The sequence below is a fragment of the Vidua chalybeata genome, chromosome 2 (genome assembly GCF_026979565.1).
Source record: "Vidua chalybeata isolate OUT-0048 chromosome 2, bVidCha1 merged haplotype, whole genome shotgun sequence".
Lineage (NCBI taxonomy): Eukaryota > Metazoa > Chordata > Aves > Passeriformes > Viduidae > Vidua > Vidua chalybeata.
In genome coordinates this window covers 12,968,946-13,040,291 of record NC_071531.1, presented here as the reverse complement: position 1 = coordinate 13,040,291, position 71,346 = coordinate 12,968,946, and the positions used below count along the sequence as shown (strand labels likewise).

Below are 71,346 nucleotides of genomic sequence, written 5' to 3'. Positions count from 1 at the left end.
TAATGCAAGAAGCTGTTGTGTATTAAATGAGCCATATGGAATTTATTATGCTTTATCAGCGCCCGATTTTAACTGTAAAGTGATTTGCTCAGCTTCAAACCCAGAGACATCTGTTTTCTGTTGGCAATCAGGGCATCCCAATGTTTATCGTCTCTTTGGTTATGAGACCCGGGTTGGGAAATGCACTCTGGTATGGGGCGGCAAACACCTTTAATAGCATTGCACTCACTCACTATTAGATCAATGCAGGCTTATTGCTATCAAAAATGGGAAATCAAATAGCATTAGCCAGCTCCTTGTGCAGGCGGAGAGGAAATCAAACAACATTTCGCCTTCAAATGGCCCTGTTTGTTCTAGCACTAAGTGGGCTTTTATGAAGCCAGATTGGAGATTTGATGGCAGCCAAATACCCGACTTGCGGCCGAGCGGGTTTCTAACAACCGAAACGGGAGCCCTGAGTTTTAATCACGCAGGGATTCGCCAGCCGATGCCTCGGCCCTGGCGAGGCCGGGGGCGCCGCCGAGGAGGGCCAGGCCACCCTTCCCCTGGGCGCCACCGAGGGACGCGCCGGTCCCGGTCCCGCCGCTGCCACTCACCTGCACTCGGGCTTCTGTCAGATCGAGCCTCATGGCCAGCTCCTCCCTGGGGGAGACACAGACGCCGCCGTCAGCCCGGGGCACCTCCAATTGCCCGCGCCCGATATCCCGGTGCCCGAGGCGAGCGGGGCCGGGCCGCGGGCGGACACCGCCTGTCACCGCCCTCGGCCCGGCTCCGGGCCGCCGAGCTGGGCGCCTCTTGGGACTCTAGGGTTTTGGCATTCCCTCCCCGCCGCTCCCCAGATTCGGCCAGTTCCAGCCGCAGCTGCCGTGTAAGGGGACGGCAGCCGGGAAACTCCACGCGGAGGTTCACGTTGCCACAACTAAGGTAAATCGGAAAACACTAAGGCACTGGAAAATGGCTCATCAGCTCCGTGTGCCAGAAAGGAGCATTCCCAGCATAACTGAGACCCTGCCGCGGCCGGAGCCCCGCGCCCTCAGGGCGTGAAAAGCCCTGGGGCAAAACCCAAAGCCGTAAAAAAAACACCAACGAAAAAAGTGCGATATGTCCATACACAGCCCGGGCAGCCGGGGCCGGGGCCAGGCGGCGCCCCGAGGTGAGCGCCGCGGGCGATGCGCGGCTCCGAGGTCCAGAGAAAAAAATGCCCCCGCAGACACTCCTGTTCCAACGCTGCCCCGAACCCCAACCCCTGGGCAAAACAAACGAGAAACTGGGAGCGTCTTCGGGATAGAAAAGTGTGACTTTGGGGACTCGATCCCCCTCTAGTTTTAAGGCGGGAGTGGGGAGCTGCAATTTTCGATCAGCGCGAGGAGAGGGCTGGCGGCTCTGCCTCTCTCCCTGCTTGCACTTCCCGCAGGGGAACCGCTGGCCAAACCCGCCACTACCATTTTCAACGGGAAAATGTTCCCGAAAGTATGGACAGAGCCGGGCTGGACCCCGCCGGGCTCCCTGGGGGCAATTCCGGGCACCAGGAGGCCCCGACGTGCCGGGCCGGTATTTTTAGGCAGCAGCGCTTTGATCTCTGCCGCTGCCGGGGCTTCCCCGGGCCGGGCTCCAGCCCACGAGCATCGCGTAACCGATCCCGGTGCGGCCGCGGTGACAGGAGGGGTGGGCAGCGGGTAAAAATAGCGCCCGGCGGTGGCCTTCAGGCGGGCCTGCCCGGGCTCTGCCGGCCTTGGCTCCCCCCGAACCTGGCCCTGTTCCCCGTCTCCTCCAGCCCGGGGGTGCCCGAGGCAGGCTTCACCGCCGAGGGCGGTTTGGAGGCAGGGGTACAGCACACTGCGGCTCCGTCCCGTCCCGTCCCCCCGGGGTTCGCTCACTCCGCGCTCGGCCGGGGCCCCGGCGCCGGTACCTGGTGAAGACGTCGGGGTAGTGGGTTTTCTGGAAGGCCCTCTCCAGCTCCTCCAGCTGGTAGCTAGTGAAGGTGGTACGATAGCGGCGCTGCTTCCTCTTGAGCAGCCCCTCTTCGGAGTCGCTGCCGGCCGAGAGGCAGACGCTCTCCTCGCCGTCCTTGCCCTCGCCATCCTCGGGGTGCAGCAGCAGCTCCTCCTTGGGGGACAGATCCCCGCCCTCCGCCCCGGGGGCCGCGGTGGCGCCTCGGCGGGCATCCTTCAGCAGCCCCCCGCCGTCCTCGCCCAGCAGCTCCTCCTCCTCGTCGTCCTCCAGCTCCTCTTCCTCCTCATCCTCGTCCTCCTCCAGCATCTCTTCGTCTTCTTCCTCCTCTTCCTCCTCCGCGGCCGGCGCAGCAGGGCCCGGCCGCTCCTCGACGTGTGCGGCGGGGCTGCCCAGCTCGTCCCGGGCGGGCGGCGGCGCTACGAAGGGCGCGTTTTCACGGTAGCTTTTACTGCGGCTGATGCTGACCTGGGGCGCCTGGCTGATCTTCAGCGTGTCCCACGGGGCGGCAGCGGACACGGGGCCCGCGCCCCCCTCCGGTCGCCCCTCCGTCCGGTCCCCCCGCGGCCCCGCCGCCCGCGGCGGCAGCAGCCGGCCGCCGCCCGGCCCGTAAAGCCGGCGCAGTTTGGGGGGAAGGTGCAGCTCGGCCGGCTCGAAGGGAGGGCTGGCCTTAGGGGACCCTGAACCATGAAAGTGGCGTAGACGGCCGCAGCAATCGGACGGAGCGGGCAGGCGTGGCGGGGAGAAGGGTGCGGAGGAAAGAAAGGAAGGAAGAGAGAAGGAGAGACACGGTCAGTAGGATCTGCGTTAATAGAGCCTAGGGCAAGAGTCCAGTCCCTCAGGCATGCTTCGTGCACCATTTTCTTCCTCCTACCCCGTCCCTCAGGCCGGCCCCGGCCCGCGCCGCTACTCCCAGCCTGGGAAGAAATTCCTCCCGGACGCTGAGCCCGGCCCGGCGCCCGTTCAGGGCCGGGACAGGCTGCGGGGGCTCTGACAGCCCCGGGCCTGCGCCGGCACGTTTCCGACAGCGGTCAGCGCCGGGCCAAATGCCACATGGCGGGGCAGCGCTGGTGCTACTGCTCCCGCCCGGCAGCCCGGGATTCCTCCGCTGGCTTTTTTTTTTTTTTTGTTTTGTTCCCCCTCCTATAATCTTTCCCCCACCTCCCCAAGTCTAGTTTTGGTTTTGGAAGAAAGAATCCCGCCCGCCAGTGTACGCCGGGAAAAGCGGGAGCGAGGCCGCCCATGGGAGCTGCCCATCCGGGCTCCCCGCGGCTCCGGAGGGGGTTGCTCCCAACTTGGGGCCGGGGGCGGCGGCTGCCGGCGGCCCGTTATCACTGCCCTGGCTGCTGCCGGGCGCGGCCCCATCTCGCTTGCCGAAACCCGTTGCAGGTTTTAATAGGAACGGGCCAGGCTCAGGCTTTCCCCCCACACAGATCGCATATCGCACCGATTTATTTTGGCTTTAAAAATTACACCTATATCGAAAGCAAGAGCAGCCTAAAGCACCAGTACCCGACCCCCAGGGAAAGAATTGTGACGAATTCCGGGCACGGCTCTGGCTGCGCTTCCTGGCAGCATAACAGCCGCTAACGAGCACGGTAACGGGATAACAGCGACCGCAGCTCCGAGGCGGCGCCCGGCCGTGCGGTGCAGGCGGGGAGCGGGGCCGGAGCCAAGCCGCAGGCTGTGCAGGGAATGGGGGACACACAGCCTGGCCTGCCCGATGCCGGGGAAAAGGGACGGGACGAGCGGGATAGGACGGCGGGGCTTACCTTGCGCGGCCTTGTCAGTGTCGGGACGGGCGGCGATGGCGGGCAGGGTGGGCGCGGTACCGAGCAGCCGCACCTTGCAGGGGCTCCGCCGGCCCAGGATGCTGTCGATGCAGTAGGAGGACAGCAAAGTTGGCGATTTACTTTTGCACTCGGGGCGCTCGGCGCAGCTCTCCTCCGGGTAGGGGCCGCTCATGGCGGCGGCAGCGGGGCCGAGCCGTGGGGCCGGGGCGGGAGCGGCGGCGCGGACGCCCCCGCGGCGCTGCCCGGTGCCGCCGGGACGCCCGTCACGGGGGGAGTGAGCGGCGGCCGCGGCGCTCTTGAGTCCCCTCGGCTCCACGTGCGGGCAGCCGCCCCCTGATTGGCTCCCGCCGGAGGCCGGGCGGCCGCCGACAGACGGCGCCCGGCAAAGCCCGGCTCGGACCGCCCCGGATCGGCACCCGCCCCGAGTCGCCGCGCTGCCCCCGGCCCCGCCCCGCCCCTCCCGCCGCGCTCCGCCCCCGCTCCGCGGGGGCGGCAGCCGGCGGGGACCCGCTCGAGGGAGCCGTCGGGGGTGTCCGGGATGGGCGGCGGCGGAGTTCCCGTGGCACGCCTTGCCCCGTCCCCACCTCCCCGCTCCGACGGCGGCCCGCTCCCCGCCCGACCCCTCCTTAGCCCCGGCAATTCCCGGGCGGGATGGCGTGGGCGGCGCCGGGGGATCCGCGCCGTGTTTTCCCGCGGGCAGCTCCCGCCCGCCCGCCCGGCGCGGTGCTGCGCAGGGCCGCGCGCTCGCCGCGCTCGCCGCCGGTGTTTGAAATGCCGCGTCCGCGCTCGGGGCTTTCTGTGACAACACCTGCGCGGCGCCTGCAGCGGCGACGGCGCGGCGGGGACCGACCCAGCGGAGTGCGGGAGCCGGGAAGAGTTTCTCCCGGGCAGGGCAGGGCGCGCAGCCCGGTGTGGTGCTGTCCGGCAGCCCTCTCCCTGCCCTGACAGCCTCTGCCTTTCTCCGCACACCTATCTCCCCTCCTCCGGCACTTTCCACGCTGCTTCGGGGCCGGAAGACCGCCGACGGTTTTTTATGCTCCTTTCCCTTCCCTGTTGGGCGGTCACAAGTTCAGGCTCCCTGTCTGGTCAGTTTGGGCTCAGTTTTGATGGGCACTGTACAACTGCCTGTCCCCCCTTATGTGTGCGCTCCTCCTCTCGGACTCCCACAAACACAAACACGTCGGAGAAACTGCTCCCGGTCACCACAAATAACCCGTCCTCTTGTTCTGGTGATGCCCAACCCCGAGCACCGAAGCGGGGACAGCCCCATTTTCCCTGTTCATGCCACAACTGCGTGCTGAACTGACGTCTCCTAATTAACCAGAGATCTCTGGTTAATTAAGAGAAAAGATAAGCGAGTGCGTGCATGTGTCCGTGCTGGTGTGGGCTAAACGCCGCTCTGGCTGTGTCCACGCCCGAGGGCGCACACGCACACGCTTCCAAGCTCTAAAGGTGCGTGCGCGGGGACAAACGTTATACCCAGAGTCGTTCCCTCCCTGGGAGCGGGCCCCTTCAGGGCTCCTACTCCTCATTCATCCCTCTTCGTTTCCCCCTGATTCGCAGGCCGGGGCGATGCCAGCGGGAAGCGCCCCGACATGCGTGACCGGCGGGCCCCGCGATCCACAGCGGGGCGGCCCCACCCCGGCCCGGCTTTGCGGGGTGCTCCTGGCTGGGCCGGGTATGCAAAGCTGCCGATTGCCATCGGTGCTCAGTTCTAGGGAGCTTTTGCTATCCCCGGCACGAGTGGCAATTAGTTCCTTAACCCAGTAACTAAAAAAGATCCAATCCAAATCCCAAACCGACCAAAAAAAAAAAAAAAGACCCAGGGGTGCCCTTGGCGAGGCTCGGCGAGCAGAGGGGCTGCCGCCTCTTGCTCTCTCCGTGGCCGTGCCGAGAGGTTCCACCGGACTTCCCTGCCGGGGCTTGCCCGGGAGAAGCTGCGCGGAGCCACGGGTACCACCGGGCCAGGAGCGGCGCTCCGACAGCCGGGGAGGCCGGCCCGCATCTGCCTTCCCTTCCTTCGCTGTCTTGCCGGGCGCCGGCCAAGTCGGTGCGGACGAACCGCGACACTGCGAGTGGCAGAGCAGGGACGGGCAGAGCTGCCTGCCCGAGGCGGGGGGACCCGAACCCGCCGCGGCACAGGCGACAGCCGGAGGGCACGGGGGACCTTCGGCGCGGCATCTGCGAGGGCTTCAGCGGCGCCGAGACCCGGCGGTGCGAGCCGGGACTGCGGCGGGAGGGAGCTCGAGGCTGTCGGGGACGGGCGGAGCGCAGGGAGTCCTGCTCCGGCCTTCCAGCCGTGTGCAGCTTGTTTTCAGTCCTTTCCCGCCCCGTCTCCCTGTGCCCGAGTCTGGCCCGGGGGCCTCCCATTCCCCACTTTCCGGCGCCCCGGCAGGCCCTGCCGGAGGAAACGCGGCCCGGCCATCCCAGGACGTGGGGCGGGATCGCAGTACTCCCTTCGCAGGCAAAAATGCTTTGCGATGCGAGCTCTCCTCTGCCAATTCACTTTGTTGCTTTATTTATTTTTTTAAACAAACTTTTAGTCATTTATGGTGTCTCCCTCGCCTTCTTTTCTTCCCTTCCCCCTGCAACCTGCTAATTTAACACTGGAGCGCGTTATGGCAGTATTACAGGGAGAGAACGAGAGAGAGAAAACAACAATACTGCAATGATCCAAATGATACAGTAGAATTATAGCAATTATAGTTCTGCTCGGAGAAGAAAACCTTGCTGAGCTCAGCCAAACAAACTGATACCTTGTACGGATAACAAGCCCGGGGACTGACAGCCGGTGCTGAGAGAGGCAGGAGGGCACAAACGGAAATATTTGCCTTATTTCACTCCAGCCAGCCTACATTAACACCCTCGGCTGCCGCTGCCAGAGCAATATTCGCCCCGGCTCTTCGCACCCGGAGCCTCCGCGACCAGTTTCTCCCCAGGGACCGGCCTCCGCCCCTACCCGCGCCCGGCTCCGTTCGGGCCCTGCCGGGAAGGAGCAGTGGGAGCGCTGACGATGCCGGGACCGGCCCTCTCTGCAAACCACCCATTCCCACCGCGGGGGCGAGGGCCGTGCGCCCCGGCGCGCACTGCCCTGGGACCCTCCGGCCCGGCCCAGGGTGCCCTTCGCCGTGTCCCCTCCGAGCGGGCGGCCCCGGCGGGGGCGACGCCCGCCCCGCTTCACCTCGAAGCGTGGGGCAGATGCGCAGCTCTCCGCGCTGCTCCGCCCGGCCGTGCAGCGGGGCAGGGTGACCGCGGCTGCCGCGGGACCACAGCCCGACGGCTGCCCGTGGCGGCTGCAGCACCAGCACACACTCTTCTCCCGGACCTGCCCAGGCGGCCCGGGGACGGCGTTTGCAATGGGGTTTGAGCTTGCTACTATTTTTCCCTGTTCATCTTTCTTTCACGTTACACAGAGCCCCGCCGTTGGGACCTCTCCCCTCCGAAATTATCCTTGCAAAGGCATGTGGCTACAAAATGGCAGTTCGCTGTCAGGCTTGGGGAAAGGTGTTTGATCTTAGGGCGGAGACACGGCTGAGATCTGCTTCAGACGTTGTGGTTGTAAATGTGCAGTATCGGTTCAAGACCCGGTGAGAAATCGTGTTCAGTTCGCAGGGAATAGCATCTGTCTCAGCTGGGGAGGATTTGCCCTCACTGCGGCGGGCACCGGCGACACAAGGTTGTGACCCATCGACTGGGCACACGGCAGATTTTGGTCCGTGAGCAATTTGTACCCTTCCCGTCCCCGGCGCATCCCGCAACCCTTGATACAAGCTGCTGAAGTCGGGAACCCCTCCGGTGGGTTCCCGCTCCCTGCCAGCCCTGCGCATGGGTGGAGCCGCAGCCGCAGCCCATCCCCAGGCTTTACACAAGCTGGTTGTTGTTTATTTTTTATTCTCTTTGCAAAGGAGAAGAAAACGATAACAACTACTGAAAATCCTGATTTATCGCTATCTACTACAGATATCACAATTTATCACTGTCTACTTTATGCGGAAGAAAAAGGCTTGTGTAGAAGCTGTCTGTAGGGAAGTACAGAAACTGTGTTTCCTCTGCCTGCCCTCTCAGCTTTTCGTTGTAGTTTCATCCCCGTTCCTCGACGTGCTTGGCGCCCTGGCCCCATGCTCTCCCTGGCTCTGTGCTGTGGGAGACACAGCTCCTGGGTAACCCAGGGTCAGCCGCAGAGAACGTCAGAGTCTGAAGTGCCCCACACCCGAGCGTGCAGGAGAGTGAAACACAGGAGACCACTGCTCTTCAAGAGATGTGATTTAGTCTCATTCTTCCCCTAGCGCAGCCCCCTTTCTCCCCCGCGCCAAGCGTTCAGGACTGTGGTCCTGTGAACAAAAGGAGTACAGCTGGGCATTAGGGAAGGTGGGATGCCTTTCTCCAGGCAGTGGAGAAATGTATGATGCCGTTTAGACGTCATGAACTGGTACATGATTCCCCTTGTGAGCCTCACAGCGTTTTATCTCAACCTATATTCACGATATATTTTTCAGCTTTAAGGAGAGTACTGTTCTGAAACCTTTTCTGGGCACAGCCTTGTGTTCAGTTCAGCCCTGAGCTGTGGAGATGGGTGGAGATGGGTGGTTGCCCTTGATTGCAAACACCAGAAATACTCAATTCTTCTGCTAGAGTCTTGTGAAAGACATAAAAAAATTGGCTAATACCCTACAGACAGTCATGCGGGATCTCAGAACGGCTGCACGTCCCCTATAGCCGCGATCTGACGGCTGTGGGAGATCCAGCATCTCTTTGTGTCCCCTGGGGTTTTGACAGATCACTGGTCACCTGAATACTTCACCTCAGGGTTCAATGGCTTAACAACCTTCTCATTTCAGGTAAGATAACTACTATCCCATCACTGCAGATTGACAATTTAAACATTGGGTAATCGACACCCAGCAGCTATCACTAGGGCACTGCACCAAAATCTCTTTGCAGAATGATGTTGGACTTCAGCACATTTGAATTCACATCCAAGAGAAAAGCTCATTTTGCAAGTATTGCTTTTTTTTGGACTCATATCACCATTTTTGCCAGTTTTCAGCCTATTCCCCTGGACGTGAGGCTCCAGCACCTGCCCACGGGGTGAGTTGGGAGAGCCCTGTGCACCAGGTGTCAGTGCAGGTCACAGTCATCTGGACTGGCTGGCACTTGCAGTGCCACTGTTTTCTGCATGTGAAAGCAGCCTCAGCTTTTGTCGCTCACTTTGGTATTAGTGCAAGCTCAGGGAGCAATTTCAGTAATAGTTGGCATCTGGACAGAGGTTTGACATCAGCAGTGGTGGTGGCTCCAGAATAATTATTCATAAACTTCAGAATTAGCCCATGTCTATATGTAGGCAAAATATGGGCCACATTGTATAGATGTGATTTTTAAAAAGTACTTTCTCAGTATTTTTTATTCAGTTGTTATTATTTTTAATCAATTAGTTTACTTTTCCGTTAATATGGATTTCACTACAGACAGAGGACAGCAGTTAATTTAGGTGAATGTATCTCATCTTTACTTCTCTTCTGCTGTTTTCCCATATCTGGTAACACAAAACTTCTCCTCTGGTCCATGCTCCAGAAGCATTCCCAGTTCATTTTTGGGTTGACCCTTTTTTGCATGGCCATGAGACAGAAGAGGTAGGTCTGCAGTGATGTCTCTGAGTAATGCTGTCACCTACCATAACTCTGTTAGATTTAGTTACTGTATTTAACTTACTATTCTTTGAGCCTAGTCACCAAACCAGTACTCCTGGAAGTCATTTGAAAAAACAGATCTAGGCACACAGCTTGGTGGTACAACCCCTCCACAGCCTGCTCTCCCTTCCAGAGACCATGGTCCTTCCCCTCTTTTGTGCCTCAGGTTTGCCTTTGGGGACAGAGGTCTGTGAGTTCTTTGCTGGCATGCCATCACCCCCAGGTTGCTGACCTTATTGGTACATCACAGCTCTCTTTTTGCTTTGGTTTGGTTTGGTTTTTTGTTCCCAAGTGCTTGGCTTCCTGAAATCCTGTCAGGATTGCCTTCCATGAAATCCTGTCAGGGCTGGCAGTTTGCTGGTTGAGACTGGGATACCATCAATACTGTCTCTCTCTATTTTGCCAGCTTCCCATCCCATCCCATCCCATCCCCATCCCATCCCATCCCATCCCATCCCATCCCATCCCATCCCATCCCATCCCATCCCATCCCATCCCATTGTCATCTTGGGTCCTCAGAGTCCCTCAAATGCCTTTTCTCCTTTTTTAACTTTACTGAGGAGGCTCCTGCCTTTCACATTTTTTACTCTCCTTCCCATTTCCATGTATGCCCTTTCCCCAGGACCTCAGTGTTCCCAAACCTCCACAAGCTCTGGCTGTCCCTGCTGACTGTGGTGATGTTTCTGCAGGGAGGTGGATTTCCTAGCACTCTGTGGATTTAAATCAAGACCACTCCTTTTCTGGAAGGCATATTTTCACTTAATGTAAATGTTTTGTCTAAATATAAGAAGAACTGTGTGGAGCTCTACATCCTAGAGCCCCTATGACTGCATCTTACAGGAGGTTGGGTGATGGAGTGAAATATGGACCTTCTGACCCTAGAAAACCAATGAATAAAATCCCAAGTAGCTTTCTTACAGTAAGTCTTAGAAACTCAGTGAAATTATTAATTCATTAAGGTGCAGTGGTCTAAAAAATTTTAAAAGATGATCATAGGCTTATTTAATGTTATACCTTCTGTGTTATTTTCTTTTGTATGTGCTGACTAGAACTGAGCAAAGGCTTCATAACAAATAATTTATTTGTCAAACGTATTCTCTTCTCCTGCTCGTGGAATATCCATGAGCAAGAACATTGTTTTCTCAAATGTATTTATCTAAAATGCTTCAGTGGTTCCTTTAAATGAATAACAGAAGGGCCTGCCTGCAAATGGTTTCCGTTGTTTAGCTGTACTTGGGCAAATAAACCTCCTGGTATCGACTGCTTTGCCCGCCTGTTGCGCCAGCAACACCCCGGTTGTGCAAATAGGGTGCGAGTGTCTGTGTGTGTGAATGCAACAGCTGGGCTTCCTCAGCTCCTCCGTGGGCAACCTTCAGCCCGGGCTATTCACAGGCACCCGGACCACTGAAATGCGGTCGCTCAACGCACTGCAGAGGGGGTGTGAACGCAGCTGAAAAGCAAAGCCATTAAAAATTCAAATGAGCGTTCAATGAGCAAAGGACAATGTTGCACCCTCTGTGACTATCTCCGGTGTGACCTTCATGTGGTGCCGTGTTCTATTTCAGTAAACGCAGCCGCACAGGGGCAGAGCTGGAATCAGAGTGATCTGGGGAAGGGCACGAGTTGGTGCTGGTCTGGCATTTCATTGCTCAGGAGATGTTATCCATAAGATCAGAGTGTTTTAATCCAGAAGCATGGCTAAAGTGAAATACAATAATAGAGGCAAGGGAGAGCAAACTGTCTATGTAGCTTGGATGGACCACTCCACTCAAAAAAATCTAACCTTTAAACCGTGTTTATTATTATTATTTTCTACATCTGTGGGCACCATTGCCTCTGACTGTCATTTAGGGGCACCACAATCTCATAGAGATTTTTTTTAAAAATGTTTTTGGTAAAGAAAAAACTGCATTTCACAGAAAGGAATGGGCATTTTTCCTGGGAACAGGCTGATACTCATGGATGCATGGAGAAAATTCTTCAGTGGCTGTCTGTCAGTGCTTCTCATACCTTTTTTTTTTGCAATGGCCCCTTTATATGGAGCATCCCTGCTATCAACCAAGGCTGAATGCTGCTCAGATAGCTAAAAGATCTATTCTGATATAGCATCCATGTTTATCTGTTTAACATTCTGCATCTCCTTTAATGCAAGATTCAGAGTATTCTGTCATGCTCTGTAGGAAGGGGATGTGTAATGGATATAAATTGTATTGTGTAAGTGCTGAGGTATGAATGAACATGCTGTCTCGCAGGTTTACACCACTGAGAGCAACACAGACCAGAGATCTCCCAAACTGCACTGAGGACAATCCATTGGTGTAGAGGTGAATAGATGGAAGAATTTCTACCAAGGCACCCAAATCAGGCACAGATTAGATTTGTCAAGGAAATTTAAGTGGGAAGACAAAAATGAGGAAAAGCTGCTGTTCTGAAAAATAATTAAGAATGGAGATTCTTACAAGTGTCTGTGCTAACACTAGTTATGCTCCCAAAGAGCATAGATAGCTGGGGCCTTGGGTGTGCATGACATTGTAGAAAAGCATTAACTGTCTGGTACGGAGCAGACTTCTTCCTTCCAAATTCAAAAGGGCTTTATCTTAATGGAAAAATAAAAAATCAGTTTGCCTGTAAATTGGCTCAGCAATTCCAACAGCTGCAACTTGTTGGACTGCTCATTCAAAGTTTTCAATTAAAAAATAAAATAAAACAAAGGAGTATATGTTTTAAGGTTTCCCCTTCATATACAGTCCTTAGAAACTTCTATAGACATATTTCCATTCATATGCACGGATTACAAAATCTTGAATTCACTGGGAGCAAGTTATTGTTTGGAATCAATGTACTTTCTTGTTTTTTTAGCTTTTTATCAAACCTTGAAAAAAGCTTGTCACTTACAGAACTCACCTATTATTTCCATTCTTGAAATTTAAAAATAATATTATGGAGCCACAGAAAACTAATTTTAAACAAAAGACGTTGGATTTAACTAAATTATTGTTCCTGTTTTGTAACCTTAACACAGAACCTTTCATTCCTCCATCAGATGGAGTTTTCTCATGAGTGAAAGCACATTTGTATGATGGCCTTTGTGTTAAAAACCCAGGGAACTGATAAAGACTTTGGCTGGGTTCTAAGTTAGTCTGGTTGCTTCCTTCAGCAGAGGATGTGCTCTCATCTGTTTTGTATAGCAGTGCTGGGGAAAATCTCAGTTTTCTTCTCTTTGAACAAGAACTAGAAGGGATGGTTTGGCTTTATTCTGTTTCAGGTTTTGTTTTGTTTGTATTCTAATATTATCAAAATGTCTGAAGGGCTCTGGATGCCCATGAGGTTTCTAAAACTGAACATGGCTTCTGATTTTTAAAACTTTCTGTACCAGAGGTTTCCTGTGGACCCATCACTTAGAAGAGGAGCAGCACAGGTCTTCCTTCTCTGAACAGAAGCTGAGAATAAATGGGCCATAATTTACACTCACTTTAATACTTTAATTCCTTATCCCATAACAGGTCTCCATTTTCAATTTTTTTTTTTGGGGGGGGGGGACCAAAAAATTCAATGGATAAAGGAGTCTTCAAGACCTTCAAAAGAGGTGGATTCTGACCTGCAGGATGGCAGACAGAATCCTTTCTTGTTTTGGTTTTTTTTTTTTTCTCCTGCAGTACATAGCAGGAAGACAAACTGGTGATGAGGCAGGAAGCAGAACCAGACAGAAGGCATTTTGTATGCTTTCCTCCATTTTTGCAAAAGAAAACAAAAGGAACATGTGTCTAGGGAGAAACATGAAGTGCTATGAAGAAGAAGAAGAAGAAGAAGAAGAAGAAGAAGAAAGAAGAAAAATAAGATGAATAAAACAGTAGGGACTTAGGAACCTTCTCATTTACAGGCTGACAAGTGCAGTCTGGGTCCAAAGGTAACCTAATGGAGTTGTGTATAAGGATTGTGACTTAGAGAAGTGAGGCCAGATCAAACCCTGTATGATTCAATGGAAACAAAGTTATGATTTGGTAGGAAAAAGCAAATTAGGTTTGTATTCATATTCTGGTTGAAAAAAATCCATTTTCTGGCACTGCGAGCTCTTCGACTAACCTAAAAGCTATGCAGAAATTAATATGCTTCATAACCTGGGATTTCTTTAGGAATGCCCAAGTGATGTAGGATGCCATGAAAACTCTTGTTTTCATCAGTGCTTGTAGGAAACAAAATCCATGTGGATATCAGTAGAACTTGGTGGCTGTCACTTTGGACACAGCATGGACTTTGTTGTATCTTCTGGGCCTGTTTATTCTGTATATTTAAGAATAAATTGAGGTTGATTCAGAAGGTCCACGAACATGGCTCCAGAGACTTGTCCTTGGCCATCCATTCTTTCTGGGGTCTCCTTGGAAGAAAAGCATACTGGATACCTTTCAAAACATCAGTATCTTTATAGGAGAGCTCAAATACTGTAAATGTCATCATAAATCCCAACTATATTTATGGCAAAAAGCTGATCTCTCTAAGTTTCTATCTAGATTTTAATGTTCTCGTGTATTTCATATCCCCCGAGAAGTGTTTTTTCCCCACCTGCTGTTTCTAGACCAACAAATTCACTGTTAAAGACACTCAGCTGCACCAAAAGGCCTTTATTCTTACATAGCTTCCCAATGAAATCCTTGGGCTCCTGATGGGGGAAGGACCCTGGGCTCTGACCCTGTGGCACCAACCAGCATTGAGTTGGAAGTCAGTGGCTTTGAGCTGCACAGGTGAAAAACAGTTCTCACAGCCCTTTGCAGAATGGTTGGATGGAACTTATTCTGAAAAAAGCTATGTTGCCCGTACTTGGTAACCTTGCCAGACGCTCACCCCATATTCAAGGATGAATATCCAGCCATTCATCTGGATGGTTTCTGGCTCAAGCTAAAAGCTGCTTTGTGTGGCTCATATGTGTTAAGCAAATCAGTTGCATGTAGACATGGAGACCTTGGTCAAAGACTGTGCAAGAAGGAATTTATCCCAGAGAAGCCAAGGTTGGTGACAGCTGTAGCAGCTCTTCCTGAAGAGCCAGCTGGTCCATGGAGTATCAAAACATGCTGACAACAAATCTCCAAAAGCAGCATTTCTGTTTGGAGGCGGCACATTGCACCAGAAGGGCACAAAATGCAGCAGGGATGACATCCTCTTCACACATCACCGTCACCACTGCACATCAGCACAGCCCCGTGTCACAGCACGGAGGGAGCTCCAGGGTGGCATTCAATTTAAGCTTCACATCTATTGGCTTTCTTCTCAGCCCCTTCTGAGCATCATTTGCTTCAGATACCAGATCTACTAATGATTTTTTTCCCTCCCCCTTGCTCACACTTTAATTGCAGGGTATATGTAATACCCTTAGGAATAGCTATTGCCACCTGTATTATTATTTATGCTGTGAAAAACGAAGCTTGTGGCAATATATTTATTAACACGGTGCCCTGGAATCACACGAGTTAACAGCTTAATCCTGTGATTGTAAACACTTTTCTCTACATGTTCAAGCACCATCCAGGTTTTTTAGCTTAGCATTGGGAAACTGTAAGCATGAGCAGGTCATAATTTTTTGAGAAAATCTACTCTTTACCAAAAGGGAAAAAAAAAAATCTCATAACATAAAAGTGATTTATCCATTTAATAGTGCTTGCCATACTAAGCAATAATGCCTTTTGCAAAAGAAAGAGTTAAATAAAACATTTGTGCTGTATAAACTTTGCTCCTTAGCATTAAAATGCACTTTATTCATACTGTAGATTTCTCTTCCAGCCACGGCTATTGTTTGTCACTAACAGCTAGCTTTTGTGAAGTTAATAAATGTGCATAATAAGGACATAAAGGTATGGAGAAGTAATACTGTAATCCTTTTGTTTGGATAATCAGTCTAATGTATGCAAATTAAACCTTATTAGTACTAGGGTTTTGTGTCTGCTTATCAAAATGTGCCATTTTCATGAAAATTGGAAGTCCATTATATAAAGTTATTATTAACAATCATTTAGGAATTATATACGGTATGCAAATTAAAGTTGATTACAACTAATTAAGGGCTTTCTTTGTTATTTGACCTTGTCTGCTTTTTATGTAAATATGTTTCTTTTGGTCTGGCATATTTTTAGACTCAGAAAAGTATATTAAGACAAGTTACATTATGTATTTTTAATATATTTTGTATTGCACAGAAACCCCCTTGCTATTGTTTAAGAGCCTGGTTTCACTCTGGGCTGCTCTGAGTGATGCTATGTAGACATGTGTGCCTTGCAGTTTTAGGAGTCAAATTGTAGGAACACACTTCCAAGACCCTCCAATGGTTTAAGAAAAAATGAAAGAAAAAAAAAATCCCCAGTGAAATATAAACAGCCTTCATGCCAGAGTAGCCTTTGTTCCACCAGTTATCAAACAGGATAAGCCTTCATTTAGTGGCTCCAGACACAGCTAAGTAATAAATGATTGGTCCCTACTTGCAAGGTACATTGCAGAACTTAATCACTTGCTCACTTCCCCATGACCACTGATCTCAGGATAAAAGACTTTTAACACAGCCAACACAGCGAGATGAGCAACAGCAGCCCCTGGGAACTTTTGTGTACCTGTCAAAATCCAAGAAGGTTCAACAGTAAGTGAAATGAAAAAAATCTCCTGAAGAAAACTTGTGTGAGTTGAATAATATTTCTATTAAAAACAACAGCAGCATGTAATGCAATTTTGATGTGTTTTCTTCCTAGACAAGAAACCTGCCATGTAAGCCAGTCACCAGTGTGGAGACAGGAGATGGCATATTTTGTGGTGTGTCAGAAAGAGATGTGTAATCAATATCCTCACACCTTCCAGTGTCAGTAAAACATGCAAGAGCAAGAAAGCCTGGGAAAGAAAAGAGATATAAGTGGTATAAGGTAGGAATATCTTAGAAGTATGTATAAAACTTGTCTTCACATATTCTTTGAGTCTAAAATATTGGGATCTGAGGAAAGATATAGCATAAATCTTCTTGGTACAAAAGGGTGGGCACAAGGGGATATTGATGCTGGAAAAAAACACTCTGCATAGGCAAGGTATGTATTTAAGCATAAAAGTGGGGATATGCTTCGAAACCCAGGTTTTATTCTTTCCTTTCCACATCCTTGATATTTTTCATTTTATGTCAGACAGTCATGAAGACTCCTACTCTGTACATTTAGGGCTCACCGGATCTGTCCCTTCTTGCCTGTGGGAAGGTGTCCCACCACCACACCTCCATAGATAGCACTGGTGCCTGGCTAAGCACAAGCTGGCCTCCTGAGAGCTTAAAGACAGGGAGCGTGAGTGTTCAGATCCAGCTGGGAAAGGCAGGCATGCTGGGGTCAGACAGGGAGATGGAGTACACATTGCATCATGGAAATAGAAGGTGAGGGTCTATCTGCTCTCCCTTCTCCTTTCTCTTTGGATATGCCTGTGGCACAGAAAATGCTACCTTTTCACAGCTGAAGGCCAATACAGAAAGCTCTTACTTTGTCCCTTGAAAAAGCAGAGCCTCCTGGCTAGGTATCCAAATCCCTGGGAACCCAGTCAGCTTCAAAGGCCAGGTCTTGAATATGTGCTGCACATGGCTGGATGGGAAGTTACAAACTGCCGATTACTGGCATGACTTATTCAGCAACTCCTGGAGAAGATATTTGAACGATTGGAGAAGTTGGTGATTTGTTCGCTCACAGTGGGACCATGGGGTGCAATTCAGCCAGTGACTTATTACAATGAATTGTCTAGGGCTGGAGCGGGGACATTTTGCTCAATGCTTCACTGCTAGCAGGAGCTAAAAAATGGAAAATCAGAACAGGCAAAACCCATCTCTGCTGCACAGGACAGTGTCCAACCTCAGTCACCCTCCCTTGCACTTGGCAAAGTCATGCTTTGAGTCAGGAATGGAGTAGCTGTAGAAGCAACAATGTGTGACCTGGGGAAGGGTGCCAGCCCATTCCCCTGGGAGGGAGCTGACCCATGGTTTCAGAAACACTCCTGCTTAATGGGTGTCACCAGGTATCTACCTGGTGGCAAAAAGAAAGTTTTTATTTCCAACATTTTCCAGTGAAGAAAAAAATCAAACATAATTTCTTCTCTTCCACCTAATAAATGGTGAGTGTTTCCACTTGAGTGTTGGGAACTCAGGGCTCTCAAAACAGGTGGAAAGCAAAGCTAAGAAGGGGTCTCAAATTATTTTCTCTAACAGAATAAGGATGAAACCCTGATGCCATCAAAGGTAATAATTCAGGATTTCCCTCAGGGAGCTGAAAGTCATTGTCGTGTTTTTAAAATAGTTGCAATTTTCTGTCTCTAAATAGCACAGACTACAAAATGTATTGCAAGGGGAATATAAAAATAGTCAAAGTCTTCAAATCTTTTAATTCAATGAGAATGTAATATGCAATTAAAATTAATTATCTCATAATCGAACTGTAGACACTGATTATTGCATCATTTTCGTAAGAGACATGCATCTTAACCTGCATAATTTCTGGTATCTTTGTGGAGTTGGCTCAGGAAAGAATCTGGGCCCAGATGTTTTCATGCCTTAGTGCTCAGAGTGGATCAGTTGTGGCTGGATGCGCCTTTTTCTCTGTGGAGTATTTGAGCACCTGTGCTTGGCAGAGCCCCGACCCTTGCCCTTGGTGTGCAATTGATTAACTCCTCCCCAGCACCTCCCAGTCAGTTCTGCTGCCCCATTTTTTTCACTCCCATTTGCCATCACAGAATCACAGAGTCATTTAGGTTGGAAAAGACCCTTAAGATCATCGAGTCCAACCATTAAGCTAACACTGCCAGGTCCACCAATAACCCCTGTCCTCATCACCACACCTATAGGTCTTGTAAACACCTCCAGGGATGTTGACACAACCACTTACCTGGGCAGCTTATTTCAGTGCTTCACAACCCTTTCCATGAAGTTGTTTTTCCCAGTATCCAATCTAAACCTCCCCTGGTGCAACATTTGGTAATTTCCTCTTGTCTCTTGTTACTTGGGAGAAGACACTGACCCTCACCTCACCACAGCCTCCTTTCAGGGAGTTGGAGACAGCAGTAAGGTTATCCCTGAGCCTCCTTTTCTCCAGGCTAAACACTCCCAGTTCCCTCAGCTGCTCATCCTCAGACTTGTGCTCCAGACCCTTCACCAGCTCCGTGCCCTTCTCTGGATCCACTCCAGCGCAGCAATATTCTTCTTGTAGGGAGTTGCCTAGAAGTGAGCACAGGATCTGAGGTGCAGCTTCACCTGTGCTGACAGGGGACAACCACTGCTGTCTTCTCTCCAGCTCCCATTGCTCCCCATAAGTGTCCCCAGGTCACTTATCCCAGCCTGGTGAGATCTGCAGAATGACATTAACTTTTCTCAGCTCATTTTATTTGTGTCTTCTATACATCATCTCTTGTTCTTCCGACACAAGGTCCTAATGCAAGAGACATTCCTGTTTTCTGCCTTTATATTAAATATAACATAAGGTGGTACCTACATGTATTTATTTGGTGTCATAATTTAATAGTGCTAAATGTTGAGGAGGGCTTGGCTCTAATACTGGGTATCAGTATGGACTTGTGAGACTCTGAGAGGTTCAGGGCATTGAAGTGGATCTGGCTGTACCTTCACCTGATGGTGAATTCTCTAAAGAGGAGAAAAAGAATTTTAAAATCCAGACGCCATTATAATATTCAAGTATAGTAAGTAACATAAAGAAATAGAGAAACATATGGAAATGGGAAAAACAGAATAGAGATAAAATAGATTTGTAAACCCATCTCCAATTATTCACAATATCACTGTAGGTGCGACCGTGCCTTCAGGCCTAGTTTCAGCCACCTCTGTGGTTTCATGGGTTGCAGCAACCTTTTCAGAACTCCCTTAGGGCTCTTATTCTCATTTTTCTTTCTCCTGCTGGGTCCTGACAGCTATACATATATTTTTTGCAAGATTTTTGAAAGCACCATTATACCGCCTTTAAACAGACCCCCATCAGCCCCTGGGGAGCTGGTAAGAGTTTGGGAATGCCTCTGATTTTAATTTTGAACTGTGTGTGCTGGTCATGTGCCATGCAGATTCCCTAGATGGTTTTTTTTGGTGTTTTTTTTTGTGTGTATTTTTTTTTTTTTTTTTTTTTTGGTGTTTTTTTTTTTTTTTTTTTTTTTTTTTTTTTTTTTTTTTTTTGGTAGGGTGGAGAAGCATGGTTCCCATCTCCTTCTGGACATTCCTATCCCTTTTGCTGGAATCTCCTCCAGTGTGCTTGGGCAGATACTCTTAAGCAGATGCTTTTATTTTCTCAGCTATTTAAATTTTCATTTCCCTTTAAAATAATTAATCTGTGATTTAGAAGAAAAAATAATGTTTGGATTCTCAGAATGGCTTTTGAGAAAGCCAAGCCTGTTTGGTCATAAGTAAGTAGTTTCTAGTTGTTTTCAGGAAAGGCTGATTTCTATAACCACTGTGTGTATGAGCTGCATGTCTTAGCTCTTTGCATGCATAGTACAAAAAGTTTCCCTTCTGCCTGTAATGCATGATGTGATTTTGATGACATAATTTTAATACCTCGATTTCATTTCCATAAATGTACCCAGAAACAGCTGAATTTTGCTCTTAACACACAGATGCCATAAGGTGGAGAATTTGTGGCTGCTCCAGTTTCTCCAACTCTGTTAATGACTGCATCCTGCACTGGCTGGAGGCTCAGTATGGCTGTCATCCTGGAAGGCTGCTTATTCACCATTTCCAAACATCCTTCTTTTCACGTCCCTCACTCTCAGAATATGTCTACTAAAATGTCCTTTTATTTTCTTGGCCTCTATATCTTGTTCTGTGCATTTAAAAAAAAATTACATTCACTTGCTGGGATTTCTTTGGCCTCTGTTTACCATTGGGAGTTGTGTGAACAAGTGCTCTGCCTTGTTCTCCTCTTAGGGGCTGGCAGGAGCCTTCTCCTTCCCCTTGCTGCAGGGCTTGTGCGCCTCTTTCCTGTGTCTGGGCTCTACATTTGCCATTCACTGCAGCGCTGGATCAACATCTGGGGAAGCCTTGCTAGGTGCAGCAGGAATCTTTTAACAATGACATATCAAGGAAAAAAAAAAGCTAGAGAAGTGGATTTGCACATTTTTCATCCTGATAAATATAACTATGAAATTGCTTTATAACTTTGGACACAGTTGGAGCTTTATAATAGGTTGTCAGTGAAGGAGCACCTGTGATCCTAATGCTTGCATCTATTTTCCTGATTTTAGCTATAAATTCCATTTTACAATGCTAGTGGGGATAGCTCTGGGTCTGCAGTAGGGGGTGAGGGTTTAATTCCTTCTGCCTTTTCCCATTCCACCACATCCTTATGTTTCTCCAGACCATCTCAGATGTACAAAACATGCTATTTTTTGCTTTCATATGGATGAGGGTGTCTTGGTTGGAAAGACAGGTGTCCACTATGGAGGGCAGGAGCCTCCCTTGGAATGGAAAATGTAAACCCCTTCCCTCCTAATTATTATAATTTTGGAATTAAGGGGCTCTCAGGCCAAGATATGGGAATAGGAATAACTGTTCTTTACTGGTATGTATGATAAAGCAAGCAAACAAACAAACCCGACAGCATTAGTAACAAACAGAACACAAACCCCGTCCCTGCCCGCTCTCAGCCGCCGCACTTTCCCCTTCGGTGCAGTTCCGGGCACAGCCGGCAGGGGCGCTGCTGGCTCCCGGCGGGCAGGGCGGGTGCGGTGATTCCCCCGCGGCTGCAGGGGGCGCTGTGGTGCGGGCCCGGGGAGCACGCGGCAATGGCGGCTCGGCTGAGAGGGGAAGGGATGGAGGAGAGGCTTGGCTTCACAAACCCTGGGGCACTGATCCCGGTGCCCCAGGAGGACTCTCAGGAGCACCAGGCTGGGACAGCAGAGAAACTCCCAGATAAGAGAAGTACAACCAGATGCCTTCCTCCCCTGAGCTTGGCCACTTCTTTTGTTTTTCTTAAGGACACAGTTGTTAGTGTTTCCTAGCAACTTAAGGGAAAAATTCTATGAGTAAAAAGGAACAAAAAGAAAGAAACCTAACCCCCAACAGAGGGTTTCAAATTTGTCCACATTTTCGTAACTGTACTTACACTAGCATACTTGTGTTCCTGTTAGACATGGAAATAATTTTGTAGTTCAACTTTCTCAAAGAATGCAACTGTCAAATTATTCTTCAGAGGAAAGGAAGGAAGGAAAGAAGGCTGAAGTAGGTAGAGTGTAAGTAACAATTACTGTAGGCTGATAATATTTAAAGATTCATAAGGGATGTATTTCATGGGCCATACATATATGTAACAAATTCACCTACTCTGTAATCCTTCTCATTATTGACAACACAACAATCATATCTTTCCAGAATGGTAAACTGCAGAATGTTTTCCTTCTGCAAATGCTGCATCTGAGCTCAAATAACTAATGTGAAGTGTTATTACTGGGAAAAGCTGGCAAGCCTACTGAGCAGGGTACTGATTCAGGCATAAAACCTGCACTGAAGGAGCCTTCAGCATGGGCTTTCTTTTTGAATCTTGGGTCTTGATTTTCAGATTGAAGGAGGGTGTAGTCCTAGGGGGTTGCAACTCGGTGCTCAGAATGTGTAGAAATTGGACATTTACTTGTATACTGAAATATGTCTGAGGGAAATGTAATTTGGGAACCTCTTCTGCAGCCCTTGAGCTCCTGACAAGAAGATACAAAAAGCAAGTTAAGTCATTCATGCAGGATGCATGGCTGTCATTTTATACACAAATACTAATGAAATATATTTAAAAGTAAGGATCATCCTACAGCAAATTTACTTCTGTTTCTACAAACAAAGAGGTAAATACCCATAACTTGCTAACACATTTAATTTAAAAATATTTCTTGTGAAGGGGAGGAAGGAGGACAACCTAGCCATGAGGACGAAGAACACATTTTCCCTTTCCTTAATTTGAAGTGATTTTTTTAATGCAGGACTATAGTGTTGGGCTAGCAATAGAAAGCAGTTGTGAAATGCACCATTTTTTCCTAGCTTATGCTGGTGGCACAGCACAGTCCAACTTCTGAAGATGTGTCTGCTCTTCTCATCCTGGACTTTGGTTACTTATCCAGCAAAATCAATGTCAAATAATGAAATAAATACTTTGGGCAAAGTCCAAAGAAAAGTAAGTGTCCTTTTCCTTCCCTGGGGCCTGGGGCAGCTCCCAGTCCTATTACCTGTGAAAAATTCTCACCTAGCCCAGGATTAAAGCTTGTGGCTTTGGAGCAGCTCAGATGTTGTCTCATACTCTTCTCCCTCTGTGCTTTTGAGATAGCAGAGATGCCATGTTCTTATCTACACCTGTATCCTGGCATCCAATCTCTTGGCTGAGAGGATGCAAAAGGGGGACAAGGGGCTGCAGGGACAGGGCTGATGTGGCTGGTTTGCACCAGCATCCTCTCCTTGGGATGCAGACCACACAGGACACACTGGTGTACTCCAGTGCCTCTCAGCTGGGCACCCTGCACGCTGGTTAGGGACACACGGACCCCGAGGCAGCTGTAATTTAGACTGGAGCTGCTCAGGACAGATGGTGAGAGCTCTGTGAGTGGTGTCCTGCTGGAATCCTTTCAGCCTCTTGTACTGAGTGTATCCATGCAAGGGAGTGGCCCAGTAGCTTTTCATCTTTTAGAAGAAAAAACAGAGAGAAAAATACTTATTTTCTTTTTTTCCTTTTTTGTTCTTGCTTTTTCCCCACTTTTTTTTTCACTTTCCTGCATATACTGGGTTTTGTATTTTCCTTTTCCCCTGTATTTCAGAGACCGTTAATAAATAAATAATGTGAGCACAAAATTGCCATTCGAATTTGATTGTCTCAAATTATGTCTAGAATGAAACAAAAATCTACTGATCTGTGATTTTGTATGGCAAAGGCAGCTCAATGCTATTCAATCCAGTAGGGGAGATTTAAAGAAAGAGTATAAAAAACCCCAACCAACTAGCAAAGAAAAGAAGAGGCAGGGAAAGTGTGATAAAGAACAGCATAATACTTTAATGGTGTGAAGAGATTTTTCAACAAAACCATTACTAATACTGGGTATTCTTCTAAGTCAGTTCTTACCATCACAAAACCATTAGCTCTTTGGTAGTCACAATCCCCCCTATATCTATATCGTGTCTTTTCATTGCTTTTTATTTGTCTTCTTCTGCTTGACTGGTAACATGCAGCACCCTTGAGCTGTATACTTATTTCAAGACTGACTGCAACACTTATAAATATCTCCTCAGCACTGAGGGAGGCAAAGAAAAAGCGATGAGCTTCAGTAGCCAGAGTACTGAATTGCTGCAGACAAGAGAGTCTGTCAGTGAAGACTGGTGAAATAAAATTTTTGCTGGCTGTTTTTCTCAGCTTTAAAGAATAAACCTGTGGTTATTTCCATGATATCAGAGATAAAATTATGATTAGAATTGCTTTTTCTGGGGCACTTGCACATGTTACTTGAATAGCCAGAATGTTTTCCTATGGCAACAGGGCTCTGCTCATTATCTCCTGATTATTTAGTCTCCGGGCATGAATTTGGGTGAATATTTAGCAATAAGCTTTTAATTCTGGGTGGGGATTGGGGCATTTTGTGTTGTACCTCCTCTTTGAGAAGGCAGAAGAGCCACTGGCTTTGTTGTATTACAATGTACACTAGTGTGTAAAGAATCAGCATGACCTGAATCAGACACTTTTTCCTGCATAAACACCCATGGAATGTTGCATAAATACCCAAGGCAAAACAATTGGTATTGAGGTATATTTGCAGATTTACCCACTAAGAGTTGTTCACTGTCAATAAAATGGAAGTAAATAAAAGGAAACTGCTGAAATCTGACCTAGAGTTTATTGCTTATATTTGACTTGAATCAGACACTTCTTCTGTCAGGTGCTGTGGAAGCCCTGCACATCTCATCCTTTGTCTCCAACAACAGCAACACATTTGTTTTTTTTTTCTCTGTGCTTTCAAGAAATAAACACTGTGTGTATTTGGTCTCCATGCACAATAAACACAATTTAAGTAAAAAGCTTAAGAAAACCTTTCTTCTCCTTTTAAACCTTGCTTCTTGCCAGTTATTCAGAGTTTTGGGTATGTGTTTTAAAATAATGAAATAAAATTAAAGCTTCCCACTATTATGTGGAAGTCTGAGAACTTATTCCTTCAGCTCTGGTGTTTTTTGAGACCTGTGCACTGGCTCATCCAGGGACATTACCTGCCCCATGATCCTCAGTAGAGAAAGATAAATTCAGAAGACAGAGTTGAGTTCTAGATTTTTATTATGTCTTTTGCAGTAGCATCTCCAGGAGTCCACTGAGGATCTGTATTTCAGAGGAGAGCAGCCGACTGCCTAGGAGTTTGTCAAAGTATGAGAACAGGATTGTCTGAAACAGACACATGATCACAGAAAAAAGAGTTGCATGGCACTCATCACTCATAGATTGTGGTGTGCTGAGTCCTTGGTCTAGATCTGTGCTTTGTGGGCCCTTCTGGCAAAGCTTTTGTGGGGAATATAGAGACAAATAACAGTGACTCTGCAGGAGCCCGTGAAAAACTCTTTACGAGCAAGGAGTAAAACTTGGGCTGGCTTTGGAGGTGAGAAAATAGTCAGGTAGCACCGCTGGCAGACTGAAGGAAGGAATTAATCATGAAGTAAGAGACCCTGTGTGGCACAGAAGAACCATAAAGGCAAGCACTAACAACTTATGGTTGATGAGTGAAGACAGGACAACAGATGCCACAAATTCACCATTGTAATGAGAAACCAAGGAAGGTTATGTTGCCACCAGTGTCTCAAATGGTGCTTAAGGCTCTGCACTGATGTTCTGTGAAGGAAGGTTTTACTTGCGTGATGACTGAGCTCCAGGACAGGTCAGAGCAACAAGTGAAATTTGAGCCCTACATGATGTTGCCCTGGGCTGGCTTTAGAAGCTGCAGGTGTTTTCATCTGCACAGCAAGGAGGGTAAAGGCTGGAGTAAGCTTAAGAGAATAATGATTTGCCCCACATGGGAAGGGGACATTTAAACTCCCCATTGCCTGTGATGTCTGATTGTGTTAAGTAGACTCCTTCCAACTCTGCCAATAGAAGGAGGACTTGGATATTGATCATTTACATGGTGCATGATGGATAATCTCATTTTTGTACAGTACTCCTTATCCAAGCTGCTTTGCTCAATTAAACTCTGCTCAGCAGAGACTGTTCAAATCTGCTGTAAAGTTCATGCCATGACCACATTTCCTATCAATTTCTCCACCGGAATATATATTAATGGAAACATGGGGATATATTAATTGTACAATTTTGAATAAATGCAACCTTAGCAGAGTACATTTTTTATTATTATTTAATAATTATGAGTTCAGGCTTTTCTTAATTTCCTGCTGTGAGCTTTTAAAAGTCACAGCAATGCTGAAACATAAATAGAGTATGTGATGCAACACTTTGCCTAGGCAAATATCAGACATTTTTACCTCAGGAAAAATAGAATGAAATTTAAAAAATTCATTTGGCTCATTTGAAATTTTGCACTGTTGAAACCAAATAAGGGAAAACTCAAATCAAAATGGAGCAGTATTTACTTTAAAAAATTAAACTAATATTTCTAATACTTGAATAGGCAAAAAATGATAAAAATCCATAGGCAGCATGAAAGTGGTAAAATTTCTTGAAAAAAATCATCTAATGCATTAGAAAATATCCAACTTTGCAACCTGATCGCATTTTTCTCAGCTATTACATTCTATAGTGATAAAACCTAGGTGGAATGATGTTTAGATTCTCCCAGAGAGTGGAAAAGCAGCAATGGAGTCCAATGTGAGACACGAGGACAAGGTGACCTGGAACCACCCAGAACAGAGGGATCATCATCACTTACTCTCTCATCACCTGGCCATCAAACTCACGCATTCCCTCCATTCCCGCTCTCCTCTTTGGTCCCTTCTTATTTTGTCTTTATATTTTTTCCTTTTTGTCTTTGTCTTCCTTTCTTAGCCACTTGCCTTGTTCTGACAATATGATTACTTAATACTTACCTGCCAAATTAACTGACTTATTTTACCAACGAGTGGATATACCATTCCCTGACACTTGGTATTTGACAGTCACACAATCTTTTCTGTGTCCATGAGGTACACACTGTAACAGGAAAATTCCGATATGTATGGTGGGCTTTCTCTACAACACGCTACAGTTACATACCAGCATGAACCAGGACGTGTGTTGGTTTGCCCTCTCTTTGGCTTTTAAAGGCAATAACATGTGAACAATTAAAAAAAATCTTTTACAACCCACTCATCCTCTCTCCTTTATTCCAAAAATCACACCCAACTGACCTCTTACTGAGAATGCTGTTCCATTTGGTAAGACTCTGTCTTTTCACAATGGAAAGAAAAAACCCTATTCAGCTAATTGAGCAATTTGCTTAACCGGATACACTGCAAAAATGTATAGTGGAAATGCTAATCTATTAAGTATGAGTGTGTATTTGTAAGCGTGGTGAAAAAGAAATGCTATATAGATGCTGTAGTTGGAATGCTGCAGAAATACCCAAGGCAAAACAATTGTTACTGGAGGTATATTTTTAGGTTTACCCACTAAGAATTATTCATTGTCAATAGAATGGAAGCAAATAAAAGGAAGCTGCCTAAATTTGACCTAGAGTTTATTGCTTATATTTGACCTGAATTTTTGTTGCTGAATGTTGCATAAAGAGCTCAGGAAAGCATCTTATTTTGCTTTTTATTAGTACAGTTTACTTGGAACCTACCCATGGATCTGAACACTTTTGTACAGAACCCACTGAGAAACAAGGCAGGGGGTCTGCTGTGCATAAAATGTTTTTCAAGACAACACCCAGAGCAGGGAACATGTGTAGCACTCTGTTGTGCTACAACTTCCTGCACTGACATCATCAATCACCCCAAATCTTGCAGTGTTTTACAGGAGAGTGGAAGAAAATTATTTGAAACAGAATGGTGAGATCACTTTGTGGGTGATTATCACTGGCCCTTCCAAATGTGAAAGATGGTATTAAAAATCATGGAATGCCAGCAGGTAGATGACAGAGGTTGGAGCTGCTGGCCCCTAAGTCACAACCCCTCTGCCCTTCCCTGCCTTTCAGAAAGAGTCCTGAAGATGTGCCTTTCACATTGGGCGCCGAACAGGCTCCTGAGCCTGGAAATTCTCAGAGGTACATCAAAAAATGGGGCAAGAAACAGTTTACTTACCACATCTTTGGTTTCCCATTTCCTCTACATGGAAAGGGGCTGAGACTTATACATGAACTTTCTCTGTTGCACATGGATGTGAAGGGCACAGCTGTGGTGGCCCAAAAGTTTTTTTTAAGAATAAGCTACTGCCTCTTTTCTTAGCTTGCTTTTATTTCCCAAATATTGCAGCAATGCAGTACCTACGTAATGTGTGTACACTGAAGAATACCCCACCAGGGGATGAGGGATTTGAGACTCTCCTTGTGGAACCTGTAGGCCACCCACATAAAACCATGGTTGTTTTCTAGGTAGCAGAGACAGTAACATCAGGACAATCTTACAGCAGAGTGCACTGAGAGGGTGAGCAGTGGAGTGCAACACCAAAGTGGAATTAGGAAGCAACTGAGAGACTGGGATGACATAATCACCATCTCTTTTTCACTGCTTTTTCTTATGTCTGTGACTGTTTTATTCCACATTATAAAAATTAGGTGATGGAAGCAGCTCAGCAGTGGCTGACATTTATGTCCTCCTAAAATACAAGGGTGTACTGACCTGCCAGTGGCACACATTATGTCTATAAGACTTGCAAGACTTTTTAAGCCTATACCTTTCTATTGCTTTTTCCTGACAGTCCAAGACCTCCAAATGGGGTCCGTTTTCCTGCAGCAAGACTCTCCCACTGATTCTCATAAGAGAGAGCTCACCAGATATCTTTTGAGGTCCAGCCTGAGGTGAGTTCTATGAAATTTAAGCCAGTCTTAGAAAGAGAAAATTCACCCACTGAGAAGCTAACAACAATTGCTTCCTCCAAGGAGGGACTGAATCTAAGAGTGAGGAAGTTTTCCTGTCCAGAATCCATTTAATTCCTAGCCAGTTCAAACCCTCTTTTATACGAAGTGGACAGTTTTTGCACATTGTGTGGGAAGTAAGAAAATAGGTTTATTTTTCTTCTTTTGTCTTCTCTCTACATATACTGGCAACTTTATGGGCAGGTATTTGAGGATAAATGGATTGCCTCTCACACAAAGGTTTTAAATAAAACCTCTATTTTCTGACTAAAAAATAGGTTAGTCAATTTTTAATGGCTTTCTCCTTCAACTGAAGATCATCAGCTTGTATTTGATGTAAAAATGACACTATCATCATAAAAGCTCCTTCTGTTGGGATTCAGTGCACCATTTAGACCAGATAGCAGTGTAAAGTCCTAATGGAGAAATAAACATTTGAGCATCTTTCCTGATACTGTAATTGCCACACTTAGGTGCTGCTCTATGTGAAAACAGAAATACTTAGAAAATTTCCTTGTTCATTCTATATGCCAGAAATTTTGCCGTCCTGCCTGCATATGTTGTTTGTTATATATATGAGTGTGTGATGTATACCAAAGCAGAAGCGTCCTCTCCCTTTCTGTGGTGATGGAGATGCTTTGTGACACAAAGTGTAACTCCATTCCTTTTGCCTCCCTCTTGGAGAGAAAAACTCACATAACCCCTCTCCTGCCCAAACTCTGATGAGAGAAAAACCAAGGATAAATTGCAGCAAGAAACTCTGAAGCTAGAAGTGTAGTAGAATGATGGAAGCAGAGATGAAGTCTCAAAGCTGTTAAGATATGACAAAATTGGTATGCTGTACTCAGAACTCCTGACATCACTTGGTAGGAATCACAGTCATAACACGTTCCAGAGAATTTTCTTCTGGCCAGCCCTGTTGAGCCTCTGCAGTCCCTTCTTGGGAAAACCCCCTGCATCACCTGGGATGTGCTGACACTACTGGGAAGCTCTGACACTGACACAGGTCACTCAGGGATGGGGCCATCTCCTCATTTTGCTGGGTTAAGACCCTCAGCACCCCTGTCTCAGAAAGGTACTTGGAGCAGCAGCTGTCATGTTGTAGCACCTCTCTGGCTGAATGCTTGGCTGTGACAGAGTGGAAGTTTGGCTTTTGGAAGGTGGGGGTTCAAATGCTTTCTCTGTGGTAGGCACATATTTATGCTAAGGAAAGAACTTGACATATCAAAGTAGAGAAAAGAGTGCTTGCTGGGAAGAAAACCCCACTGAATTACCCTAAGGACACTCTAACATTAGGAGGTCTGGGTTTAGGAATGGACAGAATGGGGAACATATTTTGTTGACCTCTCTTCCCAGAGTAATTGAAAATTATTCAGCTCTGCTGAGTGTAACTGCCAGTAGCTTCTGCTTGATATAATTGAGTTCTCTACCCTCAATTTGTTTGCTTGTGTTTCAAGCTTTGAAAAAAGAGCACTTAACCTTTTATTGTTTATTCAGATTTATTTAGAGAAAACAAAATCTCTGTGGCTGGCTCTGTCAACTACCTACATTTTTGCTGATCTCTGGCATGAGGTATGTGTCAATAAAAAGCAGCTCAAAAACTCTTTCTTCCAGGATTATTACTGACAGTGTAAACAGTTTTCAATTATACTGGATGTCACTGATTATGTTAGCATATGGAATGGATACAGCCCTGTTCCTCTCAAAGGACTCAACATGTATTTGTGCCTGCAATTATTGTGTCATTTATGTTTGGGATTTCACCCAAAACATGAGAAACTCTAAAAACATTAAAAAGTGGATATTTTAAGTGTCTTGATCTCAGAGAAAAATCTCACTGCAATTGGAATCCACTGCTCAGGCATGAAATTTCCCAATGCAAAGTTCAGTGCTACTGATGACATGGGTGGGATTTTATTAGATCACAGATATCTAGCCTGAGTTTTGCCTTTTTTGTCTTCTTTTCCACCACATTTAAGAGGAGGCTTTGTACATCTCTGCAGCTTCTTTAGAGCTCAGAGCGCTTCCTGTGCAACCTGACTTCTACTCACAGAATTACAGGATCCCAGAATGGGTCAGGTTGGAAGGGAGCATGATGTATCATCTGGTGCAACCTCCCTGCTCAAGCAGGATCATCACAGAGCACATGGCACAGGATTGTGACCAGTCAGTTCTGGAATATCTCCAGTGAGGGAGACTCCACAGCCTCTTTGGGCAATCTGTTCCAGTGTATGGTCTCCCATACAGTATGAAAAACCTCTGACTGGTATATAATGTGTGAGAGAGACATTTTTAATGCAGTTCCATGGTGACCTTGTATTTTTTATTTTTGAGTCTTGCTCCTTCAAGTGGGCATGGGGCAGTGTGCTCCTTGCTTCAAGCTGTCAGAGAAGGCAGGGGGTAAGCCTGCAGTGCCTGGCAGGAGATTAAAGAAGGTTTACAGAACACTGTGGGCAGGGAACTGGGGAAGATCAGGGTAGATGTAGATGTCAGGAGAAGCATACATCGTGTCACCTGGAGAGTGAGGTGGGGTAAGAAACCAAGAGCTTTTGTTCTGCCTAAAATGGCTCTAATTCCCCAAGGTGAGAACATACCCAGGGAGGTCCTTGCTCTCATGTCTCTGACACCTTGAAGTGCAGCTGGTGATTTGGGTCCACATCCCTCTGGCTGGTAATTCCCAGAAGGGGAAAACAAGGTCTTTATCACTGGATGTTGAGGTGCTGTGGTGCTATCACCATTGCTGGGGAAAATTTGATAACCAAACAGTGTGTGACCCCTCCCTCCCCAGGCATGTGCCCTCTCTACAAATCTTTACAGAGGGTTCTGCAGCCCAGAAGCACAATCACTGCCCAGGACATAGACAGGGATGGCTGCTTTGCACCTCTGTGGCTGCAGTGCAGTATCAAGTGCTTTTGCTGGCTTGTAAGTCCAGTGATTCCAGGATTCATTTTTTAATCTGTGGCAAAGAAAACATAGCAAAGGAAACAATCCATGGGAGTATGTGGAATGGGGCATACAGAAGGGAAAGCTTGTGCTTTCACCTTCAGCTTCTGATTTCTCTGCCTTTAGCTTTTCTGGTGGGTTGATACATTCTGTGGTAACCTTCATGGTCAGGCACAGCAGCTTTTAGAGCTCTGAAAAGAAAATTATGACTATCCTCAACCTCTACTTTTTCAGAATAAATCTTGTCCAGAATAGCTCTATTGTTCCTCACACAGTAGAAAACTGTTGGATTTCCATGGCTTTGGCAGGGTTGTAATAACTGAGGGTGTGATTTTGCCTGAGACTGTGTCTGTGAATAACCTTTCACAGGCAGTGATCCTGCAAACATTATGGCATGCCAGTGTTCTTATGGGTTCTTCCATGCATGAATGTACAGGACTGTTGGAACTGAGGGCTTAGGCATGGAGATTTTAATGTTTGCAAAGGTAGTTATTTCCTAAGTGAAATGTCAGTCTGGATTGTTTTCTACTGTTCTAGAAGTTTATCAAACTCTATAACTTCCTAAACAGGACTGTTAATAGTTGTTTCAGAGACTCACCTGTCTGAACAAAGGAAAGTTTTTTATGTTTTAAAATTAAAAAGAATTTGGACTTCTTTTTGCTAAGATGCTGATAAGTCTCTTTGTTGTTTTTTTTTTTTTTTTTTTTTTTTTTTTTTTTTTTTTTGCAAAAGGATCCATGAAATGTTCATATACAGACAAAATGTATTTCCTGATAGGAAAAAATAATCCAAACCCATAGTTGTTCAGTTCTTGACTACCACTTTATAGAGAACAGAACCTTATATTAACACATATGTGCTAATAAATATCATATATGGACATGCTGGTTTCATGTTGCTCTGACTCTGGAGTATTCATCATTGACTGGCACGAGTCTTTAATTTCTTTGCCCTGTCCTGGTTCTGGCACCCAGCTGTGCATTAAGCAATCAGAGGTGAATCCTTGCACAATCGCATGTGATAGGTGAATGGTACACCTACCTTGAACACTCTTGTTACTATTGTTGTTGTTGCTGTTTTCTTATTTCATTGTTGTTTCTAGTAAATTGTTCTTACCTCAACCTGTGATCTTCACCTTTTTGTGCCTCCTGTTCTCCTCCCCATCCCTCTGAAGGGGCGTGGGGGGATGAGGGAAAAACGAGTGAGCAGTGCACAGTGGGAAAAACTAGTGAGCAGTGCACCAAATTGGGGAATACTATTCCTAAACTATGACATGCCCATAATTTCCTACAGTCACAGGAAACACCCATAGGAAATAGATTGGCCATAGAATGCAAAGATCAGTCAACTCAGTTGTTCATTACTGACTGTCACATTAGAAGAACTGAGGTTGTGACAGTGTTTCCTCCTTAATCAGCTTGAAGCAAAAGGTCCTCCCAGGCAGGTGGAACACTGCTTACTTTCCTCTTACAAAATGGAATGGTTTTGAGCAGCGCCAAACCATTAAAGATTTTGCAGTGTTGCAGAAAGGTTGCAAGAGGTCATCTGACACAAGCTGGGTGGATTTAAAGGGCAAATCCTCAGCGGGTGCAAAGCAGCACCCTTCAATTGACATCAGGGAGGATGTCTTGGTGGAGCTGCTGATAAGACTCCAAGGGGCCTTAGAGAATTAGTCTCAGCCAGAGAGCCTGTAGTGCTGCAATTACTGTTCTACTTTCTCAAATATTGTTCCAGTAACTCTATTTGACTAAATTTTTTTCTTGTTCTCTTAGTATGTGTAATCCATCAGAATCTGCTGCAATACAGCATACTGTCAAACCCAGGTCTTTTTGTCCAGCCTGTTTGCTAAGCTAGGTACAGTGAAGCCATGGTCTGAATGCATCTAAGTTCACATTTAAGACATGTCTGAAAATCTTCAAAATCTAGAGTGGTTTGCATTTTTGTTTTTCCTTTCATTCTCTCTCTCTCTTTTTTTTTTTTTTTTTTTTTTTTTTTTTTTTTTTTTGGCTAATCCCAAGTGATAAAAGCTTTCCATGGCCTGTTTTGATACCTGGAAGTAATATGAAGCTGCTGATTATGATACAGTTTGGGTTGAGCCCAGTTGGTAGGGGCAGGCTGAAAGAAATAATCTAAATAAAAGTGCATGACCTCTTGGACCCAAAATTGGTTGCCTTGTGAGTCCCAATTCATTTATCTCACAAAAAAAAACAAAAACAAAAACAAAAAAACAAAACAAAACAAACGAACAAAATAAAAAAACCACAAAAAAAAAAAAAAACCCAAAAACCCCCAAAACCCCAAAAACCAACCAACCAAAAAAAAACCTAAACAGAAATAAGTCCTCAGCAAATTCCTATCAGTTTCACAGTGATCATTTGCTTTTCTGGCTTCCACTAAGGATATCATTATGCTCTTTAGTCCTAACCCAGTCCTAACCTGCTCAGCTTTCTACACAGTTAGTTTAATTAATCCTCTGCCTTTCTGATTGTGAGTGCTATGTATTGCAAGTGAGATTTTGATGCAAAGCATCACTAAATTAATTAGTTTTGGCCCCGATCCACCAGATTTAATGGGGGTATTTGCACGTTCAAAGGTAGACCACTGTTGAAGTGCCTCATTGAATGGAGCACTTCTCCTTAATGAGATGGGGCTAGGCAGCTTGGCCTCTGGCTGCTGGATGAAGTTATCAGGGGTACTTACTGCCTCAGCAGACAACCCCTGCTCCTAGCATGATGATATTTTAGTTATGTCTTGTACAGAAGTGGAACATCTTGAATAATCATCTCATTTCATGCCTTCTTCTGTATGCCATTGTTACCTCATATTGAAGATGTTCTCACTGAATTTGTGGTATTCTCTATGCACATCTCAGAAAGCACTTGGGTTTAAGGCCATGAGAGAGATCTACTTTGAAAGGTTTGATTAACAACACCTTAGATGTCAGATTTTTAACAGAATTGTTTCTGTGTGTTTGTGGACTGATATTATTAGTTTGATTCTTGGCCAGCAGTTTATTGTTACCTTGTAGATTGAGATTAAAACTGATGCTATCTTTGTGTTGTTGGAGGATGATAGTGTGTTCCACATCAACAGACACCACTTGTTAACTTTTCATCAGGGTGTATATAAGGAAGAGGGAGGGCAAACATTGCCAGCCAGGCTTTGGTTCCTGTGGCTTTTTAGATCAACTCAATGACTGGCTGGAGATCTATGTCTTCCTTCAGTAAAACTCTGTTTCTGCTGAAATTCTGGGTGTTTCCCATCTGTCTCACTAAAGAAGGAATTTCATTCTGTGAATTTTCATGGGCTTTTCTCAGTATAGGATAACTGTGCCCAACAGCACAAGCCAAGATTCAACAAACTGTGTTGCAGAGTTTTTTAAACAACTACTCTTGCAATAGTGTCCTGATAGTTTGGCCTGGGTGGATAAGATGCTGCTGGAGTTTCATAACCATATGGAATAGGTATTTTAAGATGCTGAACTCAATAGACAAATCACAGACCTTGAATGATGAGAAGCAAAATTACTCAGGCAGAAATACAACCTGGTTTGTGAATCTAGTGTCTGAAAATGTCATCTAAACTGGTGTTGGGAAACTATAGTTTTACTGTCTTTTATTTGCCAGCTCCCTGGGTTCCTGGGCAGCTGAGGTGGATTACATCAAAACTTCAGGATGACCTTTCTGTTCAAGGCAACAGTGATGCACTGCTTCATCTTGTGAGGTTAGCTCTGAAGGATGAGGTTATTGAGGTCCTGACTGACTCATATGGCTATTCAGATTTCCATCAGCACCTTTGGGAGTGGACAAGTTCATTTTAGCCTACTAAACAGTCCTGCTGGGAGAATTCTGCCTCCCCTCCTAAGACAAGGAATAGTCTAGTGGTGCTACTGTGGGTAAGGGGGTGCAGTTTGGGGGTAGACAAACTCCTGGTTGTCATGGAATCATTCTCCAGCATCAGTGACGTAGGCTGTGGTCTTTGCTAGAATTTCTTCCGTAGTTCCAGGAACCCTTTTTGACTGACCTACAAATAAACCAAAAATCTGTGTACCTTTAATGACCCTTTGGTCAGACGCATGCATAATATAAACCCAACTACTTTTTGCTTTAGCTTGTGGTCAAGTAGTAAAGAAGCAAACAGTGGAGTCAAGGTACAAAACAGCCTGGAGGGAGGAATTTCAAGGAATCACAGCCAAATATTACAAGTATTTGTCTCCCTTTTAGTGGAAGGGAGATGACTAGTGGTATAATATCTGTGCAAAAAAGTCAACCTCCATCCTGAATGATCGTTCACAAAAATAAAATTTTGCAGAGCCTGTGCTACATCCATCCCTTTTCTAGGATAATGACGATTTTAATGCTCTGACTGTGTTTTGCACAAGGCAGCCTGGCTCCCCGGGGAGGCACGACAGGCCTCTCACCTTGCGCAGAGCCGGGAGCGCCGCCCATGCCCAGGCGGTCATTTCCCAGGGCAGGGCCAGCCCAGGTGCCCCCGTTCCGAGGCAGAACGGCGGTAATGAACCGGCGGCAGCCTGCGGTGGCAGTCCTGCCACTGTTAAATTTGTAGCCAATTAGCCGTGTTGCACAATTCCAGCAGAGTAACACCAGTCTCTATAGACTTGGTATAGAGAGAGAAATTAGTTTAGACAAATACCTCTTAATCCCTTGTTCTTGGCTGGGCTGGAGCGCCTACTGCTAAGTGCTAATGGCACGGGGAATTCCCAATTTCCAGTGTCAAGGGCTTCGAGGAATCAGGCTATTAAAGAGAGACATTTATTTTGCATTAGCTTTGATCAGCAGCTCCTGGGTGAAATCTCCTTAAATAAATACCCCGTGCGGCCTCTCGCTTGGGGAACGCGGGCTTCGGGCGGGCCGGCGGCTGAGGGAGAGGGAGCCGGGGCCGCCTTCTGCTGGGCCTTGCCCCGCGGGAGCGCAATCACGGAATCAATTCGGCTGGAAAAGACCGCCAAGATCATCGAATCCAACCTGTTAGCGAACACCCAACTGGACCATGGCACTGAGTGCCACGTCCGGTCTTTCCTTAAACACCTCTAGGGACGGTCACTCCACCACAACCCCGGGCAGCCTATTCCAATGTCTACTCAACCTTTTCTATAAAGAAATTTCTTCGAATGTCCAACCTAACCCTCCCCAGGCGCAGCTTAAGACTGTTCGTCTCATCCTGTCGCAGGCTAGCTGGCAGAAGAGGCAGCCGCCTGCCCGGAGCGAGCACTCGCGGGGAGGGGCGCGGGCAGGAGCCGGGGCGGTGCGAGAAGGCACCGGGCCCTGCAGTGCGGAGCCGGGCGGTGCGGGCGGGAGCCGGGCCCTGCAGTGCGGAGCCGGGCGGTAGCGGAGCGGTGCGGGCCCAGCCCGAGCCGGCAGCGCTTGGGCGATCTCGCGCTGCCCCCCGGCGGCCGTTCCCGGCCGTGCTGCCGCTGCCCTGCTGCCGGTTCCGGTCCCCGGCGCTGCCCCCGCTCCCGGCGCTTCGGCAAGGGCAGGGCTGGGTCTCCCGCCCCGTCCCGCCCTGTCCCCGGACGTTGTGCATCCCCCAGGTCGGTGGGCCCTCGGGCAGGGGAGGCCGTGCCTTGCAGGGCGAGTGACGCTGGGAGCCGGCGGTGCCTCTCCCGGAGCCTCAGGCCGACCCCCGGGGAGGCGAGCGAGGCAAAACCGCACGGCCTCGCCTTCCCCGCAGCGAGAATGGGTCGACACCCATTTTAAATATTAAAATGTCGCCGTTTGCAACGCAAATGACTCGGTGTTGGAAAATAAAGCTTAAGGAGGGAAATTAGTCAGCGTCGCTGCACCCTGTCCTCGTGTCAGGTAGCTGGAACCTTTCCATGGCATTAAAGGATAATACCTTGCACCTGGGGCTGCTATGAGGCACAAGAGCGTATTTTTACACTTCAGCCTCCCCATGTATTGCAGATGCAATTTGCCAAATGATACGGACGTCTAAATAAGCGAAACATGTAATAAAAGATGAAAATTGTATGGGAATCTCCCTGGACACAATTATTAGGCCCTCATGACATTATTTAGGTGCTCCAGAAGCTTCTGGGACTGAGGGGAAATTGCACTGACACATGCAAAGTAACTTAGGAACCGACCAGCATTTTCAGATCACAGAGTGGCATGCTGGGAAAAAAAAATAATGTGTTGCTCCTAAATACTAATTGCATGCACTGGGTCTTGGTCCATAATTGGAATGTGAACAATGTGTACATATAAAATGTAGCAATTTCTGTACTTATGTAAGTAGCTGTTATCTAAAAATTACACAGCTTACTACTGTGTTAAGTTTATGACTGCTTCCTGGCATTGCATGGACACACAGTACCTGCAGAAGGCACCTGCTGGGTTTCTGAATGCATCAGGTACATCCCAGCATTTCTGTGGCTTTGGAGGAATGTTAATAGCATGACACTAGCACAGCAGGCACTGCAGCAGGCTGGTGGGGAGGGAGGATGAGCAGTGCTGGCTACATTAGGGCCACTTTGCAAGCATCTAAAATAATTTTGCAGATGAAATACCCATATATTAAACAAGGAGATGAAGATGGAATGGGTGAAACTTGGTTTTCTGAGTGTTTGGCTTGTAAGTACCCAATCATTTTTCAGCTATAAATAACAAATGTGGCTGCAAGTCCCTGCTTACCTCTGAGCCTTTTCCTCAAGCAGGACACTGGGTCTTGTGCCATGGCCTTCTCATGCACAGATTAATTATCTGCTCTGCTCTGATCACATTTTCCATGCCCCTTGGTGTGTATCCTTGGGGTTAGCATCTGTTAATGCTGTGGTTGTGTTTATGTTGTCAGGAGCTAATAGCCATAAGCTGCCTCTCCAGGGCAGCCAGGGTGGGTTTTTCTGTGGGTTTTTCTCCAGGGCCTCTGCTCAGCTTGGAGGTGTGATTCCAAGACATGAGCCCAGTTTATGGAACTTAGCTGCCATCCTTTCTGCTGAGTGCTCCCACTGCCTCTGCTTTCCACTGTGGAGAGTTGCAGGGATCAGCTGTCAGGATGGGGTATTGCAGGGATAGTGCTTGGCCATGAATCATGCCTAATTCTCTAGTGAATTCTCTAGTGAATCACCTTTGAGTGACAAAAATATTTAACAAGAAATTCCCAACTGCCAGGCTCTTAACTCCTTGGCACTGGGAAATGTGAGGATGACTGGAGACCTCCACTGTGGCAAAGATACCCATTGGCTAAGGTTAACATAAAATGAAATTCACATTGGAAATAAATTGTGGATTTTTAACATTCAATTAACTATTCAGACAGATTGCCAGGAGGTGTAGCAGAATTTTTTTTCATTGCTTTTAAGTTTTTAAATGAAGACTGGTTATCTTTGCAGAAGATATACTCTAATCCAAATGTAAATTGTTGGGATCAATGCAAGAATTACTGGATGAACTTCTCTGGCCCTTGCTATGCTGCATGTCAGACTAGATGATGCTAACAATCACTTGTGGCCATAAAAATGTATGAGCAGTAGAAAATTATAAGTTTGAGAAGAATAAAATGATATGAAATTAACTCCATAACAGAAATATTTTTGCAACGTAAACTCCTCTTTAACTTCTCTTGCATTATTTCACACCCTCACTGAAAGCAGCACAGATTTATAGTTGCATGTTCACATTAAAAACAACAGTTAAGAAACTTAAATAAGGAAAAATGAATGTACTTCAACAGAATGGGAACTGACTCCCAGTAAAAGGTCTGTCTGTCCTGTTAGTTTGCTACTCAGTTTCCATATGGAGGAACAACTTCCTGCAGCCAGTGCTTGTACTTGACTGACTCAATTTTTAGAATTTCCCCCATTTAAGATACAGTGTGATTGAATAGGTAATTGACTTTAGGTAATAGGAAATTGAATAGGTAATCTATCTTTCTTGATGGATGAATGGTATTTGTATTTAACCCTCTCAGATAATGGTCTCTCTAGAGCTCAAAGTAGGTTTCCAACCTCTCTGTATTGTCCCAATGATCCTGACAACAACCCACTGACTTAAACAGAAACACAGTTAGCTACTGCGACCTTACATTTATTAGGCATGTTCAAAAATCTCTGTAAGTGAGCGGGAGGTGGAGGAACACCATTCCTGTGTGACTACCTAAGCCAACTCCATATGACTTAAATCCACTGAAGTGAGTAAAAACTCACTTCAGTGAACTTATGTGAGAAGTGAACCAGCTTTTTGCTTAATGGTTTTTTTTTTTCTGAGAGTATACAAAGAGAGGAATAAAAATGAAAGCAAAAAGTAAAATCAGTTGGAGAAGTATATATTTTTAAAATAAAAGGAGGGTGTGAAGGTCTTGTATTGCTAATATTTTTCCTTACCCTTTCTCAAACATAATTCTTGTGGAAGAATTCTGGATCTGCCTGGAGTTCAATCATGTTGTGTGGTTTTGCTTTATTTTAAAGGTGGAAATTTTTGAGTTGTGTGTTTCTATTTTGAATGAGGTGAGGCAATTAATTTTGGTTTTGACACATTTGGGATTTCCAATACTTTCTTCCTTAGCACAACAGAGACCTGGCCCAGGTTCCTTTCTGAGACATTTTCTGCTCCCTCCTTAACAAGGCCAAAGACAATCCTATTTTCCAAAACTTTTCCACAGTAAGAGAGACAGAAGAGAACTAGATACTTCCTATATGTGATTCATCTGGCCATTATCAGTTACATTAGGATGAGGTAATTTGTAATTTGAAGAAATTTCTTTACAAGGGCTATAAATTATGAGTTTATCTTTAAATGTTGGCATTGTGTTTACCTGGTGTTGGCCACTGAACATTAACTAGGAATAAACGTGAAAGAATAGAGAAGGAGAGAACAGGAGATAATATTTTCCAAAAATACTTAAAAAGGAAAAAACTAAATGCTTGAAAAGCAAAAGTGGTCTGTGGATTCATAGAAAAGGGAAAATACTAAAGAGGAGACAGAAAGAACATACAGAGGGCAAAAAATAAAAAAAATATCTTTTTCCCTTTGCTGGGGCCCAGATGGGAAAACAAAGGTGGCTATGTGTTTTCTTGTAGCTGCAGTAATTGAAGTCTGGCCAAACGAAGAAGGCAACCACTTGTTTTCAACAGAATATAGCCCAGTGGTAGGGCTTGTAAAACTGATGAATGTTGAAATCTTTTTAATACATCTTTGCTCAGCTGAGTGCCGTCTCTGATACTGCTCAGGCATCCTGTAATGTAACAGGCACTTGTAGCATCCAGCATGTTACATAGTCCTCTTCACTTTGCCCTGCCTTTCTCTGGGAAACAGCCTGTGTTTGTGTACAGCTGGTGGGAGAGTATGAGAAGAGATGGGTACCACTCCAACACAGCAAAATATCAGGAGGGAAGCTACCTCTCTCCCTCTGCCTCCCCCAAATTCAGCCTGAAGCTGCAGCCTGGCCTATCTCTACTCAGCAACTGCAGAGTCAGGGTCAGGGTGGGTACATCTGCTCTAGTGAGTTGGGATAGCACTGGGAGCATTCCTGACACTGGAGCTTGATTGTGCTGTTAAATTAAAAAGTGGTCCCTGGCACAGTTCTGACCTGGGATGGCTAACATTCTCTGAAACAGTTTTAGACACATTCATTGCTTTCAGATCCAAGTGCCCTTTAACCATCAATCAGCTGAGAATATTTTCTCTCCAAGTTTTTCTGAAATTTGCATATCTAGGCTGTGTCTAGTGTCTCCTTGAAGGTTGCTGTAACAACTGTGCTTTCTTTTTTGTCTCACAGACTTTCAAATCTCCACAGAATCAGAACAAATTCCTCAGCCTTGGAAGCACTTCTTTGTTTGGACTGTCGCACATATTGTCAGTGCGTGGCTATTGATTCAACAACTCAGTGGACAAAAGGACCATTCTGGATTCTTACACTTGCTTTTAAATGAAAGTTGTCAATTAGCCCCTTCAGTTTCAAAGGAGTTTAAGCTGACCAAACAATCTGACACCTATTCACTCACACAAAGGGGAAGAAATCAGAAGAAGTAAATATTGCATATTAAGTCTCCTTGTCTATGAAATCCAAAGAGTTGCCAAAATCTCTGATACTGTCTAAACTCTTCATTCCAGGATCTAAAGTGTGTATTCATGCCACCATTGTCTCAGCTGCAACTGAAGACTGCAATGACTTTTAATCTGCTTGCTTTCTTCTCTCTCCTGTTCCTTGACCCTGGACCTGTCAGAATCACTTACTTTACTGCTCTGATTGTATAGTTCAGCTCTTTGAATCTCTCTAATTCCACTTTGTTTATTTATACCATATTCTGTAGTTATTTCCATTACTTCTTTAGCCAAAGGAACATCTTTGTCTTTTCTTATCATAACCTCTTAAACCTCATACTGCTTTGTTGGATCCTGTTCCAGGGCCATGTATGGCTATACAAGGACTCTGTATTTTACTGGAAACTGGAATTAGTCCTCTACCCACTTGCATTACATTTCTAAATATCCATATTTGAGTTTTTTCTACACTTGCATCAACACATGGGATATATTTTTATCCAGGCAAGGCATTTTTAGTGCATTTGATTTCCCTACATTTTATAGAATTTATTCAAACCTCCAGAGCCTGTCTGTGATCCAAGGGATGATACTAGGAATGAACAAGAATAATTTCTGAAAACTATCAGACTAACTTGAAAACCAGGTAGGCCAAGGTGGTCAAGAAAGCACCCTGGCTTTAGGTCCTGTGTTTTATGGTAGTCAAACCTGGAACTATCTCATAGCATCATAGATCCATTTAGATTGGAAAAAACCTTTAGGATCATTGAGTCCAACTCTAAAGCTAACACTGACAGGTCCACCACTTAACCATAGTGCCACATCTACATATCTTTTATCACCTCCAGAGATGGTGGCTGAAAAGACACTTGATAAATCATTTTTGTTACGGCTCTCTAGGGACCTCCTCTAAGATTGTGAAAGACCATTATCCAAATCTACATTTGGCCTGATTTCCAGATGAGACTTCAACCCACATCTCCTACAGCTCAGGAAATGTCTAAACTCCCAAATTATATCTGGTTTTGATGTGTGTTTCTCTTTCTGCTCTGCTGAAGACCTACAGCAGCTGTACCATCAGATTCAACTGTATGGAGGGGACGGACCAGCTTAGGTGAGATCAGGCTTTGAAGCAGAGGAACTCTCAGAACAGATCAGCAGTTTTTTAGCAAAACAGTTTTTGCATGAAAACACAGTGGTTTGTTAACCATGTTTTCTTGTAAAAGTCAAATCTACCTGAGTGTGGTTACTGGTTCAGACACTGGTGATCTGCACTGTGAGAGTACCTAATGGATTATTTTGCATAACGCTCAGTGTCCTAGCCACCTCTCTTTCTCTACAAGTTTTCTTGAATTCTTCCTTGTATTTTTCTTTTGATTTCAAAATTATTAGCCAATACTGGAAGGTGGTGAATGTATGTCTCATGTATTTCTCTTTTTTGAAAAAAAGAAAATCCATTTCTTTCTCTATTACTGAGAATAGAGTAATAACTTTCCTCTTTGTTGTGGAATATGGGGCATGTTTTTAGCAAGTCCCTTTAATGTCTCTTCCAATAATCTGTCTCGTGCAGATTTTCTTGTAAAAAAAAAAAAAGTCCCTGCAGTAATTCACATTCTAGTTCTTTAAATATATAATGACACTCCCTGTTATGAAATATATTAACTTCTCAGTCACATTTCCTATTTCTCAGGTAGAAAAGATGCAAGGTTGCAGTCCACAGCTCTCTTGAGTCCTACTATGGCAGCTTCTGAAAGGGCTCCTGGTTTTGTGTGTCTTCTCAGGAGGAGTGGCTGAAACTGATAAGGATCTCATCTCATCTCTTCTCCCAGTGACCTGTGACAAACCAGAGGCAGCCCTAAATACCTCAGAGGCAAGATACAAGGAAACCTGTGTCAGACATATCAAAATTAACTGGCTCCTGAAGAAAGACTCATTCCACCCTGTCATTATTAAAAAAGGAAAGAAAACAAAATGCAGAAAACTGAAAAGCCCAAACAAACAGAAATTGAAGCATTGAAGAAGAAAGGTAAGTAGTTTTTCTCTGAAATTTCTGCCTTGTAAATGTTTTGGGCATTTCTGAATCCAAAGAGCTGACCCATCTTCTACTGAGTCCTGTTGGATTCACTGTGTCATGTGGTGGTTGGGTTTTTCACATGTCAATTATGTGAAAATGTGTCTCTTTTTGTGTGAATTTTCAATCTTCCATGCTTAAATTTTTTGAAATGTCTCTTTGTACTTGCCTTATGGTAAAAGGGGGAGGGGGAGGTAAAAGTGCCTCATCTGTCTTTTCTATCACACTCCTTATTTCCTTTGCATTTGATCATTTCCTCTTTTATTCATTTCATCTCATCTCTTAGGTAAACAGTCCAATTCTGTTCCATTTTGTTTCATTTCTGAGGTTTTACACGTCCCTAATTATTCTCATCACCCATCTTTGAACTCTTTTCCTCTGTGCTATATCCTTTTTTGACATTTTAGGTGCAAATTGTTGTAGGTGCAATTTAGATCACTTAAATGTCCAAGTCCCTGACTTATGGATGCAATCAGGGACTCAGACATCTAAGTAACTAGATTGCAGACACAAATAATTACATTGCAAAATGTGCCTGCAAGTTTTGTGCCTGTGAGAAATGGTTAAAGCCAGACTAAAGATCAGAGCCTTAATCACAAGTAAAATATCCTCCTCACCCTTTAAAGGAGAAAAGACCTCCTTCGTTCGAACAAAGTACTAACACAGAAAAAAAGTAAATTGTTTAAACACTATACAGGTATATAATAAGTATAATAATGAATAGAATAATAGGTCAGAAAGATGTAGAACATAATAATAATAATAATAATAATAATAATAATAATAATAATAATAGTAATAAAAAAAAAATCTGAGAACCTTACTGGCAGAGAAGAGCACAGTGTGCACTGAGCTTCCATGACAGCCAGTGTTTGTCATTTGCATGTTTCTGCCTTTAAAAATGAAACTTGAGATGGTTTACTTTGTGGTATTGAAATATTTCTATCGTTAATCTACAGGGACAAAGTCTAAGACAGTTTGCTCATGTCCATGATCCAATATTCTAGAAAATTCAGTCTAATATTATTGAAAAATATTTTGAACAAGGTTTTATCATTCCTTCTCTTTACAAATTAAATGCCTGTCTAGGATGAGTTTTCAGCAGACTGCAAAGTTGAGGTAATGTTGTTTAATGGTGGTGCTGGTGAAAAAGTTGGAATGAGAGCTGTGTTTTTTTGAAAGAAAAAATTATTTGAACTTGACCTTTATTTCTTAGATTTTCTATATTGACTGGAACAAAGTTTCCTTTTTAGCTGAAAAAATATAGCTCCTCTTTCAAACATATCAAGAGAAGTGTTTATGCTTTCTGATGTTTATTCTGAAATGAAATGAACTTTTTGTCTTCAAAACCCAAAGATTTCAATTAATTTAAAATAAATTGAATACTCTGTTTTGGAAAATGTTCTGTTCCATTCCTTTTCATTAAGCTTTCTGAAAAAGAAAGTAAAAGATAAAAAATAGCAATACATAAATACTTGGAGTAGGGACTGGCTATATTCTAGAATTAGACATAGTGATAAACTTCAATTTTAATCCATAAATATAGATAATTTTCAAAATATTCTGGACCTATAATGCTATTTTCTCTAGGGACTGTCAGCACTGGAAGAGGAGAAAAAAGTTGTTGGGGTGAATTTATAATAGTGTCTGCACAATTTCAGCCAGCGTCTTTCTCCTGTGTTCTCAAATTCTATTTTCATTTCTCATGTATTTCAGCCCTGTGTTTGCTCCACTTCCATCCTGTGCCTCCTTTGCTCTATGAGTCAGCATTCCCAACTAATGGATTTTGGTCATCTTATGAGGCTGAGATTGGTTAGATATTATTGCCAAACCATAGTATGGACAAAGCAAAAATAAGTTGATTTCCAGTATAAAATAATTTTCAAATCCCATCAGGCCTGCCTATGGTACAAGACATTTCTTTCCACAAGGGAGATTATATCCTCAAGAATATTTCTCTTAAATCCTCTTTTATTTACTAATGGGTCCACATTCCAGATAGCTGTGAAGAAGAATTTTTCCTCAACTGTGTGTTCCTTGTTACTCACATAAGAGAACTTATGCATGAAAGAATCACTTAAGTTGAATTAAATGGGCCATATGAAGTCCCTCAGAATAAGAATTCTATCTAGAATTGCTTAAATATTTTATCAGCTCTCAACCAGAAATCCTGTTTGGTTAGGCACCCATGATCCTATCTTCTTCTCATTGAAGTCAATGAGAAAACTCCAAGTAATTTTAAAGGAAGAAGAAACAAATTCAGTGCTTATATGTCAGATTTATGAAATTAAAGAAAATGAGCTCACAGAAAGAAAGAAATAAAAACTGCACAGAAACTTTTCAGGGCACTTTCAGAGAGCAATACTTCTCTGGAATTAAGCCAAATTTCTTAGCTAGACTAACTGGTATGTCTTTGAACTTAGGCAGAAGGAGAAGCACCTGAGAAACAGAAGTTGATGGAACACCCTCCAAGACTTGAATCTGGTGCTTGTTCTTCCTTGATCCAGCATTTCTCCCTACTCAGAGGTGTGGTGGTTTAAGCTAGACTGTGTGACTGTCTAATAGTGAGGCAATAAATACAAAGACTTTTTTTCCATGGGTGGAGCAAATCAGGGGAGAAGCATCATTATTGTCACAAGATCAGGACCCAGCAACTCGGCAGTAGCGAGCACTGGCCTTAGCAATCGTGTGCAAATTGAAATGGGCACAGGTGTGTGGGTGCTTCTCCTGTGCTCTCTTCCTGGTTAAACACATCTGGTGGGGTCTGTCTTTCATGACCTAGCACATGTTTTTTCTACATACACAGCCTAGAAACAAAGGTCTAGAATAGGCCAGAATAAGTTTTTCAGAGAAATGTGCATTCTTGCCTTTGACCATAAAGTAGCTAAGAAGGGAAATCCACTTTGTAGGCTTCTAAAATTCTTTGAGATTATTTCCCTCCTACCTCATTTTCCTCCCTGAAGAGGAAAAAACCTCTCTCTATGCTTTCTGTTCTTCCAAATGATTTGAAAACGTGACTGTACTTCTCCTTGCATTTCAGACATAGTCAACATTTTCAACAACCTTCTGAAAAACATCTGGGATTATGATGTACATGTGGCTAAGGTGTGGGCAGAGCTATGTGGAAAGCAGAGTTACAATTATTTCTCCAAAATATTAGTGCGATTTCACATGCAACCACTTCTCTAACAAATCTCAAAAGAATTTAGATTATATTGGTTATTTTATGCCTCAACTCTACCATTTAAAATTATTTTTAATATAATTTCACTGTGTTCCTCATCCAAAAAGACTTCTTATAATTTCTTTGGGGTTTGTTTTGTTTTATTTATAAATAAAGGCAAGATGCCTAACAGCTTGAGGCCTTTACAAAGCCTAGGACCCCTTGAGTTTTTCTTTTCTCATCTCATCTATTCTCTTTGAAGTGAAACATTTTTGTTCTTAGTCCTCCTCTTTTTTCTTCCTCTTCTTCCTGCTGTTTAATATTTGCAAGCTTTTCAAGGTCAGCTTGTCCTCTCTCTGCTCACCTTGTCCTGCTGACCACTGCATGGTGTCAACTGCTGACCTTTGGTCCTTGCCCACCATTTGCTGTGAAAGGACAAGATCCTATTAAATGTTTGCCTAGGTTTTGCTTTGCAAAGGTTTCATGGCCATTCAGATGGCAGTGAACACTTCATAAAAATCTATTAGGTTACAAAGACATCATAACCATTCATTGCTGCTCTCAGAAATAATAGTATTTGGCAAATTCTTTAGAAGACTCTTAAGTTTCACCTATCCTCAAGGATGGAAGAACCTCGAATGTTCATAATGTTTCAGTTGGTCTTGTATTCAGTATGTTTTTTTGTGAAAACTCCCAGAGCCCTTCACAGCAGAACATTGCAAAGCTGCAGTAATATCAGAAGATCTAGGTCTGGGTTTTCATGAGTTTGAGTGTGAGCATATGAGAGACTGCTGTGGCTGCTCACCTTTGTGTGTGCACTGACCAAGCTTTGAAAGTCTGGTCCTGTCCAGACAAGGTGTGAGCCTCTGTGCTTGATTCCTTTCCCTTCATGTGACAGTTGGCTTTAGACTCTCTGTGTATCCAGAGGCAGGAGAGAGGCAATATGAAGGGTGACAAATCTCATTATTATCTAAACCCCTTTCTTCATTGTTGCTATGCAGACAGCAGTAGCCATTGCTTAAACTTGTACAGCCTGGTAAGGTGAAATGGATATTTTGACCTCCAAAATAATTTGGGTTTTTTTTTGCCTGGCTATGCAAGAAAGAAAGTAATAAGACAATTTCCTCCCTCCTATGCTTTTCACAGCCCAAGGGGGCTGTGTTGCATGTGGGATATGTCATGACAGTCCTGTAACCATCCCAGCCCTCCGGGTCTGACCCTTTGTGCTTAGACCTCTTTCATCGTAACGTGGCTTTCTGTGGCACTTGAGGCTGGCTGTCATTTTACAGAACAGCAGATTGCAATGATTGTTGCTTCCTCTTCTCTTCCTGCTGCTGGCAGTGGATTTATTTTCTCAGCTTTAGAAGGCTCCAGGCAAGTGCTGCAATCCTCTTCCTTCTCTAGAGACCTCCATCTATAATAACCCTGGTCTGAGTGAGCCCATTAGGGATTTTTTCATGGAGAAATATTTAAACAGGTCCTGTGATCAGGTTTAGGCATGAAGGAAGCCCTGATTGGATTGAGGCTGTGGTAGGTGTGCAGTTTCTTCTTTTGTCACTATGAAAAAGCAAGCCAATGATGGAATATAGGTGCTCTGAGATGCAGACATTGGCAGAGTAGAATTTCATACTGGACCAGCTACCAAAATTCAGCTTCAGCTACTTGTCCGTCCTCTTTTGTTAGTGGTTCTCTAGCTCTTTACTGCATTATGCCTTTATTAATGGTTACATTTTATTTTTTTTAAGTAACAATTCAGTTTTGGGGATATTTTTGGTGTTGAAAAAGGTAGGATTTTTTTTTCTCCTGTGAGTTATGCAGAGTTCTTGGCATTTTAAGTACCACGAGGTTGAATTAATTCTACAAAGGAAGGGTTTAGTCTGATTTACTTACCATGAACTCATTTCTGCTCCACAGAACCTATTTTGCCTGAAACATTCTTGTTTAAATAGAGTAATATTTTAATCTTGTGCTTTGGGTCCTTTTAAACCTGATTCTATTTTGTGCTCTTATTATCCCAATAACAGTTCAATTAGGAGTGGTTAAAAATCAAGATATTTATTTTAATTGCATGCTTATCTTTTGAGGGTATATTGCAGTAAATAAGGAACATTTGAACAAAAAAACCCTAACATTGCAACATGTCTTGTCACATTATACTTACCCTACACCTGATTTCAAATGTAAATTGCACAGCATTTAGCTCTAATGAAAATACTCTAGTGAAGGAAATTGTTAAGATTTTCTGGTGCTCCCCTAGGGGTAATATTAAAACCTCCATTACTAACATCTCACTCTGAGAAGACAAAATGTGCACTGAGAATACAAAAGCTCTGTTGGCATCTAAATGTGTGCCAATTAATTCGCAGTTACAGACCTGCAGATCTGTATGGAGATGTAAAAATAGGACCTGGGAAAGCTATTTAGATCCCTGTATAACAGGGCTCCTTGACCCTGGATTTCTAATGTTAGTTTAATCATGGCATTCTGCTTTCTATTTATTTATATAGTTGCCTCAATGAACAAATTAATAATTATACAGCACATTGACAAACATGTCGAGTAATATTTGCCAGATTTTAAATTAATTTAATTCAAGGGCCACTTCATTTACAGGATTCATAGGCACATCAAGGAGTAGCTTTTACTTCATTGCTATTCAGATTACACCAAGATTTTTCATAATTTTCCACTCTCCTTTTTATCTCTCACCCCTCCTTTCGCTGAGGAAGACAATTTAACTTGCTCTTCCAAATAGGTGGTTACTTTCAAGGAGGTGGAAAACAGGTAAATGATAGACAAACAGAAATGTAGATAAATGCATGGGTAACATACATTTTAGAGAAATAATAATTTTTATGAGTGAAAAAACAGCTCTAACGACTCACTTTATTTTTCCATAAATTCCAATTTTCAATTTATCTCCTTTTGTTTTTCATGTACAATTTCCTTTGGATATTATTTATTTTTAATATATCTTGTGATCCTTGTGACTGTTTCTGTGTTGAACATAGACTTAGTTACACAGAGGTGCCATGCTTTATATTGTTTGTAAACAGAAACTTGATATTAGAACCAGCAACTGGCTTGAACTGCAGTATTTGAAATGAGAAATATATGTCCCATGGCAGGCAAGTCAAACTTTTTAATGAAGGCTGAGTCCTTTGAGCAGGGGGAAGGAGATGATCATCAATCTTTGAAAATACTCCCCCACTACCTCCAACATGGCCAAGTAAGAGGAATTCACAGAACAGTGCTGCTTTTCATTAATAGTATTTGCTTTTTGTTTCCCATTTCATTATTCTTTTGGAAGAAACAGGATAACTGGAATGTGAAAAAGACTTTTATTCTCAAAATATGGCACGTTGCTATCTTGGCTAATACATAGCAGGGTCTTCTGCTGGAATATAGAGAATCTGAGACATATTTAATATTTTCTCCATATTTTAAGAAGAACTGCAATACTGGGGAGATTAGTACCCCCTTATTACACTTCTTATAACTTATATGATCTGTGTTTTAATGTATTTAATTATGGCAACCTCCCCCACCCCCCAGATGCTGGCACTTAGAGATGCATCTTCAGTTGTAGAACAAGACCCTTGAAAGCCCCTTTCATCCCTTTCTGATGTGACCTGATTTCTATCAAAAAAATCCTTACCTTGGCACAGGAAATTGCCAAAGGAACCACTACACTCAGCCACCTGAGTGACACAGCAGAGCCTGAGCTGCCACATCCTCTCCCTGCATTGCCTCTGCTCCCTGTGGCAGCAGTGCTTCCTCAGAAATACTGCACCTGGTTTGGTACCCAGACATTCCTTTCTGGGCTGAGCCCCCGGAGTTGAAAGACCACTAGGAAATAGTCCCTTGGGTCCACAGACACTCAGTAGTTTGCTAAGCACAGATAACTTGCACAACTGTGTTTGCTCTCCTACTCTTTTCTAAGTAAATCTGGTTGCAACGATAGCAGAGTTTTAGGGGACAAGATCCTCAAAGACATGAAGTGCAACTAGCAATGGAGACTGGGTCTGAAAAGCTTTGGAGGAGCAGTGCTGTGTAATTGTACTGAACTTCCAAGATGTAGCCAGATAGTGAAACTGGGAGCTATCAGTGAGGATCATCTCACCTGGCTTCTGGGGAGGAACTCATCTGCACTTGGGTGTCTGGCAGTGAGGGACTGGCTTCTGCAATGGATACCAGAGGTCTAGGGCCTAATTCAGTTGCATAAACATGTGCTTTAAGACTCTTCCATGCATCTTATATTGTTGAAGACCTCTGCATGCAGCTGATGTGTGTGACAGAAGCCCTAGAGAAATTTATTTCCTTCAGCAGCTGGAGCCAGGCAGCATCTGCTAAGGTATCCTTATTACCTGCTTTGGATAAATTGCATCTGGGTTTCACTAACTAGATCTGCATTGAGAGCTCACACACCTCACCAGCCTACAGAGTCCTACATGTTGGTGCCTAAAATAAGGTATCCTATCTGGCAGTGAAGACCACCCTAAATATCTACTGGTAGGCAGAGGTAGGAAGATGAAACTCATCTAAGTATATTAACAATGAGAAAGCAAAATTTAAAGGAAGACAAGTGAATCAGCTTCTCACACCCCTGGCTCAGATGAAGGCTAAATTTGGAAATGAAAATTGTTTAGGTGATACATGGGTCTCTCTGGAGAAATGTCTTGGAAACCATTTTAGGAGATCAGAGGGGCTGGGGGTAAATTGTAAAGCAACATTTGAACCAAATGCTTGTTTCTAATTTGTGTGATGTGTCTTAAAAGATGGAAAACCAACAGCTGGTGATGTGAAAGATAGATATGAGGGAGATAAAAGAAGAATGTGAAGAAAATTGAGAAATAATTTTTATGCCTGTAATGTACATCACATTTAGGAAATTTGTGAGATATCAATGAATAGTACGGTTCTTCTCAGAAACAAATAGGAAATAGCTGTGCCTTGTGTAAGACATTAGCAGTCTCTCTTATGTCTGAACAACTTTTCATAGGTAAAATTGCTTTAGCTGGCACGATTATCACTGTTCACTGCTGCATTCAGCATGCTGCTCAATGTGATAATGAGTGATGTCTTTTTTCCATCACTTCAATACAGGTATGCAATTTATTCTGCCAGTAAACACTATTATAATGTAAAATTTATAATACAATATCTTTCAATGCCAGTCAGAGTGATAGTTTGAAGGAACTCGAATGTGTCTGTTATGTATCAGAGCAAACAAACCCCACATTAACAACAAAGTTGCTTACTTGGCAGAATGGTGCAGCTGCCTTGCTTTGCTTGCTGGGGTGCATACATTAACTGCAGCACTACTCCCTGGAGTGTCATGGCCCCAAACTCCCTCACTGTTTCTGTGCAGTCCTCACAGTATCATGGGTACCGAATGGAATGGGCACAGTGATGTCACGTTTAGCATTTGGAGCACTAGGTTTACCTTTTAGCATCCCCACAGCTCAAGCACTAGGTCAGCACCACTGATGATTCTTGATATTGTTAGCCAGATAAACTCTCGTGTTAATCCCGCACATTTAAGTTGACAATACAAATAAATACTTTCTGCTCTGTGTGTATGTAGGGGTAGTGTTCTTTCTTTCAAGAGCTTTTAGAATATATTCAAAATAATTTCCAATAATTTAAAAGCCTTTTAAAGAACAGGCTCTTCTTCCAATAATTGACAGGCAAGACAATACCAGAGGGGGAGGCAAGGTGGAGAGGGGCGGAGGTGTAGATTGCTCTATATAAAAGCTGCTAAATTATGTTGTCAAAATTATAGCAACATTTTTTTTGCTCAAAAGCCTTGAAAAATCACACTCCTCCAGTCCCAGACTTCTGGCTTTTGTTTGTTTTGTGTAACCAACCTAAAACTTCATGCCATGAAATCTGTTATAATTGGAAGCACTTGTTGGATTCAAAATCAGCCCAGGACCAGGAACCCAAGCATGTGACTGAAAACACTGTCTATATTTTTACACATAACTACAAGAATAAAAAATTTTGGCTGCTACTGGTGGTATCTGTGATGGGTAGGCTGGATCTTTGCTTTCATCTTGTTTATTTCCCATTCTTTGACAGGTTTTCTTGTGAAAAGTAACCTGTCTGGAGATCTGGAGAGTGCACTCTAAGCTGATGGGATTAGACACTTTTGACAGTAGGAAAGCCACTGACTACAGGCCCTTCAGTTGGGAATGGTCTCCATTGAGAGCAACATTCAGTAACTTGCTGAAACAGGAGTCTCAATAACGCTACATTTCAGTTCAGAGATCTTGTTTACTGACTTCTCAGTATCTCTTCTAAGCTATAGAATCCTCCCTTCTCCCTCCCTCCCCTTTCCCTCCCCGTTAAGAATTAGTGACCTGATGTCTTGTACGATGGCTTTGATCTTGGAGAGAAGGAACTCTGTGTTAAGGGCATATTCATGACCAAATTCATACTATCTCTTAGATATTAATTGTTGCAGTAAACATGTGAAAAGCATGATGTGGTAGCTCTCCCTCTGGTCATTTCACAGTAAAATAATTTGCTCTAGAAGTAAGAAGCTGGAAAATTTAATTAATTTTCTACTAGAAACATTCTAATGTATTTCTTTTTTTTCTGGATATTTACTCTTCACACGTAGCATGCTAAGCTGCAATTCATTTCTTGCTGTAGTCTTTATGTCCTGTAAAGCCTATATAGCTCAAGCATTTCAGAATTGAAGATGCATTTTGAACATGACATGAAATATAATCAGAGTTTCACATGTTGCATCGTTTATTAACACTGTCCCTTCATAACAAGTCTAGATGATGAAGCTTCTACAAAATCTGTCTGACCATCCACCTGTCTGTCTCCCATGTACCAAACACAAAGCAAAGCTCAGTAGCTTGTGTGCACTTTTCAGCTTTGGTCCTTAAAGAACTGTATTATTAAAGTGGGAGAACAAGCAATCCTCCAAAAAAGGGCTGAGAAAACAAGAATAAGCCTTGCACAAACAAGAGGGAGAGACTGAGATGCTTTTTCAGCTTGTGGTGCGCAACAGGCATTGGATGCTGTTGTGCTTTATGGCATCTCTCTGCTATAAAGGCTGATTAAAAAAGAAAGGTAATTTCATGCTGTTGTCATCTGATGACATTTCAATAAACCTACAATATTTTTATTATTTTGAAGAAACCTTTCTAAGAGAAAACTGTGTGCTTTAACAAGTGTACTTACACATGATACTGCATGAGTTGAAAGTCTTGATATTGTTGACAGGTAGATGAATAGACTGCAGTCTCTTCAAGATGCAAGACAAGGAAGAAATTGGTCTGGAAGCCTGCTGAAGAAAGGGACTGATTGGCACTCTTTGGTGCAATATGAGCAGCTCACACTCCTATATGCATCTGGGGTAATGTCTGTAGAATAGAACCATGGAATTGTAGAATGTCCTGAGTTAAAAGGGACCCACAAGGACTGTCAAAGTTCAACTCCTGACCCTGCACAGCACAACGCATAGAGTCACACCAGGTGCTAGAGGCTGAGCAAGCAAAGTGACCTCATATGCTTCTCATATAGTTTTCTCTCTAGACCCTTCACCACCTTTGTAACCCTCCTTTGGTTACTCTCTAATAACTTTATATCTTTTTTTATTTTGGTGCTCAAAACTGCATGCAGGACTCAAGATAAGGCTGCAACAGCACAGAACAGAGTGGGGGGCTGTCACCTCTCTCCACCCATCATTCCAGAATTCCTGGGAGATTTTACAGAACAATAATATTATGCACACACACACACACACACACACGTGTACAGGCACCTTTTCTGTGACTATAAAGAATGTTTTTATCCACACTTTTTGAGCACTGTGCCTCAGATTGCTTTCATAGTGACCCAATTTATAAGCGCAGTCCCTTATCCATAGAGGTAAATAAATCTCATCCTTTTGGTCAAATATATGGATGCTTTCCAAGATTTTTTGGACAGTGATCCTTATTACCTAGCTTTCAGCAATGATCCTTATCTAATAGTTCATGTGCTAATTTTTGACTAGTCTGATGCTATCAAACCAAACAGTCTTTTTAAGGCAGGCAATAAGCTGTGTTTCATCATTGCTACTTGTCCCGTCTACCTGCTTTATTTTATGCCTTGGTGACACAAAGTACTGCAAAGATGAATGGGATTTAAATAACTGTATTTTTTTTTGTCTATATATTTAAATGTACATACTATTCCAAAGCTAAATAATGTCCTGACAAGTAAAAACAGTGCCTGGCATGTAACCGAGAAACTAGTCTTGAATGGTATTGAATTTCTGGCCAATTCTGGGTTCTGTTTTCAGGTGTGCCAGACGTGATGTTGATGTTCCTGACACATTGGGTACAGATATCATTTGTTTTCCTCTTAGTCTTGCACTTAACCTAGCTCTGCCTGGAAACTGTCACCAGTGTAAATGAGAGTAACCTTTGTTTTTTCACCTCAGGTTTTTCCATCTCATGTTGTAAGCCAAAACAGTTCCCAGTGCCACTTTTGGAAGAGAATTAAAATCACATTCTGACTGATCCAAGAACCAGACCTGGAATGTGTAAGCCTGTTTTTGTCTACTCAAGTGCCAAGGTAACAAAACATTGTCTTTCTGAAATATTGAAAAATATATTTTCATATGTTCATGTATCTCAAGAATCACTTTGTTACCTGTAAAAAACAGTTTGCCATCAATCTGTGAAGAATGCTAACTTTATTCCACTAAGTGCTACACCCCTCCCAAAAAAGTGTCAGGAATATCTGCGAGGGAAGGATTATGATCAAGGAAGCACTTCTTTTGTAATGAGATTAATTCTAACATGGTGCTATAATCATATGTGCAGGGTTACCAAATAATTTGCCTTTGCAGTAACTCTTATGACAGTAAGTACCAAAGTAATAATTTGTGTCTGCTACATTTTGTAAGCTGTTGTCAAGCAGATAACCTGTCTACATGCTCAGAACTGGTATCTCCTGCTGTTCTGCTCAATGGACAAGGGGGCTTTATTAATGGAGGCACTCTCAGTAGAATATAGGATCAGACTGTGCATGGAGGTGCTCTAGTACTTGTAGAAAAGCAGTAAATTCTCTCTGAATAGCACTTACATTATATTAGCTACTGGAGATGAGTGTTTGCTGTTTTGTTTTCTTTTGCAATAACATAATTTTCTGTGTATAAATTCTGTTCATTATTTATACTTTTATACTTCATTCTGTGTTCTGTTTTGTTGGTTTTTTTTGGTTGATTTTTTGTTTGTTTGAATGAAATGTATTTCTTAAATAAACCAACTGTATTTTTTTTTTTTCCATTGGAGATGGAGAAGTCACTGGGTTATTTCTTACCCATTAACTCTGAAACAATAACATCTTCCATCAGATAAAATGAGTCAAATTCAGTGCCATGATAGATCACTTGATTAACCAGCAGGGAGAGCTGTTTCTTTTGTAAGAATCACCTGCTGGTCAAGATGAGGATTTAATTCTCTTCTTTAGATGAAGAATTTATGTATGAGATAAATCCAAACAAATACTACATACTGGAATAAAGTTATGAGCACCTTGAGGCTCCACTGTAAAAACCCACTGTTTATTGCCCAATAAAAGGCTTCCAGTACAACTGTATCTATGCTATTTACCAAGTGGGAAGTGAGCAGAGGATTCCAATAGTTAATTACTGCTCTTGCCTTGATTATGGCCCCTTCACTCATTGCTGGCATTCATTAACGCTCAGATTTTTCAGCCATTGTTCATATTAAGCAGGACCATCAAATTCTCCAGGTTTAGCTGTGCATTGAAGTCTCTTCCTGTCTAGTGGCATCTAGTCTAGGGCCCATGAGCTTTCCTGGTGCTCACTTATTGTGTCTTTGCTGGCTATGTCCTGACTATATTCTAAAATTAGGGACAGTCTTTTCTATCTCCTGATATTCCATGATAAGAGGAATTGAACAGTATATAAACCATAGGGACTAATGTTTCCAGAACAAATTTCTGGCACAGGCAATATTTTACACTTTGGAGGTGAAGGACTGCCAAATATTAAACATTATGAATCAAAATTTCACCTCCCATTGAAATGAAATCAAAAGTGGGAATATGTCTGAATATGTCTTATCACAAGTAACAAATGACAGGATGAAATGAGATGAGATGGCCTCAAGTTGCACCAGGGAAGGTTGAGTTCAGTTATTAAGAAAAAATTTTTCACTGTTAGGGTTGCCAAGCACTGGAAGAGGCTGCCCAGGGAAGTGGTGGAGTTGACGTTCCTGGAGGTATTTGAAAGATGTGTAGAGGTGGCATGTTTTTATGATTCTGTGATTTAATCATTCTGTGTTAATATTCCTCTCCTTCTGTTTTTTTTTTTTTTTTCTGATGCAGAATTTCATTCAATTAATTCAGGAATTAAAAAAAATTACCGTAAATACCAATTAATTTCTGAGTTCTGTTTTTTAACATTTTACAAGGTAAATTTCTTGGTTCCAAGTAAAGATTTAATGTTTATATTTTCTTTATGACATTTTTGTAAAGGATTTTGGTTTTAAGCATTAATTGTTTGGTTTTTGAGTAGTTTTTTATGAAACACTTTCATTTCAGATGATCAACATTATAATTATCACCTAAAGTTTAGCCTCAGCAGTGGTACCGATACAGAAAATTACATTCTGAATGCTCACTTTAAATTTAAATGTTGTTAAATTGTAACAAAAACTGTGCTACTAAGCATTATCTAAGCAAAGTAAATGTATAGGTTATTCAAGTGTGTGTGTTGATATTTTTAAGGCCAGTCACTCAGAAATGAAGCTTTTTCTCAGGTATGAACTGAACTGGTTTGCTGTGTATTCTGCACAGCATCTCTGTGCTCTGTCATATAACAGAGGCTGGTTTCCTATAAGGGTGCTACTTCCTACTGCTCTCAGGTGTTATGGCAATTGAGGACTCACTTTTTGTTATGACAGTGAAACCTCCATAGCATGGATGCCTTCCAAAGAGACCAAATTAAAGGAAATAGCACTTTTCATGAGTCATAAAATGATCATGTTCTTTTGCTAGCTGAGACCAAGCTGATGATGCTTCTGTACACCGGGGTGAATTGTGCCTTTCTGGTTAAAAAAAAAAACAATGACCTCAAATGTGTGTAGTATAAACACTGAGAGATTTCTGGCTGTGTAGGTGAAGCTGCTGATATACCAAAGAAGGTAATTTTATTGACTGTTTTGCTATCTTTGACAGGTGCCCCATAAATATGTGCTACTTATTGCTTATAGTTCAGCTTATTGGCTAGGAATCAAAATTTACAGGACCAAATCACACACTTTGAGAGATTTGCTCCTTTGAGGCCACTCAGGTGGCTGAGAGAAAAATACACACCTTCTAGGACTGGCAGAGAGCTGGGATAGGGTAATTCTTTTCCAGCCGTGCCTACCAAGAACCGACCCATAATGCTGGCTTTAGGAAGCAGTGAGTATGTGCTGCCAAGTATGTTTTAGTGGCACATGATTGTTTTTTAAAGTTGCTGCTTGCTGTGACCCTTGGAGGCTTTTAAACTGATCTGTATTTAGCTATCATAGCGTCTCTCCATCCCTGGAGACTCATCTTTGACCATCTGTTTTTGGAGGATGAAAACTGGTTTGAGTTCCTTATTTGTCTGCTGAAATCAGGGGAATTGGTAGAGTGCTATAAAATTGGAAACTTGGACTTTATCTTCCATTTAAAAGAGGAACATTTCTATTGTTGTTCACCAGGGAAGGCAACATTTGCAGCTGACTGGAGCAAGAGGCCAGATGTACTCAAAGATGTTGAGAGGTAGTAATGCATGGACTGACCAGTTTATGGAACAGGATGAAGGATGGAAAACAAGACAATTGTGCCAAGTAAAATGATTTCAATCACTCAGTGTGCCCTGAAGCGTTCTGCATAAACTTAAAGATGGGATGGGAGAAAGAGGATTTCTGCTTTCTTAATTGCATTGTAAATGCAATAGGGAGAGTGATTTATGGACTAGGTGCTTATGATCTGTAGCACAAAATAAAGCCAAATATTGAAGTCTTCTGTGTTTCACACATTCATACTTGCTTCATACAAGAGTTCACATGTGAAGGATGGGATAACAACACTTACTAAACTTCAGGGACATAAACCCTAAATTTTCCTTTTTTCCCAAACTATTGATGTAGCACTATGCATCCATTCTGATCAGTGGAAATGTTTTTTGCAGGTTGAGTAATCCTTTGTACTGTGCACCACTATTATTTTCATCTGGAGTCTTCCCACTGTAGAAATTTCTGTGTATTTGTCTCTTTGTATCATTACTGTTGTGAAATACGTGCCTGGATTTGTGAGCTCTGAGTCAGATTTTCTGCTCCTTTATGCTGCTTTTCATGCCTCTCACCTTTACTGACTTCAGCAGTGCACAAACTCAGAGGCTTTAATTAAATAGACAAATTCTGCTTGTGTTTGTGTTGTGATGGAGGCTTGGGTATTCCTTTTTCCTTTGGGTGAAGATGAGTGTCACTGAAGTCAAGATGTGGTCCATCATTATCTCTGATATAACAGTGTGAAGGAAACAATTATAACTAAGTTTTTTGGTATGACTGTTGGTATGAAATTAATGTTGCTTGGTCCATTGTGCCACTATTCATCTCTAGATGAAGACCTGAGGTAGGATGAACCAGGAGGGATAGTGAGCACCCTTGCTGGAGCTGACAGTTGTCAGAAGAAATGTTTGTTGGGAAAAAATTATTGTCTCAACTTGCTGGTGACCTTAACTTGCTCTTTATAGAACACAGCTTGACTGATGTCAGACTTGACTGATGACTGAGAAGTTTGCTCAAATTTTAAAGGAAATAGTTATTTTTTTTATTCTGTTGCTTTACAATGCTTTATCAGTAAAGGCAACAAAACATTGTTTAAATGGAGTACCTCAATGATGCAAAAAATGAATCAATTTCTTACAGCAGTGCCTGTCTCTCTAATGGAAACCCTCAGAATGGATGAGCTTCTGTTTCTTGCTGCAAGTGTTAGCTATCACATAGAGGGGCTATTGCTCTATCAGAAATCATGCCTAAACCTGTTATTCCAAGAAGACAATTTTTTTATAAAGAAGTGATTTCTTATTTTAAAGCCTTGGTAAATAAACACATAAAAAAGGGGTTCATGCAGAGACATGGCCATAATTCTGGGTGGGAAGCTATGATGCTAGTTTACTTCATTTTGTTTTAGAGAAGGGGACAGAATTAGGCATGAACAACAAATTTATACAAAGTCATTTTTCAGGCTTTACTGGAGTCACTGTGATGTCCTTGAAAGTAGACTGCTTCATTTCTTACATGCTCTAATGTGGAGGAGAGACTGCTCTTCTAAATCTCAAACATCGAGAAAGGCAATGTACAAACAGCTGGCACCAGCTTTTAGTAAAAATTCAGGAATGTGCTAACACAGGAATAGAGCAGCTACAAATTATTTTGATAAATTACTTGTTTTCTCACAGAGGTTGGCTTCCCTGTATTGATTGTGCTGCAAGATTTCACTGTCTTTTTATCTTCTTGCAGAGGATCTCAGACACGTAAATGTGCATGGTCAATAGATGGCAGCAAGTCATTTAGCCTGACTCTTACCTCTTCTGGGCAATCCTCTGTGCACAATCAGTGCTCACCTTTTTGTTTTAAGAAAACACCTTCTTCTTCTTTGCAATTCTAAAGGCTGCAATGAGATGTATAAGCTAATGACAGTTAATAATATATTTCATCAAAGAAATATCCTCTGGCAGATATCTGGCATGTCTATTTTTTCAAACCCCTTAACAGAGTTTAACTTCCATATTTCTTCAGTCCAACAATTATAAACCCCTTTAACTGGGATCCAGAGTGATAAGAATTAGTGATTTCCTGAGGAAATGCTTTATCAAGGCACAGCAGAGGAGATGGTGCTAGAGAAGAACATCTACACCTTACATAGCTACCCCCATGAAGACCTTACATGTTGTCATGGCAGTGAGTGAAGCTAACAGGAAGAGAAAGTTGATGACAGGAATTTACTGAATGAAGAGAAATGCAGTAATTCTTCAAAGTACAGGAGCTGAAAATAATGTTGCTCACAGAAATTTTCCTTCCAGGAACTGCAGTAAAAACTCATTATATCTCCCAAACTGACTGCAGTTCCCAAAAGGAGTTTTCATCTGATTAGTTAAAAAGCTTTGACACCAGTCTTTCTCCATTTTCTCTGACACTAATCTTTCGTGCAGCTTTGAAAATGGATGAGAAGATCTTTTGATGAAATCTAGAAATTCATCAATCTAGAAATTCATCAATTGATGAATCTAGAAAGCGAACCAGTATATGACCCACTACACAGTCTTTCTCCTCTGTAATCTTTACTGTTCCCTGATATTTCAATATAACTGTCTTACAGCAAGAAATTCCTGTGAAGGAAGAAAAAGGAGAGGTGTGCTGGTTTTACTATTAATCTCTTGCAAAGCTAATTGTGATTACAGTAGAAAATAATTATTTCCTCAGTGATATTGCAAAATCAAACAACTGGAAAATCATTGCCAAACTTAAGTATTCTAGAGCTACCTTTTTGCTGAGTGATTGGTAGTGTTTTGCTTTGAGTTGATACATGCCTGATAATTATACTGACAATATTGACACCTTTGAATATTCTCATAGAAAGTTGAGATTCATTTGAGAAAGGATAGGTAATACCACATTCTAAAATTAAAGATGTGATAATAAAACCTTGAGTTTCACTGTTTAGTTATTAGAAATGCATTTATTTAAGAGAAGTAGGTTTTACATCCTCATTTTATTTTATGTATGTATCTTACTTTACCACTATTCTAAGGATTTGACACTTGAAAGATTTCTAAAGCCAAGCTATATAAAGAACATTTGAAAACAGAATCAATAATTTCTTACATAACTAGAGTAACAGCATTATTCTGGAGCTCTTAAGGCATATATTCAAATGTTAATTAATATAGGACCATTGTGAGGAGAATAATTAATAATATGTTCATCTTATCAGTGAGTAAACTAGTCACAGAGCATATTCTAACACTGCTGGGAATGCAGTAATAACTCCTGCTTGACCAACTTGGTAAATTTCTGGTTTGGTGGATGAGGGGAAGGCAAGGGATGTTGCTGACCTTAATTTCAGTAAGGTCTCCCATAAGATCCTCACAGACAAGCTGATGAAATATGGGTTGGCTGATTAGACACTGAGGAGGTTATAAACTGGCTGAGTGGATGGGCCCAGAGGGTGATGATCAGTGGCATGAAATTGGAGGCCAGTAACCATCAGTGTAATCCAGGGGTCAATACTGGGTCCAGTCCTGTTTAAGATCTTTGTTAATGATGGGGAAGATTGTGCCCTCGGCAAGTTTGAAGATGACACAAAGCTGGGAGGAGTGGCTGGTAGGTGTTGCCATCCAGAGAAGCCTCATCAGGCTGAAGAAAAGGGATGACAGGAACCTCATGAAGTTCAAGAAGGAGAAATGCAGTCCTGCACCTGGGGAAGAACAATCCAAGGCACCAGTATTTGCTGGGGGCTGCTCAGCTGGAAATAAGTTTGACAGAAAAGAACTTGCAGGGTCCTGGTGAGCACCACGTTGAACATCAGCCCCCAGTGTGTCCTTGCTGCAAGGAGGGTGAGAGGGATCCTTGTCTGCTGTAGGCAGAGCATTGACAGCAGGTTGAGGGAGGAGATCCTCGTCCTCTGTCAGTGCTGGTGGGCCACACCTGGAGTGCTGTGTCCAGCTCAGGGCTCCATGTAGGGGACACAGGGACATATGGGGGGAGACAGAGAGGGAGGGGACAGTTCAGCTTAGACAACAAAGTCTCAGTGGGGAATCTCAATGTTTAGAAAGGAGGTTACAAAGAGAATGGGGCCAGGCACTATTTAGTGGGGCCCAGTGACAGGATCAGAGGTGACAAGCAACACTGAAACACAGGAGGCTCCCTCTGAACATCAAGAACCATTTTTTTTACTGCAAAGGAGACTGAGCAGATGTTGCCTGGGGAGGTTGTGAGATCTTCCTCCCTGGAGATATCCAAAAGCTGTCTGTACACGGTCCTGGGCAGGTGTCTCTAGGTGGGTGTGCTTGAGCAGGTGGTTGAGCCATGTCACCTCCTGAGGTCACTCCCAAACTCAACCATTTTGTAGTTCTAACTAGGATTCCTTACTCAGTCTTTCTCTAACATCATATACTCTATAAAGTCCATATGAAACTGTGCTGTGTTTCCATGTTTCTTACTCTAATCATGTTCTGAAGTAATAGACATTTTTAAGGATAAGTTCTTTTTTTTCTTCTCAAAGTTATACTCTTTCTTCTTTGCACTTCCTGCTTCCACACCAATTTTCCTCCTTCCCTCCCTTCTTCCTCCATCTGTATGGATTCATTTTCCCTAGCATGATATTTTTGACTATTGAAGGTGCCTACCCTGCCTTTCTTTTTCACTTCTCTTTTGCCTGAAAGCCCAAATCACTATCTACCATCACAACTGTTTTCTTCCTTTTCTTCCTTCAACAGCAGAGATCATATCTCCAGCCTGTCCCTCCTTCTATCCCACTCCACTTTCCTGATCCCTGCTATGAAGTCTCCTTGATATTTTTTCCTAAGCTTTTACTCATCTCTCCTCCTGCCCCCTGTATGGAATGTCTTCTAAACTAAATCACTCATCCCAGCTTTGTTACTAAACAAGATTTCAGAAGAAATAATTAAAAAATGAATAAATGTAAATATTTCCCACAGCAGCATAAGCACTAAGTGTAGGAAAGGTTGTGCTGTTACGATTATCATGAAAAAGAAAAGCTATCTCTGGTAGTGTCAGTATGTCTGGTAGCTTCAATTTCTCTCATTTCACACTGATATCTGCTTTTTTTTTTTTTTTTTTTTTTTTATGTTGTGGAGTGCCTCTGGCTTCTGCTGTCCACCTGGGAGAAGGAGGAGAGCTTAAAATGAGCAGTATGGTTTGATATGAGCAGTGTGACTTCGCCAGCTGGAGTTTAAATGCTGCCTTCACTTGTCCCCTAGGACATCTTTGTTGACTTCTGACATGGCACTGTGGGTTTTATTATTATCACCTATTTTATCACATCTTTGACAACTAGAGCCCCCTCCTACCTGCAGGTTACTTTTTCCTGTTTGTCTCTTCTGAAGATGCAGTGGTAAAATCCCAGAGTGGGGTGTACAACTTACTACCCCTGTATGTGATTGTTTAAAGAGAATTCCTTTGTGGGATTCTGTCTCCCACTGTTTGGGGCTTTTTGATATGATTCTCTCTCCCACACACACAATGACTCCTAGTCTTGCAGTTGATATTGATGGATTGGTTTTCATGTTGTGTTTCTTTTCTTTTTAACCTGTGTTTGGTGCAGAACCTCAGGATCTGAGTCCTGCTTTAGTCTAAGTCTGTTAGGGTAGACCTTTGGGCAGCTACTAGACTACGGACATCAAATTAATTGCTCTTTTTATCAGCATTTAGGGAGGAAGTAAATTTGGGGGCAGCCTTAAACAATTTGCAGCTCATCAGGAATCCTGGAAAGAGGGAATTGTGGAAGGAGAGTGTTCCATAATAAAGAAATATGAGGAGCTTTCCTTTTGCCTCTGACAGTCCTTTTGACTTTTTCAAATGCTGAGTCAGTGCTTAATCAAGCACCAGTTCTGTGAAAACTCACAGGCATGAAGCACATGAATCAGCTTATGGTATACACTGGCAAGGACGCCCTTGAATTTTGGTGGGGTCGGAGCCCAATTTAAGAGTAATCCTACTGACCACTGGATGTCACTGCGACACTGCAGGAATGAAAATTAAGGCAAGGATTTTCAAAAGTATCCGAAGAATTTAAGAGCACGAGTCCTTATGACCATTATTTCAACTTTGGGAATTTCCCTAAAATTAGCTGTTAGCCTACATGGCACTGATGACTAATGAGCTTTAATTTTGAGAGCTAGACACTCTGATCTACCAAAAAAGTGTATGAATTAGTGTCACTAAAAAGTGTTTGTGTGTCTCAGAAAGGGGATTCCCAAAAGGGATTCTAGTTGCACTGTTTTCTGTCATTGATACAGTGAAGATTTGGATGATAAATGAAATTAAATTATATTGTTCAAATAAAAAAAAAAAAAAGGCAGGACTGATGAAGATTTCAAGAGATAGATTAATCTACTCCACTTTAGAGCTGGAATCAGATAATGTCAATGCTAATTTAATTTACTCTTATCATCTGCAGTTATTTCATAACCTCCTCAGAAAATAAACCTGATTTCTTTACTGTTATTTCAAATCATGATTTCCAAACTTTCTATTCTTCTTCTTCTTTTCAAAGATGTAAAGAAAGCAAATAAAGAGTTGTGAGGACATATACTGCAATATAAAACAGCCTTATATACACATAAAATAGCTATATTATGTAATAGTAGTAAAAAGAAATTGAATTCTACTAAGTAAGGAAAAGAGCAATTTGGGATGTTGGACTACTCAGCCAATGGCAGAAAATGGAAAACTAGAAAATAAACATACAGGGCTGCTGATAATAACAGGGCACTTACTGTGATTGTGGCAAGACCTATGGGACTTAAATCATGAATCATTCATCAATATGAAAATCAAGTTTGGTCTTTACTTAAGGTTGTGGTGCAGATGGGTGTCAGGTCTGTGCACACCCAGCACACACAATCCATGAATTCCTCTTGTGCTGCAAGAATATCCCAGCCAGCCTCCACAAACCTCAGGGCTGGCTTGAGGCAGTGGCCAGCTTGAAACCAGAAAGCCTTCACACCTAACTATTTGCCCAAGCAGGTAAAACAATTTTAGACAGTTTTTGACATTCTGTAAGGCAGTTCCTGCTACATGTAGTCCAATTTTTATCCTTAAAGTTGGAAATTTCTGTATTTTCGCTGAAGATGATTTTTGCTTGTTTTATGACTCAGGTATTTGTTTTCTCCCTTGATTCTTCCACTGCAATATAGGTAACAGAAGTAATTTCCTAACCTTAGAAACGACAGCTTTTTAAGGCTAAGTAACATGTCTTTCATACTCTCTCTTCATTGCTTTTTATTCACCTTCAGACAACTGTGAACACTGCCATGGCTTAATTATTATATGGCTGCCAAGATTCTGAAGTTCCTCTCTAATTTCTCCTCGATAAAATTAGAGCAATTTATGCAAGTATAAATTGGTGTACCTCCACTAGAGTTTTTGGCCTGTGGTTAGTATGTTGTTGCGTATTTTAAAATGTTTTAAGAGTTGCAGCCACAACAGAATCTCCCAGATTAGCTAGTCTAAAAGATAATTGCTTGACATTATGCTTATTAACAGAATTTCACAGATGGTCAAGACTGAGTTTTACTAATTGCTCAAGTTAAGCCAGAGTTTGTTCATAATTAATGATACAGTAGTAAAAATTTTTCTCAGCTTGTAAGTTGAATAAACATGACCCTCTAGAAGGGAAGCCAAAACTGAGATGGTGAATATTTATTGCTGGATTACTGGACATAAATTCAATACTAAATGGGTAAATTGTTTAATGAAAACTAGACCCTTGTGGGTCACATGCCACAAACAGCCTGAGATGGAAAGTAGATTAAGGGTTAAAGTTAGGGTTCAGTAAAAGAGAGAGCCTGCAGATGTGGTTGTGAATGGGGTTGGAAATGGACATCCAAAGGGAGGTCAAGGGAGCCAAGAGATTTGTGCTCAGAGAACATTTGTGTTGTGGGTCAGAGGGGGGGTCTTAGTCCAGACCTAAGATAGGAAGTAGGATTCAGATTTGGATTTGGACTGAATGGAAGGGGGAGCCTGGATGTGTGGTTGGAGTGGTGCTTAAAATGGCAGAAAAATATATGTTTAATCTGAATGAAAGAGATTAATGGAAGATAAAGAGGTCTCAGGAGCTTTTATTCAAATGGAGGGATGGGCAGTATTTGAGCAAGACAACTACAGGGATATTGGAGAGAAACTATTTTAGAAAAGGTTCTATTAAATGTCAGTGCTGTTAAAACATATAACCAAATGATATTGTGTTTTGACTGTTTTTATACTGTGAAAATGATAGAGGACTTGCCTCATAAAAATAATAAGAAAAATTATTATGGTGAATTTGTAGAAAAGAAGAAATATAAAAGAAGAAATATATACACTTTCTTTTATGAGATGGTAGACGTAGTAAATCTGCTATAGGCAATACTTTTCCATCATATGTATTTGGTCTTCTTTCATATTTGTTCTAACTTCCTATATTCTGATCAGCTTTTAAGGGGCTACCAGTTCAACAGAGAATATAAATTTTCTTACTGTAAATTATGCTGCACCTGAAAGCACAAATTTCTCATACAGAAGTTTTTCAGATTGAATGCTATATATCTAAAGAAAGGCTGGGAGGGAAGGAGTGAAAGGATTTTGGAAAGCTTTTACAACCATTACCTCAGCACAGAGCTCCCTTCTTTAGTGGAAGAGAATAAAACAATTTAGCCAGAAGAGATTTCCCCTTAAATCAGCACCTGAAAATCTTCAAGCTGACACTTCTCAGCCTTTAAAAAACACTGTTTAGAGACAGTTACAATTATCTCCCAAAGCAGCATTTCAGTTCTCTGCTATCCCAATAAGCCAGGATGTGAAAATGGGCAATGGAATTCCCTAAAAGCCTTGGAAGATTTATAGTAATACAGTGAAACAGCAGCATTTCCTTTGCAGGTTTGGTAGGTGCAGCATAACACAACTATCATTTGCATGTGCAAGAGCTTTTCTTAAGCTTTTTGTCTTTTTCTTGGCTGATGCCAAGATAGAGTAGCAGCTATCACATGTTTTGATGGCCTGTTTGGCAGCTTTCTCACAGACCAATAGGGCAGCTTAGCTTCAGAGTCCTTGGAGGGATATGGAGGCAGTGAGTCCTCGGGTGGTCTGTAGGCTGGCACTGAGTAGAGCAGGAGCTGTTTCATTATACGGTGCACTACAGGGACTTAGGTACCTGTTTCCCTGTGTAAGGAATGAGTGAATGAACTAATTAATCATTAATTTCATGCCTCTCAAGCGTGAAGTTGTCTGACACTCACAAAGCCAAGGAATTGACTCTGCTCTCCTTTACACCTTGTTTAACCTAATGAAACAGCAATGATTTTTTTCTTTTAATATAGGAGAGAGAGCTTGGAATGGCCTTAATAACTTTCAGATCACCTTAAAGGGAAAGCAAGGTTCCTCTAGAATTTGTTCAGAAGACACTACAGAGAAACAAGAAAGCTCTGTGTTCTGCTTCAGATACTGAAGCATGATCCCCAAAACTGCCATCATGCTGTGACTGAAGTATTTATTTGCTCAAGTAAGGTGTCCATTCTCTCAACCAAAGGAAGTGTGACGTTTGGTTGCCGCAATCAAATTAGAAACAGCGTTATTGTTTGGAATATACAAAAGAGTGGTGACTGATGACTCAGAACTGTATTATGACTTATGGAAGTCTGCAGGTGGCCTTAACCAAGATTTTCTACTTGCTGTTTTTGGGTTTTGGTCACATATGATTATTTCTGAGGTTCTGCCCAGCATGCAAGGGTCAGTTCTGCAGCTGGTGGCTGTTACAGCCTGCAAGAGCAGGTGGGTGAGGGCTGGTGGTGGCACACCATGTGAGGTATAGGCTTCTCTCACCTGGTCATGAGCTCCTGTCTGCTGCTCTGGTCTGTTGGATGCGTGAACTGAGCACGTTTCAGCCAGGAAGAATTCACAAGCCAAGTGCTGCTTAGACACCAAACTCATGCAAAGGAGGAACAGGGGCCAATACTGGGTTTATCACAGAATCATAGAATCACAGACTGGTTAGGGTTGGAAGGGATCTTAAAGTTCTTCTATTCCAACCTCCCCACTATGGGCAGGGATGCCACTCACTAGATCAGATTGCTCAGGGCCCCATCCAGCCTGGCCTTGAACACTTCCAGGGATGAGGCATCCACAGCCTCTCTAGGCAACTCCAGCTCTCTCAGCATGTCTTTGGATGGAGAGGTTTTCCATTCCTCTGATGATCTTTCTTGTCCTTCTCTGGACCCATTCCAGCAGGTTTGGGTGATGTGTAGCTAGATTAAATCTTTCAAAAGCAAAGAACAAAAAATCTTGTCTCAGGTTTTCTCATTGCTTCAATGGAAGAGAGTATGATGATGTACTTTAAAGCATGATCAAGTCAGCCCTTGGTGAAGCCTGGACCCCTGGCTGGTACTGCTTTGTTCCAGGCACCTTTTCAGTATCCCTCCTGAAAATGGGAAGGATGTTCATGAAAGGGGTGCAGAGGGTGCAAGGGCTCCCCTTGTGCTCTGGCCATGCTCTAGTCTGATTGCAGTCCTTGAGATTTATGGGGATTTGGGCAGGTTTCATGTCCTTTGCTCTCAGTGTCGCAGATGGAAATGAGATTTCATACTCACTACTTCCTATGTTTTCATTTCCTCATCAAATATTAGTTTGTTCGTTTGTTTAGTCCCTCCCTTGAAATTCTACTTGTGTTTTGTATATTTATTCTTCCTGGCAGGTGCTGGCTGAGGAAATGACAAGACATAACTGAGTTTTTCTCTGACTGTCACAATCCTCAGGACATGCAAGGTCAGGTCTTCGCTGTAGAAGAAGATGACTTAACAAGGTACTAATTTATTTCAAGGAAAGAGATTACTGATCACAGTAGATTTCTGCAGCAGATGAATATGTAATTAAGAATGAATAATTTATTAAAAGTATTCAGCCTTACTATCTGCTCACAGTAAGTCTGTGAGTATTTCAGAATGTTCTTATGTTTGTCATAAGATAGCTTCTGCTATCTCCTTGTCTTAGATTTATTTTTCTGGCCTGTTTCCTGTTTCCTGTTAACTAAAATTTGGCCATATCATTGCAAGTGTGGACAGGTATACAAACTCTTCTTTTGCATGTATAGACTAAAAATAAGATTTATATTGCTTTTTGAAACATATTTTAAAACATTTTTTTCCATAGTTGCTTAGCATTAGCCCATGAAAAGGGAAAGCAAATACAAAATGAACCCTTTAAAAAGAGCGACAGATAATAAACAGAGCATTTGTATTATGCTTTCTGGCCAGGATTTCTGAAAAATTGTGTTTGTGGTTTAACATGCAGACAGTTAAATCCCACACAGCTTCTTGCTCACTTGTCTCCCCAGCAGAATGGGGGAGAGAATTGGGGAAAAAAATACTGGGGTGAGATAAAGGAAATTTAATAGCACAGAAATGGATAGAAAAATAATACTATTACTCCTCCTTCTACTGATAAAATAATTACATTACAAAAGCAAGTGATGCACAATGAAATTGCTCACCACCCCCTCAGTGATCCCCATCCATTACCTGAGCAGCCACCCTCAGCCACCTTTCATCCTAATCTATACACCTGGCATGAGATTTTATGGTGTGGAATATCCCTTTATCCAGCTGGGGTCAGCTGTCCTGGCTGTGCCCTGTCCCAGCTCCTTGTGCCCTGCAGCCTCCTTGCTGGCAGGGTGGGGTGAGAAGGAGAAAAGCCCTTGACTTAGTGTAAACACTGCCCAGCAGCAACCAAAACATCAGTGTGTTATCAGCATTGTTCTCATCCTAAATCCCAAACACAGCCCTGCACCAGCTACTGGGAAGAAAAGTAATTCGATCCCAGCCGAAACCAGGACACTTTCTGATTTGTAAAACTCAGAAAGTTATTTATTTAAATGCATATATTTGGACATATCGGCCTAATGGCAGATTCCTATTTTCAAATGACATGAAGTTATTGCTTAATCAACCCTCAAAATGATCATGCTAGATAAGATGGTTCCATGCTACAATTTTCTTTTGGCACTAGCTTGACCAAAAATATCTGGTTGGACTGCATTTAAACCTCTTCTGTGATTTCTTTGCTGAAGATAAATTATATATTTGGAAAGGAGGACTTTCAGAGAGCACTTTGGTCAGTGGTAAGGTGTGTTTTTGGGGAGGAGAGATGAACTAGTAGAAGATGAACTGCTATTAGATAAATTTTCTCATTTTTATGTATCTTTCTTTAACCTGGAAAATATAGGACACTTTAAAATATGGAAGAAAACTAGCATTTTTTTGCTTTGTGAGCTTATTCTTCTTTCTGTTATATCTTCTTTCTATTATACCATGATGTCATTTTTCTTGCACAATTTCTATCAAGGATTCATCTGCCATACTCTACTCTCACATAATTCTTCTAAGTGCATGAGCACCATTCCTCTACTTCCTAAGGAAACAACAAGTCTTCAGCAGTAACCTCCATTTTTCACTGCTGCTTTCTGCTTGCTGAATCTGTCCTTATCCAGATCTCAAACCCCTCAAGCTCTAGCTCAGGCCAGCCCAAACTCTTGCCCTGCATGCCCTGGCAGTGCTTTCACCCCACTGTGTGGCAGTTCCTCGTCACCACTCCCATTTGAGAACACCAGGTTTTTCATAATCTGCATATGCACAGCACATGTAAAATCCCTCACTGATGTGGATTCCAGCTGTAAAGTTGAGGACTACAATCAAAAGCTCTGAAAATTTTTCTCTTCTTTCCTCTTATCCATCGTCACTGGGTTCAGGAAACCATGCCTGCTGTATCCTGCCATATCCTGGGAGATGCCAAGCCCTCTGTTCTGTGATTCTCCCTTTTGTTGACAGCTGACCTGCTACCAGGACTCTGGAGAAATGGGGGCTGAAAACATTGTGTGTGTGTGTGTGTGTGTGTGTGAGCACCAGCATAATGTGCCTTGTCGGGATAATCCAGCCAAGGCTGCATTCCTG

The 71,346-nt window shown here is 43.2% G+C and overlaps 2 protein-coding genes and 1 long non-coding RNA gene across 7 annotated transcripts in view; 1 reads left to right on the top strand and 2 right to left on the bottom strand.

Annotated features, from left to right (window-relative positions):
- ARX (aristaless related homeobox) overlaps positions 1–3,987 on the bottom strand; it is a 7,801-nt gene extending 3,814 nt beyond the window's left edge. For all 3 annotated transcript variants that reach the window (XM_053934951.1, XM_053934952.1, XM_053934953.1), the window contains exons 1-3: positions 3,723–3,987; positions 1,910–2,630; positions 597–642 (exon numbers count right to left, since the gene is read on the bottom strand). In XM_053934951.1, the coding sequence (XP_053790926.1) occupies positions 597–642; positions 1,910–2,630; positions 3,723–3,915 (960 nt within the window). In that variant the 5' untranslated portion in view covers positions 3,916–3,987. The remainder of the gene's footprint in view (positions 1–596; positions 643–1,909; positions 2,631–3,722) is intronic.
- Positions 3,988–34,973: 30,986 nt separating this feature from the next.
- LOC128784022 (translation initiation factor IF-2-like) lies at positions 34,974–37,163 on the bottom strand. 2 transcript variants are annotated; one of them, XM_053935257.1, is made up of 4 exons: positions 36,516–37,163; positions 36,205–36,327; positions 36,029–36,130; positions 34,974–35,398 (listed from the first exon to the last, which is right to left on the bottom strand). In XM_053935257.1, the coding sequence occupies exons 1-3, from the start codon at positions 36,917–36,919 to the stop codon at positions 36,109–36,111; spliced, it is 549 nt and encodes a 182-aa protein (XP_053791232.1). In that variant the 5' UTR covers positions 36,920–37,163; the 3' UTR covers positions 34,974–35,398; positions 36,029–36,108. The 2 variants fall into 2 exon arrangements, with proteins under 2 accessions (XP_053791232.1, XP_053791233.1); XM_053935258.1 differs by lacking the exon at positions 36,205–36,327 and having other exon boundaries at positions 36,482–37,163.
- Positions 36,852–58,627, top strand: LOC128784023 (uncharacterized). Of its 2 annotated transcripts, XR_008429333.1 has the most exons (6): positions 36,852–36,926; positions 43,206–43,402; positions 53,856–53,988; positions 55,060–55,193; positions 56,812–56,869; positions 58,340–58,627. It is a non-coding gene; the product is annotated as an uncharacterized LOC128784023 (long non-coding RNA). The 2 variants fall into 2 exon arrangements; XR_008429334.1 differs by lacking the exon at positions 56,812–56,869.
- The last annotated feature ends 12,719 nt before the right edge of the window (positions 58,628–71,346 follow it).

What these genes read in the sequence shown, in the direction of transcription:
- LOC128784022 (XM_053935257.1), bottom strand. Translation starts at nt 36,919, where the DNA reads ATGCACAACGTCCGGGGACAGGGCGGGACGGGGCGGGAGACCCAGCCC. An exon ending in CTGCGCCTGGGGAGGGTTAG is followed by an intron (nt 36,328 to 36,515) that starts GTTGGACATTCG and finishes GGTCTTTTCCAG; the next exon opens with CCGAATTGATTCCGTGATTG. An exon ending in CAAGCGAGAGGCCGCACGGG is followed by an intron (nt 36,131 to 36,204) that starts GTATTTATTTAA and finishes TCTCTTTAATAG; the next exon opens with CCTGATTCCTCGAAGCCCTT.